This window comes from Panthera pardus, unplaced genomic scaffold, assembly GCF_024362965.1.
Source record: "Panthera pardus isolate Hobbes unplaced genomic scaffold, ASM2436296v1 HiC_scaffold_13, whole genome shotgun sequence".
Lineage (NCBI taxonomy): Eukaryota > Metazoa > Chordata > Mammalia > Carnivora > Felidae > Panthera > Panthera pardus.
The window spans coordinates 182,341,179-182,413,267 of NW_026526688.1; the positions used below are offsets into that span (position 1 = coordinate 182,341,179).

The window sequence follows — 72,089 nt, forward strand, 5'->3', positions numbered from 1 at the left end:
ATATTCAAATTATTTTGTATTGTGTGCCGGGAAAATAATGGACAAAGGGTCAGTTTTCGTCCATACAGAACCGGTGTAGTAATTTAACACAAGGATTAAATTCATGTATATAGAGTCCCATAGCAGGCTCTCATTAGTAGTTAGCCATTTATTATATACTGTCAGTTTAGGTACCAGACATTCTGCTCGGATCCTCTTTTGTTATCTTTGCAATTCTTCAAATTGAACCTACAAGGGTTTTTAATGCCTGCTTTACAGATTGAAAAATTGAAGTTCAGATAAATTACTTCCCTAAAGTCATGCAAAAAGAAATATTAGAGTTGGGCTTCAAACCCAGGTCTGTTTAACATCACATAAGTATATAATGAAATTCATCTGACCTAAAAAGAAGGTACTAGCCGTGAGGGAAAACCGGGTAAACTCCGTAAACTCCCTTGAATACATGCCATCTACTTTAATTTCTTTTCCTTAGCCGCTGAATACTTAAGTGGGTCTATTTCACTTGGGATGGTTACCACATTATGCTACCTACAATATGTATAATAATAATAATATATGTATAATATGTACAATATGTATAATAATAATAATAATAAATAATAGCTGGTGATTTTATAGATGCTGACAAATACTTCATTATAATACACAGTGAAAAATCATGTATATGATACACATGAATAATCTGTATATTATTCATGAAGTCTCCAGTATGTTTCGCTGATGCACGCAATTGAAGTCCATTAAGATAAATGTGTAAATGTTAAAACTCTTAAATATCTGTGTACAGTTTAAGTGCAACCATCTAATAAAATGATATGATAAACATCACAACCGAAATTAATCCATTAAATATGAGTTACAAAACGTGGACTCTTTCAGTGCCAGTGTCCTAGAAGGCTGTACCTGGCCACTTAGCCAGATAGCCATTAACTTGCGAAAATATCAATTAAATCACATATACACTTATTTCAATTTGTTTCAATTGTATAAGCGAACACAAAACACTGTCAAGTTCATGTTTGTCATTACTTAGACAAAGTTAGTTATGAATTTGGTCATATTTACATTAAAAATGTTGCCTTTATGGGGCACCGGGTGGGCTGAGTCAGTTAGGCATTCGACGCTTGATTTCACCTCAGGTCATGATCCCAGGGAAATGGGATCAAGCCCCACATCAGGATCCATACGGGGCATGGAGCCTGCTTAAGATTCTCTCTCACTCCTTTGCCCATCTCCCCTGCTTGTGCTCTTTCTCTTTAAAAAAATAAATAAATAAATAAAATTTGGAAAAAAATAATAAAAATAATGATGCATTCAGATAGGCACTTCCTCATCTTCCCACGATACAAATTACTTGTCTTTCTACATCCGGTCCCATATTTAATTTCACTTTGGGTTATTATGTGAGAAATGTCCCATTTCTTCTCAAAGCCAACCCAACTCTTGTGCTCTGGGTCTCAATCAAGTTAATTACCTGTAAGATCCTACTTTTGCAAAGATGTCTCCCTTGTAATTACTCTCCTTCCATTGGACCTTCTAATCACAACATACACTTCATGATTGCCGATGTCAGAAACTAACGAACAAAAAACCCGAAAAATAAATAAATAAGATAAGATTGACCTTATGGTTGCCAGATTTAGCAAATAAAAATGGAGCAATAAGTATGGGACCCAGTCAAATAAGTAAATGCTTTTTTAGAGAATAAATATGTCCCATACTTATTCTAAAAAACGATGACTTGAAATTGAAATTAACTGGGCAGCTTGCACTGTATCTGGTAACCATACTAACTCAGATTCACAGTGAAACTTCTTGAAAAAAACCAGAAAACAGGTCTTTTAGTGTTGTCTCTACTCTTTCATCTCATATTTTTCTCTGCAAGCATCTCTACGCAGACCTCATTCTCAAACTTTGCAAGAAAACAGCTTTTCTCAAAACCACCACTTCTATGAATGTGGTCAAATCCAGTTGTCACCATCCTGTTCAAATTTTGTCAACATCTGTAGCGTTTCATACATGATCCCCATGCTACATGACACCTTTTCTCGTCTAACCTTTGTGACAACATACTCCAGTGTTTCATTTGTTTTACCCATTTGATTGACTGTGATTTTCCAATTATGTGCTTACATTTCTACTGTTCAGCTTCTGCTTTTGAAGAATATTCACATGAGATCTTGTTGTTGGGCCTCTTATATTTTTAATGAATAAAGTCTCTTTCAGTGACTATATTCATGCTAGTAGAACTTAATGGCATCTAGATGTCAGTGACTCCAAAAGCAGATTATATCTTACTGCAATTCATTTCTCGCGGTTCTCCCTATTAGTGCAATGGTTAAGAACACAGAATCAAACTAAATGCAATCGGTAATTCAAGTGCTTTGGTATTTTACAAGCTAAAGATGAAAACAAAAAAAAAAGAGGGATGCAAAACATTTTATAGGTAAGTTCAATGAGGAAATCTTTTTACAAGGTGTTGATGTCATGACTTGGAAACATACTTCATTGTTTACACTGTTAATCACCTTTTAAGTTAGGAGTAAATACCAGAATATAAAATGGCATTATTCTTGAATTCATGGCATTTATAAACTAATTGAAATATATATACACTCTCATTTAAGCCAAATAAATAACTATAAGCAATAACACAGTAAGAATGAATGAATGTAGAAAAGTAAAAATATTAGTCAACTTGAAAACCTATCTGAGAGCTAAGGGCTAACAGTGCCACCTGACATGGGGGTGAGGAGGCAGCTGGGCCGAATTCTAGCAGAGACTCAAAAAGCTGTCTGGTGGAGGGGTCACTTGTTTTATAATTGTAAGAAGTCCCAGTATAATACCTAGGCAATGCTTAAACATCCAAAATATACATAAAACTTAAACTTTAATAATATATTTTTAGATACTAAAATATATGATACTAAGACAAAACAAGGACTAAATTTGCAATAGATACAAGGCAGAATGTATACTATGTGCTAGGCAACATACCATGTGGGTTTTTTTTTTAATGTTTATTTTTGAGAGAGAGACAGAGTGTGAGAGAGAGGGAGATACAGAATCCGAAGCAGGCTCCAGACTCTGAGCTGTCAGCTCAGAGCCCGATGCGGGGCTCGAACCCACGAACCATGAGATCATGACCTGAGCTGAAGTTGGACGCTTACCGACTGAGCCACCCAGGCGCCCTGCCGTGTGGGGTTTTTAAGATTTTATTTTAATTCCAGTTAGTTAACATAATATATTAGTTTCAGGTGAACAACATAGTAATTCAACAGTTCCATACCAATTCATGTGTTTTACTTGGATTGATTACCTTGCTAAACATGAACAATATTTGAGATAGGAGCTATTATTATGCCATTTTTACAAATGAGTAACCTTAAATTCAGAAGAACTAAGCAATTTTCTGAAGTGCATCCAGACACTAGATGGTATTGTTAGGATTTGCAACAAGGTAGCCTTACTCCTGGGACTACCCCCATACCCACAACACTTTAAAAGAGCTTGTTTTCCAACAGTTAAACAGATATATTATAGCAAACTGAAAACTAAATGCAAAAAAATTCTCAAGTCAATTCTAGTATGGCTTTAGGCAATGTTCCCACACTGTGTGCCCTTGAGATTTTAATAAGCACTTGGGCAGAAAGGTCTGTGGTCAAATACATCTGTAAAGTAGCCTATCACGTTCCCCATCTTAGGTACTCAAATTGCATGTTTGAAGTTTGGAGAGTCTGTCTTAAAAATTATTAAATTAAGTAAAAGTGATTACATTTCTGAAGCCGGGAAAATTAATCAGGAGAATTTTTTTTTCTGTTTTAAAGTGTGGATGTGGAAGTAGAAACAGACTTAAAAATAGAAGACATGGCATTCCAAAATATATCAGTGGAATAGAATAATATATTTTTAGATACTAAAATATATGATACTAAAATAAGGATACTAATAAGATAATAATAATCAGAAAACAGGATTATTTATACCTGGTGTGCTCTGATTTGAGAGGGCATATGTGCTCCAAGAACTTGCTTTTCTTTCTTTTAATTTTTATTTGTTTTTGAGGCAGAGAGAGATACAGCACGAGCAGGGAAGGGGCAGAGAGAAAGGGAGACACAGAATGTGAGGCAGGCTCCAGGCTCTGAGCTGTCAGCACAGAGCCCGACGCGGGGTTCGAACTCACGAACTGTGAGATCATGCCCTGAGCCGAAGTCGGACGCTTAACTGACTGAGCCACCCAGGCACCCCAAGAACTTGCTTTTCAATGTGCATCTGGATGACTAGCTGCTTTTTCGCTTACAAGGCTGCTAGAAATAAAGACTATCAGACGTCACCCCAGACCCAGACAATCTGAATCTACTTTTTAACATGACACCCAGGTGACTCATATGCTCATCATTATTTTGGAAGGCCTGACTAAAGTAAATCTTTCTTAAATTTAAAATGAATAGAATCACCGGGAAAGTTGATTGAAAACGCGTGTTCCTAGGCCCCACCTTCAGAGGATTTTAATTCATTATGTCAAGGGCAAGACTAAGGCCTTACCATGGTCAACAAGTGGCCCGGGTGATTCCAAAGTAACTGGTGGCCGAAATACACTTTGACAGTGCTCCGGGTTTAAAGCTTCGTTAGTTTTGGGAGTGTGAAGAGAAACAGGTTCAGATGTACGGAATTCTTAGGTATTAAGTCCCTTTGATGCCCTTACGCTCAGGAAGGAGTTCCTTAACTCCATTATTCCAAGTTGCTCATCAACTTTTTCATCCGCTAACATGGTGTTTAATGACTATCTCTATGCCAGTGACTTCTAATTCTCTGTCTGGATAGCTCCTCCAAGCTTTAGGTTCTACAGATAACCACCTCTGAAACAACTCTCATTAGTGCTCTGTAGACCCCACGAGCTCATTATCGTCACGGTCCGGTCTTTTCTGAGGGCACCACTCTCAATAAAGCAAATATGAAATTGAAGTTATCACAGACTTTTTCCTCTCCCGAGCCGCAAACCCTCCCCAACACAATCCCATGATCTTGCTGATTTGACTTCCTAACCACCTCTCAAATTAATTTTCTTCTTTTCATTTCTGTTATCATTACTTTAACTTAGGCCCCAATCATTTTTCTACTGGCTGACTTCAAAATCCTTCTAACTGATGCCCCTCATTCCAATCTCATCATCTTTGAAATCATCCTACCTAAAATAGCCAGATCTATCTAAATAACCAACCATCCTTTTTCTTGCAGAAAATCCCTTTAAACTCCTCATTATCCCTGATCCACAGCTGAAGTTTCTGATATAGGGTGCACCCAGCCTTTATAAACTGGCATTAGGGATCCTTTCTACCACTCAAGCCTTCCTGCTTCGTCACCAGCAGCACCAAGAAGAAAACCAAAGCACATATATGATTTGTTCTCTCCACCATGTGGAGATACTTGGAACGTAGCATAGATTTACCACGAGGAATCAGCGTCATAATGAAAATATAGTACAGGGAGTTATTTTCCTGGCCTCAATGCTCCATAAATACAAACGGGTGCTGTTATCACATTATTATCATATTATTGAAGTTATCTGTTTGGGATCTGAATCTCCATATACCTTTATGCTAAGAAACCTCCTCCTCCCCTTCCCTCTCTTTCTTTACCCATATTTAGTTCGGTCCTTACACTTAGAAAGTGCTCAATAAATGTGTGTTCAATCACATTGAATGAGAATACCTCCAAGCCTCAAAAAGCCAAAAGCACCTGTGCTGGCATCCAGAAGATTTCAGGAGATTAACTTTTTAATTTTAACCAAACTTCAATCACATTGAGGATTGAATGAAACAGTTAAACAGTGCCGATACTCATAAGAGTATAGTATATTCAAAATTCATTTTTCATGACGGTATAAGTAACAATCATGTGATGTTCTTGAGTCACAATGTATGCCAACTTATTTGATATTCATATTAGCCCCAAAAGGTAGAAAGTTATCTTCTCTTGACGGATGACAACCAAAGCTCATTTGGTTAGAGGGCTTTTCCAAAACAGAGCTAATAAATAATAGAGCTAGAAATTTAATCTGATCTCCGAATGTCAGGTTCTTTCTCCTATCCCAGACTGCAACAACTGCCCAACCCCAAAGGCTAGTCAATTATATACAACTTGTTTTTCCCCTAGAATTTTGCTATGATAGATACCAAACATGAGAAATAACCACATATTGCCTATTCTGTTCCAAGTCAATCCGATGATTACATTTTACGTATTTGTAATCGTGCATTCTTAAACTCAAATAAAAACACAGTATGGGAGCATTGTTAATTTGTGCCTTGCACACCTAAAAGAAAATCTGCACTTTGAGTGTGTATTTCCAATGCTATAAATCATGCTGGTCCTAATGACTACCTTCGCAATTCACAATCCCCAGATTATTAGTTATATCCCTAACACAAGTACAACTTCAGCATTATATCTTTTCCTCGTCCATCCCAGACCCATGAACATTCTTTCCATGCAGAATCAGACACCAAAACATACACTGTTCATCTTCGTTTTTCTGGGGGTTTGAAATTTATCCAGTCTTTCCAATGTTTCGTCAGTCATGGAGTTAAACAGCATAAAATTTGGGAAATCCCTTAGAATATGAAGAGTTTTCTCCACCATGATCATGAGTCCTCATGCTTAACCATGATCCTAAACACGTAGTGCTTAGTTTCCAGGCAACTTGCTTTCATAATTCTCATTTCTGAGGATCACTGAAAGGTTGACCCTGTGCAAAGATTTACAGTATTAGTAGTCCCAGGAAAACTCACCACAACCTCATTTGCAAGTTAGGATGCAGAAAACTTGACCAGGAAAATTCCATGAGGCCATATTAAAGTCTCCTGGTGTTGTAAACATAGCACATTTCAGAGAAGGCTTCGGCTATAATCTCAGAAATACTATATACAAAAGTAAGGATTAAAGGCAGGAACTAAGACAGGCTCTCCCACTGAGAAGGTTAAGGTCTGCCTTTAGACAGGTGTGGTCACAAATACCTTGCAATGTTACCCAAACTGACTTAGTTATATAGAGTAGCCATCTGCCGTCCACAGATCTTTCTAAAATTCTCAAATCTGTTTATTAATAAAGACATTCAAACTGATGGAGGAAGAGAATGGCTTGGGCACTATCTGTGTAGTAAGTTGAATATAGGGTCAGTGATATATTTCAGACTTTTGAGACTTTTCACCTTAAAATTCAGTTAATTCTTTTCCTAAAGAGTTTGAATTCCATCCGGTATTCTTGTTTAAATTTTGTTGATGTTTATTTATTTTTGAAAGAGAGAGAGACTGAACGTGAGTGAGGGAGGGTCAGAGAGAGAGGGAGACACAGAATCTGAAGCAGACTCTAGTCTCTGAGCTGTCAGCACGGAGCCCAAGGCGGGGATCAAACTCACGGACCGTGAGATCATGACCTGAGCCGAAGTCGGATGCTTAACCAACTGAGCCACCCAGGAGCCCCTGAATTCCATCCAGTCTTTAATACAAAGTAACATTTTCAGGTTTAGATTCTTGAATTGTCTATGTACATAAACAGTCTTAAAACTTTAGATGTTGAATAATGTTAGAACTCTTTCTCTCAAACTGATTTTGCATACTTAGAAAGTATCAGTGGAGATTCGAATGACAGGCGTAGGACCTGATCAGTTTTATGCATTGAGGCATGGAACTTATGTGTGCTTAATCATAAGACAGTAATGGTAATAATGCCTTCAGTTTACGTCTTTGGCTTTTGTTGTTTTGGGAGTATATATCCAAACTCCAAACTTTGGATCTATACACTATGTTTTCTAAGGTATATACTATTTATGAGGTGTGTGATTATATTACCACCAAACTGATTCATATAAAGCAGCCTCCAACTCCCCAAGACGTGCTCTCATTTTCAGCCAGGATTTCTAATAATTCTGTTTCATAATGATTTTTTTTAATAAAATAAGACATGGTTAATGCTTTATCATAACAAAATATATCAATGATTTTAACCATGTTATTCAGAAAGTACAGTAGAAATGTCTTAATATTTTAGTAAATATAAATACATTAGTCTCCTGGTATAATGTCAAATATTAAACAAAGATTATTAATATAATATGTATTTCATGATATTACTGTCTATTGTTAATGACTCATTATGCAAAGACAAAGGTCACTATTTGTTTCTCATTTCAGGGTAATTTTGAGGTGACAGCTTTGCATCTGTTCTTGGAAATTTTTTACACAGAAAAACTTTGGAAGTCTCGCTGCCTATGAAAATAAGGAGATTTTCATTCAATTATTTCTATTTTCTTTTCTGCAACATAATTTTAGAAGATACGGTTTCAGAAAGAAAATGTAGCCATCTGTTCTGTTTGTTACCTGTTGACTCTGGGCTGTTGCTACAGATATCTACTTGTGTATTAGTCAGGGTCCTTCACAGAAACAGAAGCAAGAGGACAGAAAGATTTATATAAAAGGATTTATGATAAAGTATCGCCTCACATAATTATGGAGGCTGACAAGTCACATGATCTGTCATCTTTAAGATGGAGACCATGGAAGACAAGGAGTATAGCTTGGTAGCCTGAGAGCCAGAGAGTGGATGGGGTAGTTTCTAGGTAGAGTTTGAATGTATAAGAACCAGGAGTGCTGAGCACAAGAGATCAATGTTTCAGCTCAAGCAATCAGAGGGAGGGCAAATTCTCCATTCCTCTACCTTTTTGTTCTATTCAGGCCCTCAGTGGATGAAACGATGCCCACTCACATTGAAGAGGGCAATGCACTTTGCTTAGTCTAGTGATTCAAATGCTAACTTCTTCCTCAAACACTCTCACAGATACACAGAGAAATAATGCTTAACCAGAAATCTGGGCATCCTGTGATTCAGTAAAGCTGAGACATAAACTCAACCATCACAATATGTAAATTCATTTCTTCAAATACAGTACAATTCTTCATGCAGAACGTGTAAATGAAAGTGCTACTTTTGGAATTGCTGATTTATAAAATGTTCACCCACAATCACCTTGTGTGTTATGATACTAATATATTTTTAGAAGATAGATTTACTCATATTATATTTCCAAAGGTTGATAAACACAGAGGAAAACTTTGACCCAGAAAAGAACTATGTCTGTGAGTGGTTTTGTATGTGTATGTTTTGTTCAGATAGGTTTCAATCAAAAAATGTGAAAAATAACTATCAAGCAGCTTATGATAATGGTACTTCAATTTTGCTCCACAACAATGCTCGTGAATCTCAGTCTAGACAGAACAAACACCTGACAGAGGAAAATAAAAGAGTTCAGTCTAATAATCTGTTACTCATTGACCTCTTTTCTGAGATTCTCTACAGGGTGAATAGTCTCTTATCCAATACATATCCCATTGCCACACAGATCTATTCTGCTTTGTAATTGGTCACCCAGGTATGTTTATAATGGACGATGGACAGGAGATGTAAGAATGGTGGCCTAGACACTAGAATTTCTTACAACTGATAAAGAAAACTGAAATCCATAGATTGATATGCTGCCTCATTAATAATGAAAATAATTTTGGATACAGGGATTCTAATGAGACTAAAACCGTGGACCTCATTAGGCTACAGATAATGTGTTTAACCAGACATTATGGTTTTCACATGTATTGAAGATATTTTAAAAATCAACATATGGTTGCTTGAATCTATTACCCCTATTAAAAAATGTTTTTTAGTTTATTTGTTTTTTGAGAGAGATAGAGTGAGCAGGCGAGAGGCAAAGAGAGAGGGAGAGAGAAAGAATCACAAGGAGTCTCCGCACTGTAGAGCCTGATGTGCAGTTCAACTCATGAACTATAAGATCATGACATGAGCTGAAATCAAGAGTGAGACGCTTAACTGATGAAGCAACGCGAGAGCCCTGTATTACTGCAATTTTGATGAAAGTTTTTCCAGAGTTCACTTTTAGTTTATAGGTTAAGATAGGTATGAGGAAAAAGAAAGAAATGTATGATGTCTTTATTAATTTTAGTAAGATGGCCTTTATCTTGTGGTAACACACACACACAGTTTTTATATGTTTAATTTACTTTGTATGACATCTAAGATTTTTGAAATATTTTCATGAGTTAGGAAAACACAAGCATTATTATCCATAGTTTACAGATAAGAAAAGGAAGGAAATCAGAGGTCCTAGTAATTGTCTAATTCTTTTTTTTATACTTCTGGTTCTAGATGAAAAAAAAAAAAAAACACTCTCTTGACTGAAAGATCTCTATATGCCACACTAAAGTAATGGGGTGTGTGTGTGTGTGTGTGTGTGTGTGTGTGTGTGTGTGTGTATATATATGGTATATATTATATGTATATAATGTATATATGTATAATATATGTATATAATGTATATATGTATAATATATGCATAATATATATATGGTATATATAATATATGTATATATATATATATATATATGTATGTAATTTTTTAAATATTACCTTATAATTCTTTACTTTGCACTCTGGATTACTATGGAAACTTCATGTGACTAAAGCTTGTCTAATTAGTTGCTTTTGCCCAGAACACTGAGCTGTCATTGAATCAGCATAGACGACTGAAGAATATTGAGTTTGTTCACTGTGGTGGCATCTAGCAAGATCCAGGAGGCCCACTGTTGGAGGCACCACAGTGACTCTAAGCAGACTGCTCGTGCAGATGACGTGGCCCGTACTCTCTGATGGCCTTCTCAGACACAGAGAATTCCTGGGCATTGCTCTCCAGACTTCCAATAATTTCATGAGCTCAGATATAGAACTCTACTAAATTGTGTATCAGCTTAAGTTAGTGGGGGTTGATTTCTGAAATAGGCAACAAGATCGTGACAGGTGCACCAGTAAAGCACACAACTGACACCTTCAGTAGATGTAAGAACAGCACATCAAAGGGCAACACATTTGGGTTCTAGTTTGGGAATTTTCACTTAATATCTGTATAAAATCTTGCAAGTAATACACTTTCCTTGGACATTCCTTTTACTGTAAAAATGAAAGAATTTGGTTAAGGATCTCTAAGATACTTCAAATATCTAATTTTCTATAATTTTATGATTTCTCTTGGTTTGGAGACAGTGAGTCAAAGTGGGATAAAGGAAATGACAAATGCATCAAGCCTTATGAACAATTTAACCCAACTCTCAAGTCAATTCAGCCTCTGAGTACATTAAGATTCTCTTCACCCACTCACTTGCTGTTATGGGACAGGATAAACTCTCAAGCGGTTTTGCACATGTAGAGGCCAGGATTTTTATATGTATATATATATATAAAGTAGAAAATGCACAGGCTAAAAGGCTAAAGACTGGAGAGGGGAGGGGATGGAAAGTATAACAAACATTTGGAAGGAAGTAAAAACGCCTTTAAATTGAGTCCCAGAAAGGAATGTTGAGAGAATAGAGAAGTAATAGATGAAAATTTCCCAAAAGTAACAGATAAGGATTCAAGAAGAACAGCAAAACACAAAAAGGATTTTCTTTGTAAAATGGCTGACAACCCAAGACCAAGATAAAATATTCAACACACACATACACACACACACTTCTTTAAAAAGAGGATCTTACTACATGACATTTACCTAAATTCACTGAAAACGTATGTCTACCCAAAAACATATACGGATGTTTATGGAAGCTTTGCTAATAATTGCAAAAACTTGGAAGCAATCAAGTTTGTTTTGTTTTTTTTTCCAATGGGTGAATTATTAAATAAATTGTGGTACATTCAGACAATGAAATGTTATTCAGCATTAAACATAAATGAGCTATCCAGCCATGAAAAGACATGGAGCCGTCGTAAATGCATAAGGAAAAGAAGCCAGTTTTAAAAAGCTACGTACTGTATGAGCCCCACTAAATGGCACTGTGAAACAGAGAAAACTATGAAGAAATATAAAAGATTAATAGTTACCAGGAATTAGGAGGGAGGCAGGGATGAATGGGTAGAGCACAAAGTATTTCTAGGGCAATAAAACTATTTCAAATGTTCCTATTATGGTGGATACATGTCATTATATATTATGAAAAAAAATCTGACCTCTAAACTGAAATAATAAATTTAGAAAACAATCGCATGACATTTTTAAAGTACTAGAAAAAAATTACTAAGTCGGAAATCTTTCTAGGATAAATAGTATGTAGAATGATGACAATATAAAGTGATTCCAGATGAATAAAAACCTGATATAAGTTGTCATCAGAAGATCTACCCTAGCAGAAATACTTAGGGATCTCTTTAGGCCAAAGCAAAATGAGTTTAGGTAGGAACCTAAAAATATAGGAAAATACAAAAAGTAAAAGAAAAAGATTGGTAAGTAGCTGAGTGGAAATGAACATTGGCTATAAATATGATAATGTCTCTAAAAAGAAAATAAAATACACGCGAGATTAAAAATCATGGGGTGCCTGGGTGGTTCAGTCAGTTAAGCATCTGACTTGTTTTTCATCTCAGGTTGTGATCTCGTGGTTCCTGAGATCTAGCCTGGCCTCAGGCTCTGCAGAGACAGTGTGGAGCCTGCTTGGGATTCTCTCTCTCTCCCTTCTCTCTTTGCCCTTCCCCCAGGTGTGCTCACATGTTCTCTGTCTCTTTCTCTGCCTCTCTCAAACAAATAAATAAACATTAAAAAATTTAATTAAAATGAGACATGAGAAAAATAGAAAACAGAAATATGGTAGATCAAAACCCAATATATTACTGATTACGTTGAAAGTAAACTGATTATTATAATAGAGAGAAAAATTCTCAGATGAAAAAACTATCTATCTATCTATCTATCTATCTATCTATCTATCTATCTATCCATCCATCTACCTATCTTCTATCTGCACACAAACACCTCTTTACAAGAGTCACACATGACAGGTGACAAAAAAGTTAAAGGTAACATGATTAAAAAGCAAAATAAGAATGTCAAAGGAGTTGTAGTCAGATTCACTCAGATGGCGTAATCATTACAATGTTGTCTTGGGGTCCAGAGAAATCCCAAAATGGACTAGTCCTAAATTTGGGGGAGTAAGGGTGAGAACTTACCTCACATTCCTCATACATGGAAAGGAACTTCTTTCCATTGCCCAAAAGAATCAACTAGAAAGAACACATGCAGCCTCCTATAACCCGCACTCTTCTTCATTTGTCTGGTTGGGAAAAAGAAAACAAGAAGCCACATTGCTCAGTCCTTCTCTTTTCCTCTATCCTTTTCCAAGGACTTGGCGATAAGCAGTTCTACCAAAAATACCGAGGGTGAAGAGAGGGGAGAGCCGTTCTTAGGAGGCATGTTTCCCACTGATCCAAGTCTCCATCTTTAACTAGTTTTACCCCTAATAAAATTCATACATTGATCTCTAGCTTCTCCTCATAACTTATTTCTCACGTGGTATGTGATTCAACACTGGAGCGATTTAGGCAGGAGGCACATGATGAATCTTGAACCTCCAAATAAACAGGTGTGAAAGTTCTCAGGAAAGATGCATCTATTCTTAATTTTGTTTCTGTTCTCAAACACACTAAAACAAGCATGCTCATTTATAAATGAAATAAGATTAAATTAGTACCAAAAGCAACATTAACAACAGAGAAAATCTATTGTAGAAGGGGAACTTGGACAAGTGCATATAATTCTGGTGGGGTTGGGTCTCTGTTCTCTTGACATCCTTTGGAGGATTATCCCAGATAGGATCTGTGGTGCAAGATTGCATGAATGAATGTTAAGACTTGTTCAAAGCACGGTCCAATTACTGCCAAGGATTAATATTTGATAATCCATAGTATTAAAGATCAACATGTATATGAATCTAGGTTCAGAACATAGGGAAGTCAGGACCTACCTACTCAACTGGTCTGAGATTGGACAAAAAAACATGAACAATAATTTCCAGGAAGGCTCCTAAACTTTGACAAATAGACAAAATTTGTTTTTCTTATTTATTTTAATAAATTATACTTAATGGAAATTACTTATGGTTTTATTACAAGTAGCATTGATGGTAATCTTTCACCTAGTTTTTCCATTTTTTTTTCTATTACTGAGATTATCAATGTTTACTGATTCTGTAGGCTCTCTCTGCCCTACTTAATTACAACTGCTCTTTCTTCTTAATGTTACAGCTTTTTTAAAAAATCTTGTTAGTTCTTATTACCAGTCACTCACATTTAATAATGTACATAGAATCACCTTTATACTTTATTTTTGATACCTTAGACTTAATGATATACAGTTGCTTGATATTCCTTTTTGCAGAAATGTGTCACTTCTCTGAGTTAAAGCTATTTTGAAATAGCTTTCATCTTTTAGCATTTAAAAGATCTAAGTCTGCATGTAGCTCGCTGTATTTTTCTTTATTATTTACTCTTCCTCCCACGTTAACGTCATGTGTTGAAATTTCTGCTGCTTTTTAAAATTCTTGCTCTTTGTTTTAAAATTTTCAAGTCAACCTTAGGCTTCTTTATAATTCTCATACCATAAGCATTGTTTTACATCCTGTCTGAAAACTTTAAGAATACATTTACAGCCCACTTTGAAACTCTTAAAATTAACTCTTAAAATTATAGAAACATATTTTAAACAATATAAACTTTAGAAGAAATCTGTTTCGAACCCCATATTTACAATATCCTTAATTTATGATTAAGAAAACTGAACCACCAGAGAAGGGAAGTTATTTGTCTTCTGCACAGTCACAAAGACTTTAGTGTCAAAGTCATCATTAGAATTTCAGTCTTCTGGATACCAAGTTGGTACTGTTTCCATTACAACATGCTATTGTTTGTACAAGCCCTTTTATTGAACACTTCTAGGACTTTTGACATTTTCTCACCAACTGACCATAATCAAAATAAAATTCATAACTCCATTAACCTGAACACTCTAGAATGAACTCTAGAACTTTCTAAAATGGCACTATGTGTGAGTATGAATGTATGTATGTATATACAAACATACATAAGATCTATATTTATGTATGATATAATATATATATATATATATATATATATGATATATGTGTGGGTATATATGTACACCCTATATATAATATACTTAATGTACAGGAATTCACTAAAATGTCTTATTTTGCCATCATTATATACTCTTTTCTTTGTCAAACATAAGAGAAAACAATTCAAATTTGTTATTTTTTATTAATAAGGATCTTGTAGGTAATGAAGATATCAATAAATGTGAATTACTGTGCCACGTGTCCTTTAGTAGAGGAATCAGGCCAAATTTTTACTGATTCCAGAAAGGTAAACAGAGAGTTTCATAATTATCTCCCTGCAACAAGCATTTACTATTATTTTAAATATTAAACATAAAGATAATTCCAGTTAATGGGCTTTTTTCATATTTGTTGGTTCAATGTTATTTTTATGTTTGATATTCTCTTTGACAAAAGAAACATCAATCTACTTTAATACTTGCTCTATTTTTAGAACCCAATGGTAGAAGATACAACTAAGTTAAATTTCAGTATGGTTTGAACCAAATCTATGAGCCAAAAGCAGTATGGGTGGACAACTGCAAGAAAATGATGCTATTATAAGGATTACAAATTTTACCTTCAAAAAAATATTAGATATTGAAAGTTTTATACTAGGAAGTCACACCATCCTTCACTTACCCTATGGAAATGGAAATTTTTGCTATTAATCTTTCTAACACAGTTCTGATCATGCTTGTCTTCTATTTAGTTTTCAATGGCTTCCCATCACCTGTAACAGTAATTGTTTCTCTTTACTCATTCATTGCCCCCTGCCTCTTTTGAGGTAATCATTAAATCTAGACATGTTGACGTTCTGCAAACAGAGTACCTGTTTCCAGACCCTCCACTGTAATCATTTGATTTCTTCAGTAGAATGTTCCATTACCCCATCCTCCACCCCTACTTCCTCTTGCCTCTAATGCTCCTCCCAAATTCTCCCAAATCTTCTATTGGTAAATTTCCTTTCTTCATCCTGGGCCAAGCACAATTACACACATTTCCAATGTCAATCCCAAACATGTTGGTCCATCTTTTCTTTAGGACCCTCAGGACTTTGTATTTAAATCTCGTAGTATTTATTTGACTGTATTATGTGTTCACATATTTTTTTCCTTCACTGAATCCTAACACCAGCTGTGGTGAATGCATCTTTATAACCTTACATACAGTTGGTGTTCAGTAAATGTTTGTTAAATAAAAGAAGGAAGGAAGGAATTCATTGTGAGGAAGAGAAAGGTTGATGAAGACTAGAGAGATCTATCTGTTCTATCAGATGACGGAGTTTGTGAAACTGAAGGCACTAGGAATCTGAATAGTAGGAGACATGCCAGAGAAGGATACATGAATACTAATCTAGATGAAATTGTCTATTCGCAGGTAATGACTTTGCACTGAACCTTAATCTTGCTTAACCAGAGTTGGAAATGGGGGTGAGGGGTAGGCAAGATGAATTCCCTAATATTCTAACAAAAGTTTCTGATTTCTTCCAACTTAACTGTGAATATTGCCCGATTAACAACATGAAAATACTTTTAAAACAATTTAGAAACTGCAATATATTTCGTAATACTACCAACCAATTGATTTAAGGCAGCATGAATTCAGTGGAGGCAAATTACATAATAAGATCATTTAACATGATAGATAATTTAAATTATGATCATCTTGTCTATAATGTATGCACTTACTCTTCCTGAGCTTGTGAAGTAATGAGTACCTTATGCCAGCCAGACTTTGTAATAGCACTGATGGAATTTTTAAACAACTCTGTCACATTTATACCATAGCATACTAGACCAAGATGCCAGTAAGTTTTATAAAATAATGAGGTGCCCATATTTCTTCCTTGAAAAACCTAAGTATAATAAAACGCTTAATTTTGTCCCAAAAGAGATCTAGCCTTTGCCCTCAGATTCTAGAAGCTAATCTCTACACTCAGAGTGTCATGCCTGATAATAACCTTTGTTCAGGGTGGGGGCTAATCATGCTACAAAGATCAATAATATGATTCAGGGTGGGGGTTTGGGGTCACACAGTCAGATGACCTGGAAACTGAGATAAAAAACTGAGCAATCAATTAATTAATCGTGACACATAATGGACCTCAAGTGTCATTTGAGCTCCCCTGGTTGGCAACTCTCCATGCATACCGTCACATATTGATGCCATGAGAGTAATGTAATCATGCCTCCATGGGGGAAGGACAATGAAAGCTCTATGTTTAGTGTTTACCTGACTCTGCTCCATATACTTCCCTTGGCTGATTTTTATCTGTATCCCTTCCTGTGATAAACCATAGCGATTAATATAACAGCTTTCAGTAAGTTTCATAAGTCTTTCTAGTGAATTATTAAAACTGACAGTGGTTTTGGAAACTCCCCCACTCTTGCAAGTGGTATCACAAGTAAGAGGAATTTTGTGTGGACTGTGTCCTCAAACCTTATAATTGCCTAAAACTTTTGTACCTTTCAAACATTACCTAACCTACTCTTTATTCTAGGTCCCCATCCGTTATTTATTGTTTCATTCTTTAACATTATCTAGAGTGCTAAGTGTTCACCAACCGATTTTATTTAGAAGTGAAGAAGAAAGCTTATTGCTTTTTTGTGTAGCTTTGTTGAAAAATACTATAAAACAACTCATATTTTTTTTTTTGATCAATTACATGGTTTACCAATGTTTGGTTATGGATGGTTTCTTGTCTATCGGAGCCAGTAGAGATCTGAATATTTAAGCGAACATTATAGTAATGGTGGATTTTCGATTTGATGAGTTTAACTCTTAGATTCTAAAATACCTCAGATTTAACATTTCTGCAACCAAAACCATAACGCACCCCAGCCAAGTCATTCTCCCATGCAAAAGACGTGTTAGTACTTTCAAAATACCAATTGTACAAGTCCAGAACCTATGAACAAACCTTGCCACCTGCCTGATTCCAGTACATGAATTATAACTAAATCCAGGCAAATTTATTTTCTCAGCATCTTTTAGTTCAGCCCAAACTCTCCATCTCTACCAGTGAATGCCACCAGGGCCCAAGCACTTATCATCTCTTGTCTTTACTCAGATTTTTTTTAATTCCACATATAAGAGAAATCGTACAGTATTTCAGTATTTGTCTTTCTCTCTGGCTTATTTCTCTAAACATAGTGCTATCAAGGTCCATCCATGCTGTCATAAATGGCAAGATTTCATTCATTTTTATGACTCAATAATATTCTATTGTATGTATATACCACAATTTCCTTATCTATTCATCCATCAATGGATACTCTGGACTTTTTCCACATCTTAGCTATTGCAAAGAATGCTGTAATGAACATAGGGATGCATATATCTTTTTTAATAAATGTTTTTGTTTTCTTAGGATAAATAATCAAAAGTGAAATTGCTGGGATATATGTTAGTTCTATTTATAATTTTGGGGGGAAATTCCATTGTATTTTTCAGAGTGGTTGCAACAATTCACATTTTCACCAAAAGCGAACAAAGCGTTCCCTTTTCTCCACATCCTTGCCAACACTTAATGTTTCTTACTTTTTTGATAATAGCCATTTTAACAGGTGTGAGGCAATATCTCAGTGTGATTTTAATTTGTCTTTCCTTTATTATTAATGATATTGAGTATCACTTCCTGTATCTATTGGCCATCTGTAGGTATTTGAAAACATCTCTATTCAGATTTGTCCATTTTTTAACCTGATTTTGTTTGTTTAATTATTTTGAGTTGTATGAGTTCTTCATATATTTAGAATATTGGGCCCTTGGTTTCAGGTTTTTCATTCAAGTCTTTAATCCATTTTAAGTTAATTTTTGTGTATGGTGTAGGTTTTGAATATGGTCAAGTTTCATTCTTTTGCATATGTCTGACCAGTTTTTCCAATATCATTTATTGAAAAGACTATCCTTTCTCCATTGTGTGTTTTTGGTTTCTTTGTTGTAAATTAATTGACTATATATGCATGGATTTACTTCTGGGCTTTCAATTGTTCCACTGATCTGTATGTTTTTATGTCAATATCATACTGTTTTAACTACTATAGTTTTGTAATATAGTTTGAAATCAGGGAGCATGATACCTCCAGCTTTATTCTTTCTTCAGATTCCTTTGGTTCATTGGTTTTTCATTTGTTTATTTTTTGTTTGTTTGTGTCATTCAAATATTAAGATTATTCTATTTCTTGGAAATATGCCATTGGAATTTTTATAGGGACTACATTGAATCTGTAGATTGCTTTGGGAACGACCTTTTAATAGTATTGACTCTTTTGATCCATGAGCACATAATATCTCTCCATTTCTTTGTGTCTTTTTCATTTCTTTCATTAATATTTTGTACATTTCAATATACAGGTTTAACCTCCTTGGTTAAATTTATTTCTAGGTATTTTATTATTTTAGATGCAATTATAGATGGGATTTTCTTTATTTCTCTTTCTGATAGTTCATATTAGTGTATAGAAATGCAACAGATTTTTCTGTATTGATTTCATATCTTTCAACTTTACTAAATTTGTTTATTAGTTATAACAGGATTTTTAAGTGTATTTTCAGGATTTTCTATCTATAAAATCATGCCATCTGCAAATAGTTTTGACTCTTCAATGCCATCTAGGCCCACACACCTATCATCTCTTGCTCAAACTTTGCAATAGCTTTATTTTAAACAATTCATGATGAAAATTTTCTGACACACAGAAGAGGTGAACTAATTGTGCAGTGAATAGCCTAATATCCATCAGCTAGTTTCTACATTTTAGAGTTTTGCTCTATTTGCCTTACACATGCCATATTTGAATGTGTTCTCTAAAAATATTATGACATAGATATTATTAGCTACATTTTATAAAAATGAAAAGTGTATCAAAAAGGTTAACCACCTTCCCCAAGTTCACTGAAATTAAACAAAACAAAACAAAAATAGATGAGTTGTTTATTTGACCAGAAGAATATCTGAGCAAATGCATATGTGCTTACCACAAAAAGAGGGACTCTTCAGATATTCTTGCCAGGTATCCAAGAATGTTGTCAGAACTTTGACTGTATAAACAAAGTCTCAGGCCAATTGGTGTGGGCATCATGAAGTAGAACTCAGTATACCAGTAGTACAGGTGCCGTCTAATGTTCACAGCTCCACTTCTGCATTAAGTGGGTCAGGAAAAACACGTAGAAAGTCTTGTTGGTTCTCAACATTGGGAGTTACCCAGGTGAAACTGGAAACTAGCTCTTATACACAGAGGGTAAGGAGAGATGGAAGAAAGACCATGCCATATTGGTAGGTAACACTTTTAATAAGCGAGGGAACTTACATATGAGGTTTATCTTGGGTGATCCACAAGATGAGTACATCTCCACATTCACCCACCAGCATCTTAAAAGTTTGTAAACAGGGTTTAGTTACATACACCGTGCAGATGCTCCTGACAACACATTAATTAATCTCTCAAGGCTGCCTCCTTGAAATGGCTCTGGCTCTGGGAATAGTACGTCAGAGGTACATTCCCAGGACAGGGGACAGGAGGGGGAACTTCTGATTGCCTAGGTCCAGCTTGTGCATCACCAGACAGTCACATTCTGTTGATGACCTCCTCCGCGTGCCTGAATGCCAAAGGTTCCATATCAGATTTCAATTGCTATGTAACAAATGATCATACATTAACAACTTAAAACCTACCTGTTTTTTGGCTCACAGATCTGCAGGTAAGAACTCTGGGCAGGCTTGACTGAGTTCTTTGCTTTTGAATCTTACAAGGCAAAATTAAGGTATCTGGTGGGTGGGCTTTTATCTGGAGGATCTGGAGGAAGAATCTGCTTCCAATCTCATGTCAAGTGTGGACAGAATCCTGTTCTTAAAGCTGTGTTCTAATGTCTCTGTTTCCTTGATGGTTATCATCCGGGGGCTATCTTCAGCTTCTAGAGATCATTTACATTCTTGCATATGTGGCTGCCTCCTCCATCTTCAAACAAAATTGGTTTTTTTACATTTCTTTATTTTTGAGAGACAGAGAGGCAGAGCACGAGTGGGGGAGGGGGCAGAGAGAGAAGGAGACAGAATCCAAAGCAGGCTCCAGGCTCGGAGCTGTCAGCGCAGAGCCTGATGTGGGGCTCGAACTCATGAACCGTGGGATCACGACCTCAGCTGAGGTCGGACGCTTCACCGACTGAGCCACCCAGGCGCCCCAGCCTTCTCCATCTTCAAATCAGTAATGATGATTCAAGTCTTTCTCCTGCTTTGAATCTCTGTGAGTTTCCCTTTGGCCATCAGCCAAGGAAAATTCTTCTAAATAGCTCACATGATGAGCGGTACCCTAATGCTCTCTCTTTTGATTAAAACTCAGAGTCAACTCATAACCTTAATTACATCTGCCATGTAAAGTTACATAATCACAAAGGTGATATATCATCACATTCACAGTCAGAGATTTGGGAAGTTCATATTAAGGGACTGCGGGTTACCTACGTAGAAATTTGTTTTGACAAATCCTTACAAATCCTTTCCTTTGTCTATTGAGATTCTATAAAACATTAGGTTACGGTGCTGTTATGATCACAATTTTGTCATATGTACACATAGTCTTGATACATTGCGGTTTCTGTGCAGAAAGAAAACTTTGGGTGTGAAATGTTTGAGCTGCCTCAGGCAGATTTTCCATAGGCAGAAGGTTATAATGAAGATTGAGAAATATTGACCCTTAATACCAAGGACGTTTCTTATAGGAATGTTAGGTTCCTTGCAATGCTTTACTTTTATTGAATATGACACAACTTGGTCTACTGTGGTGAATATTTAGAAATGGGACAAATTTGGCTTCCTGTGTCCTAATACACTTGAATGACTTGGCATAAGACTGGCCACTTATCTGTGTGCTTAAGCGTACTGGTTGGGAAAATTAGTGTACTTGAGTGTGATGTTCGCCATGCTTGCTTGTTGATGTATGAATTCGATCAAGATTGACTCAAAATATGTTTTAGTGTATGTTCTATAAGCTAAAGTAAGCTCTCAATGGGAAGCACTCTGATCAACTTACAGAAAAGCAACTGATAGCCACTATTATTAACATCCTCATTTTGTAGATTCTGAAAAACTGAGTTATATCTACAGATGATTAAGCACTTGTCCAATATTTTTTCAGCAGGAAAGTTATAGTTTGGATCTTAATAGGGCAGTTTGACATGTGAGCACTTTGTACCTGACCACATCTCTATGTTGTTTCTGAAAGGAATAGAATCAACTGGATAAAATTAAAATAAAATGTTATTGTACCAAATGCTCATTTTTTTTCATGTGGAACTTCAGGATTCACTATATGTAAGAAAATAATTGCTTATAATTCACTTGTTAGAAATAAGTGAAAATAAAATTGAAATCTGAGATAATCCTCACTCCAAATGTTATTATCAATTAATAAATCTCTCCTTGTCAAGTTCTTTCATGAAAAGTCTGTCATTCTTTTTATCCAGAAAAATAAGCACAAAGGTCACCCTGTCATGAATAAAGGGAGTCCATAGACTAGTGAGAACTTTCATTTCCAGGAATGTATCCTTTGTGTACATAGGTTGTGAATGCCTCTCAAATCCAAGAAATAGTTTAAATAAAATGGTGCCAATTCAAAATTTGAAAAAAAAAATCGCTTATTTGTGAGAATTTGAGTGGTTCTAAAAGTAGTCAAAGGACGTTTCCATAATAATATCATAATTTAGTTATCCACATAGAATTTTAGAACTTAGTGGGAACACTGAAATTGTGCAATTAAATGAACATATTCTAACAATGAAGAAGCTATAAACTCAGGAGATTACTTAGGTGATTTTTTAGCAAGACTCATTGGCAGACCTCAGATAAGACACTACTAAAAGCTTCTAGACTTTTATCAAACTATTTCCCACCGTATCAAACTATTTCCCTTCATTTCAGAATAATAAAATTATTCCATTTAAATTAATTATATAGAAATGTCTCCCAAAGTCTAAAGGCTATGTAAATAAGAATTATCTCAACGAGTTTGTTAGAAATTTAGACTTTTAGGCTTTATGTGTGTTATACTGATGAGAAAGTCTGAAATTGCTACCATAATAAGCATTTTTGTAAGCTTTTTTTAAGGTAAAGATTGAGAACTACTGCTCTTTAAAGTATAGATCATTCACTTGTTTACTCATTGTAATGCAATAGAAACACTCCTCCTGAGTTCACTTTATTTCTTCAATGATTCTGAAATTTACCAAATTTTATTTCCACATTTCCTTTCACAATTTAAAATGAAAATCAGCTGCGCATTCATCGATTTTAAAGATAACTATTCTGAAAATCTTAGTAAATTTGTTGTATTTGAAAGCATATTTGCATGCACTTAATTAGGGAATCCTATGCATTATAGCCCAAACTTTCAAACAAGCTACAAACTATCTTTAAATATGTTCTTTCTTATTTTTAACCTTCATAATATTGCAGATTATAATTGCTTTTATTCTGAAGTTTCATTTCCTTTGGAGATAATTTGGTATATGAGAAGTCTCATTCCTGGTTAAAAACCTACATGTGATTTTTTTTCGGCTTGATCATAGGCAATTGTAAAGGCTTGGGAAGCCATGGTGGGGAAATTGTCCTTCTCATATCCAGCTTGGTGCACACCCAGTAGATCACAGTCTCTGAGGTGAGCTGTAGTCATAGAAATAGGCCCTCGTGGACTGCCTTACTCTCTTAGATATTTGCATTTTTAGTCCAGGTGCCTTCATTCCTAGATCTTTTCATCTGAAGCCGTGGGCGTTGGTCTTCTTGGACCTCCCTGAGGCCCCCTTATGGTGGATGAGGGAGAAACCTTAAACTTAGCCCCACTCTTACTCAGTGCCCACTATTTTTCCACTTGTACTTCTTTACTTTGCCAATTCCCCGTAGTTCATAAAACGAGTGTAGCCTTTTGTTCATGGTTCCTTCAAAAGTAAGACAATCCCCATGTCTACGCTGATCCACATGACTCTTAACCAGTGTACCATTCAATGGGAGAAAATAGAGTTGGCTTTTCTTTCCATTTTTTTTAATGACTCTTGCTGATGCCATCACAGTGACTAAAGACTTAATACGTTATGGCTTGTTGCTTTAATTGACCACTCTGACACCCGGCAGCTCCCTGTCTCTCCTTACTCAGGTGAGCTCCGGAAAGTATAAAATCATATTCCTCTCTTGTTTAAGGGATTATCCTCTTTGGCTTAGGTAATAATAACAATGCATTATTTGGTTCTGATTCTGGTACCCTCAGCACTCTTGGTTCTGAAACCCAGACTGGAGTTAAGACCATTGGTTCTCTGGCTTGCAGACCTTCAAGCTAGTCCATAGGTTTTCTTGAGCTTCTCCAGGTTGCAGTGGACACACGGTGGGACTTCCCAGCCTCCATAATCAAATGAGTCAAGTCCTTATAATAAATCTCTTTAGATATCTAGGTAGAGTAGACAGTTGTAGGTATAGTATAAATATATATCTCCTATCGGTTCTTTCTCTGTAGAACCCTGGCTAATATAGATCTTTAGTGACAATTCACTATGGGCCTTTTGCTAATAAGATTTAACACACCCGAGCACAGTGCATAGAACACTGATATTAAAAGTTTGCTTACTGGCACCTCCCTGTCCCTTCAAGGTGCATATGTTGAAATCCTTACTCCCTATATTTAGGAAAAAGGTAACTAAGTTAAAATGAGATCACTAGGGTCAGCCCTAATCCGATATTACGGGCTGGCGTCCTTGTAAGAAGAGGAAATAACAGATAATGCAGAAGGAAGACCATGTGAAGGCTCTGGTAGAAGACAGAAGATGGTCATCTAAAACCTAAGAAGGGAGGTCGCAGAAGAAACCATCCCTTCTGATGCAATGACTTCAGACATCTAACCTCCAGAGCCGGGAGAAAACAAATTTCAGTCATTTAAGGCACCCACTCTCCAATACAGTGTCATGGCAGCCGTAGCAAATCAGTATACCATCTTTACAAGAGAAAGCTGGACAAACCCAAACTCAATGACTTTTCTCAGATGTATCGATAAACGGATATTGCAGGGAAGATTGCCACCTGAAATCTAGAAAGCTAGAGGGCTCCAGAGAGTCATGGCTGAGATCTGCTCACATGGAGAAGAAACCGTCAGAGCCATAACTAGTGGAAACACAGAAATGGCAAATTTGACCAGTTGCTGGAGGCTTCGTGTGACTTACAGTGACAAGAAACTCTTGGGAGTCTTTGTCCTCTTGCCACACACACATGTAGCTCCCCTCACCCTCTACCTCGCACACGTACACATCTTGCCAGGCATTACCTCCAGGAAGAGCCCAGGCTTTCAAGTGTGGGCTGTGCATGGCAGCTTCCTTCCAAAGACCACACTGAAGAAGGGGGGAAAAAAGAGTAATTGTACCATAAAGAAACCTGACAAGATCATCTCAGCAAGATGCTTACTGTCAACAGTGAGGCCACATTCAGCGTATGTACCTTTGAGATGTTGTGGTCAAAATGGCACTTTACCTCTGTGGCTTTCCCCCCAAAATTCATAAACTGGTTCTTATCACGAGAAAAATATCAAACAAATGCTAGTTGAGGAACATTGCAGAATATCTGACCGGTCATCCTCGAAACTGTCAAAGTCACGAAAAGCAAAGTAAGGCCCAAGGCAATGTCATGGCCAAGAGGAGCCTAGGAAGACATAAGGATTAAGCACAATTTGATATCCTGAATGCTATTCTGGAACAGAGAAAGACCTTCAGGGAAAAATAAGAAAACGTCCGTAACACAGACTTTAATTGATTTATAAGAAGTACTTGCAAGATATTTGCTTATGGTTCTCCTTCCTAGCCTTTATATATAATTGTTTATTATAATTGTATATTATATAAAATTGTTTATATTATATGTTGTATTTTATATGATATTTATATTATGTTAAAAATAACAGATATATGTATCAGTGCACATTACCATACATCAAAATACATCGAAACAGTACAGGAAGATATAAAGTGTAAAATGTAAAAAGTAATAGTTTTCCTTCTCTCCCTTCCTGCCCCTATTCCCGTCACATACAGTGTTTGTGTATCTGTGCAGCGTTTTCCTACATATCTACATATTTTTACAAATTTTAACAAATCAGATTCTACTACTCATATTGTTATGAAACTCGTTTTAATTTGCTTAAAAATTAAAAAAACTAAATTTGTTTACCTGTCATTCTACTAGTTATTGAGCACATAAAACATGAAGAATATGTTTCCTTCATTTTTGTAAACTTAACTCTTACAGCGATATCCAGCCTGTAGTAGGCAGTCAGTAAATATTTGTTGAATGAGTAAATGGATAATTTGCATTTCTCAAAGAATAAGTCACCCACTGATCATTTAAATGAATGTTGTGAAACACAGTAAGTTATTTTGGAGCTGAAAAGTAAATTAGAACTTTGCAGAATAGAGAGCATTCATGCAAATGTGTTAGTCTTTAAGATTATATATATATATATATATATATATATATATATATATATGGAGTTTAATATCTGGAAACATAAATGAGATGAATTGACCACAGACCAAATGAGAACTTTTAAGCAGTTGGTTCATATTTTTACTTTTGCATTATTTTCTGAGTATCACATTTTAAGCTGCATGCAGAGAAGGAAAATATGGATTTTTAAAGTCATATTTAAGTATAATTCTCACATTTAAAAAAATCTCAGTGGAATTCCACGGACTATAAAAATTTAGCATTCTCATAACATTTCTGCAATGTCCCAGTGCACTTATATTCTCAAGGTTTTCTCTGGCTCCTTGATATGAGTATGTTCTGCCCGTTACATAGAATACACCCAGATGTGAAATTCAGCACTTACTTCATTTTCCACAAAACATTAATGCCTACACTACATAGGAACATATGGCAGGATTTAAAGAAAACCTGAAGTAGCACGGGAAGGTGGTTGATTTGGTATCTGCAAATATTTTGAACGTGAACTGTAGTCATTATGACTCTTAAAAATGTCCGTTGGCTTTTATTCAGTGCATTGAGTGGGAAGGAGAGTGACAATTTCACTGGCCTTATTATTACTTTGTTTCAGTTTCCCTCAGTCTTGCTGGTTCCCTCTTCAACCCAGAAAACCTTCATTCTTTGGGTAAAACACATTTTCTCTTGTGTACAGAACAACCACAAACATTTCTGTTTCAACTGGCCCCAAGCCAGCACACCTTGACGTCCTATGTCCCAAATTACTAGCCTATCAAGGTCCTTTTTTCCCCAAATAAAGACAATTCCTAATTGAGAGAAATTGTGCCAGTTGTTAAAATAATTATGAAATCATAAAGCCGTCACTGCACCCTCATGTCAAAAATAAATAAGTAATAGTGGAATAGGGGTATATAGTAAGGGTAAAGTGGGTAGAATTAGGAAGTAATGACTTAGAATGTAAGGAGGAGTGGCAGAGTCAATGCATATTGAGGCTCTTACATAATAAAACACCTTTCACAGAATTCTTGATTTGGTCCAAAAAACAAATATTTGCCTTTGGAAGGACAGCAGTTGAAATACTGCTTTACTACAGCTGTCTTGAGAAATTGTCTTTACGACTTCATTTTTTTCTTATTGAGGTATAATTTATATGTAAATTATATTAGTTTCAGTTGTTCAACATAATGCTTTGCTGTTTAGATATTGCAAAACAATCACCACAGTAAGTCTGGTTGATAATATATATATTTTTTTAGTTTAATAAGTGGCATACATAAATACAGAGCCCTCCAGAATGCCAGTCCTAACTGACATCTTCCAAAGTGACACTGCATTGATAAGAATTCTAATGATCCCTTTCATTCAAGGTCCAACTCTAAATCCCTAGCTGCGAGATCCCGCATCTGTCCCATCAAGTTCTCTTTACAAGTAGAGTTTCAGCCTCCCTCTTTAATTGGCTTTCTGGTGACAGCTCTGCTTTTTCTGAACATTGCTTGGTAGGTGTAAAACTGCATTTGATTAAGAAAAAGGAAACGCTCTTCCACATTTAATGTAAAAGCAAAAGTTACATTTCAAATTCTCCTTAAATATTCAGTGTCAAGAAGTGTAGTTTTGAAAACATTTTCTAGATACTTCAAGGCCATCACAAGAATAAATATTTTGTCCCAAATATTGCATTTAGTGTTTCTTTTACAGCGTTTTCAATCTGTGAATATTTTTTTTATATTTTCCGTTTTCCTGAAGAATGGTAGCTCTAAATAATTGTAAATACCTATAGACAAGGGTTAATACATATTTATATGTATACAAAGCCTAACATTCATATCTTAACCTTTTCAAAACCTGCCGACTATTGGCGAATGTGTGTTTTATTCAGTCAACCTCATCGTTTTCTTGTTTTATGCCCAAGGCTTAGCAATTGGAGTTTCAAAGCATCAAGCTTTAATGTTTTTGACGGATGTGAAATTTTTGCTTACTTTAAAGATTTTGTTTTGCAAACTGACTTTGGTCACATTTTTCCCTGTTCATAATCACAAAGCTATATAAATCTTTGTGAATTAATATTGTTATGTCTTCAAACCCCAACAGGAGTAGGGCATTTTTCAAAGCCTAGGGGGAAAAAAGCTCTGCCTAATGTATGTAGATTTGTTTAACAATCACTTTTTCTTCTTTTAATACATTTAAATTTGAAAAGATAATTCATGCAAATGAAGAACAGACTGCAAAGAACTACTAGTGTATCTATAATTAAGTTTAAGAGAAGTTTCTGTTTTCACAGCTTTATGATTGTTATTCAAGTCAACAAATGCTTTATAGAACATAATTTTCTTTCACTTCAACTCTTGATTTTAAGAATGTTAGGGAAGAAAAGAGAATACATTTAAAAATCTAGTTCTTATTTTCAGGTGCTCACATAATGGGGAATGGTCATGAAATGTGATTATGTTAATACATCCTGGCTTTGTTGGATATCGCATAATCCTGATGAAGACAGGCTTTTCATCAGGAGATCTGGGTTCTAATTCATATTTTGTGGTTAATTAGCTGTGTGTGATTTTGAACAACTAATCTAAACTCTTTGGTCTTATTGTCTCAGTCTTTTAAGTCATGCTGAACCACCTAGTTTTCAGAGTCTCTTCTAAATGTCATTTTTCATCATGTTGTAATTATCAAAGCCAAATTATTGCTTTCCAATGCTGAGGGTGGGGGAATGTTTGAGAGGTCGTTTCATTTCCTGTTAGCATCTGGGATCTTAATTCTGCAAGTATGGAGGTTTACTTAAGGAAACACATTGATATTGCAAAATACTGCTTAGCATTATATAAAAAGGAATGATTTTCTTTTATATGAGCAATGACATATCTTTGAATATCTGGAAGGAGTTTCTGATTCACTTCTAGGATGCAGAGAGAAAAAAATAATAATCTGGACCTTTGGTCTTCTATTACATTCAAGGAGATTAATAGACAATACAGGTATGAATATTAGCTATAGCAGAAATTACATATAAAAGTGTCCAACTAAATTCACAAAAATACCACGGTGATATTTAATACATTTCTCCTGCCATTCTTCTTCCTATTCCTGAGAATTGTTATTAAAAGATTCCTTATGTCTTCTACTGGATCTCTGATATTATGAAAAAAAAACAGTTGCATATAGTGTTTATCATATGGTGGTTTACATCTTTGAATTATATAATGAGATTTAGGAGGGGTGGCAAGATGGAAAGACTCAGAATTCAGTCTCAGGAATTAGACGACCTGGCTTGCCCCTTAATATCCGTGAGACAGACCACGGAATGTTAGACACGATATACAACTCCTCTGTCCTCAGTTTCCATGTCTGGACAATTAGAATAATACTAGCACCATAGTAACATTGACATATTTACCACTAAGATATAATGTTGAATGAATAAGTGAAATATATGGTTCATGTTATCATTACCCTCCACATCATTATTGAGCACCTAGTGAAGTGTGAGCACTTCATGAATGGTATTACCAGTGCGTGGACAGATCATTTCCATATCATATAGAAACTCGGAGCACCAGTATGAGAGTAAGAGCAGGGATAATTTAGAAATAGGATTATTTACCATTTGTTTTCTACCATATTGCAAGATTCTTAAGAAGGAGGAGGTGTTAGAATTTTATGTTCAGAAATACTAATAGCAAGAGCACTTATGAATGGTTAGCCTTTTATGTTTCATGGAAATGTAGATATCTGAAAATTATCTTGAAGTCGCTAAAAAGAACACTCATAAGGAGAGTAAGATTGGGTATTTCATATTTTGGGCCTTTAGCTTCATCTGCATGTAGATTAGCTCAAAATAAGGGTGGAAATGAGCTTCCTAGAGGCACAGTGCAATGCTTTTCAAGAAGATTGGAGAATAACCCAATTGTCTGAGAAGACGTCCAATGAGATTGTTTATATTTAGAAGGTTGAAAAATTATGATCTAGATCCAAAGATATAAATTCACGCTATGCTCAGGGATGATGCGGTGCTGAGCCTGGGAGTTGGTAGATACCCAACCATCAGTATGCACCCGGCTTTCCTCCTCCTCGAGGATGAGCTGCACCCATGAATATGATAAATGAGACTGACCTCATGAGGTCAATCAATAAGGGGTATTTGATAAGAGGGAGATTCTCCATCATTGGCTCTGAAGATGGGAAGGGAGAGGAAAATGGCAAGAACTTGAGAGTAACTTCTAGGAATTGACAGTGGCCCACGGGCAATGGGAAAGTGGGGAGCTCAGTTCTACAACCACTTACTTATGCTAAAAGGCTTGTGACCTGGGAAAAGGAGTTTGAGATCCACAGAGGAATGTAGTCTGGCTGACACTTTGATTTCAGCCTATATACCCTGAGCTCTCAGCTATGTCATACCAACTTCCTGCCCTGTGGACCTGTGAACTAATAAATGATTATTATTTCAAGCCACTAAGTTTGTGATAATTTGTTACACAGCAATAGCAAACTAGTACATGAACTGAAAAGCTGCCAAGCTCACAGTGGTTGATAAAAGTTTTCCAAGGTTCTAGTTTTCACGTGACAGCTCAATTTATATCAACAACTGCTGCTCCTGAGAAGCTCTCTTCATTTCTTTGGAGAACATGTGTACCAAAATCCCAAGTTTGAGTAACCATAGTTTTTCAGACATTTTTTTTTTCAAGGAACAGCAAGTAAAATACATCACCACTGCTTTTTCATCATCAGTGCAAGTGTCAATGTAATTTAAAATGTTCTCATAATTTTATGGAAACAAATTATCTTCAAACAACCAGGAATTGTCCTAGGGACCCCCAGGTGTTCATGAACTACTCTTAAGGACTACTGGTTTAAAACACAACATAGTGATGGAAAGCAAAGGCAATCATCCATCATATTCCAGAATCCACTTCTTGATCTTGGAGGTCAGATGACCTCCTTAGGCTTTTTTTTTTACCAACACAAAGAGGACCAAATTAAAATAATACAATGTCAGATGGAGACTACTGTCAAGAAAATTTGCATTTTCCTCACGGTGCTTCCCATGCCAGAAGATTGGCTATGTTGTGGGTCCTTCATGACCCACAGATACTTTTACTAGGATTTTAAGAACTCCAGAATCATACTTACCTCTCACCAGCCCTGGAATTTTCCATAGCACAGCTTTCCCTTGTAATTTTACGTTTGTCCTGAAATATTTTTGTTGTCTTCTTGTGAACTTTTAGCAAGTTTTATGACCCTTAGAATGTACTCACAAATATTGATAAAATGAGCTTTATGAGACATCATTGTGCTATGTGCATGTCTGAAAGTTGGTATTATAAAATCCAGAAATATCATAGATAGATATCAAATAGAGATGAGATACTTTATAACTTTGCCAACTCATCTTTTTCATACAGGGTCTCTTTCAGTCTAAATTCTGGACACATGTTTATTTACAAGATGTAATAATTCTATTCAACAAATTATATCTATAATACAAATTAGCATTCAAAGTTATTCTGACAAGAAGAGATCCTAAGCAATGAATATTAAAAAGTTAAGTGAAAGATTTTTTTTTCTTCTTAGTTCACTGATATATCTATTGTGATATTAGGCATCTATATTCCAAACACTGATAAAAATTGACATAATATGCTCACAGGAATGAGGAAGCTACAAAATGAATAAAATGGAGATTCGAAATTCCATCATGGAGAGAGCTATGAACTTGAGGATTCATAAGAAACATAAAAACAAGAGATGTGTCCATATCACAGGATTAGATTTGTATCTTTAAACCATTATGAACTCTAGTATGTAGCTGGTAGGTATTTACTTATTTCTTGAGCTTTTCTTAAAACTGCTATTGTGCTCTTTATAGTTTTTTTCCTATTCATCTCACTTCTAACAAAGACATCATGTTTGTAATCTTTGCATCAGAAATTTAGTGCCTCATCCTGAATTGACAACCAGAAATTTCACTGAACAATGTATTCCAGCCTACTTTTACAGAGCCCCAAGCTTTCCGTATTTCCTGCCATCTCCTTTCCGTTGTTTCAAATTCCCCCATCCTCCTCACCCACCTCAGAATCTTCCCAAAATTATTGGTTTTGTGTGTCATCTCAGAAGATTGTTCTAGCTGCATTGGTGCTCACTGCGGCAGCACGTGTAGCAAAATTGGAATGATACAGAGAAGGTTAGCATGGCCTCCTGAGCAAGGATGATATGCAAAATCGTAAAGCAATATTTAAGCCACTGTGCAAGGTTGGTATTTTCATCCAGTGAACCCAAAGACACAAATGCTGAAAGGAATCATCACTTAGGTGAGTAGTGGGAAATGAAATTTACTTGACTTGAAATTCCACATCAGAGTTCAAATACAATCTCCACTACCTAAAATATGTGATCTTGAGGAAGATGATCCCCCCCCAAATTATTTTATTCATCTGTATCAGGGATATAATATTCTTTCTTCTATACCATTTTCAATGATTAAATTAAATCATATTAAAATGCTTGGCAATTTAAAAGTAACCCATGATTGTGAGTGTAATCGAATTCTTTCTTCTCATTATCCTTTGATGGTTCTTCTTTTTCTCCTGACTCTCAAATGTGCTCTGCCCTTGGACTTCTTCAGGTTATTTCTCTTCACTTGGAAGCTTATTCTCACTGACTTGATATTTTTATCCAATACGACTTTGATACAAAATATATGATGATGATAATCACCCCAAACTTTATACCTTCAGTTTGGATTTCCCTTGAAATTTCAGACTTGCATATCCAATTGTCTATATGATATCTTTCTCATCCCCATTACTTATCTCATTCTGTCTACTCAAAATTAATGTGCCCAAAATTGGTATATTGATCTTTCTCTGCAAACTTGCTATTGTTACACAGACTTTCCCATTTTGTTCATGGGAACTCTATCTTTTCAGTCACTCAGGGAGAAAAAACACAAACAAAAATCATGAAATCATCTCTGCTTTTTTTCTCACATCCTGCCAATCAGGATAATCTGCTGTCTCCATGTTTGTAATATATTTAGAATTTCACCATTTCTACTGCCCCCATGCAAACACATTGAAACAGGCCATTATCATGACTCATTAGCCAGCTAATGCTAATGTTCCTGGTTGCCGACACACGGTTCTCTGTAAAGCTACCAGAGTGACCCCACAGAAACAGTCATATCACTTTATCCTTTTGGGCAGATCCTTTAACACGTTCCTATCCCAGAGTCAGTTCCAAAACTCTGACAATAGCTTACTTTTTTATCAGCGGATCAGGCATGCTTCTGAACCAAAATCATTTTTTTTTTTGTTTTCTCCACTCTCTTTACACTCTTCTTTGATATATATGAGCAGTTTGCCCCCATACCTATATCAGAATGCTGCTAAATATTTTTCTTAGTTGGTCCTTTAGTGACAAGTAAAATTGCCCCTCATAACAAACACACTTCGTATCTTCTATTCCTTCTCTATTTTATTCACCACTGTACCTATCACCAATTAATACATACCTTCTTTACGTTCTACTTCACCCAAGTATAAATGTGACTTTTGTGAAGATAGCGATTTAATCAGTTTCATTCACTGATGTCTCCCCCATGTCTAGCATTGTTTCTGGTACTTAATAGACATTTTTGAATGAATGGGTGACTTGAATTTATGAAGATGATAAAACTCCCACATACCAAGTGGACATCAGATTATTCCCCTTCTACTTCTTTTTGTATTAGGTTATGCAGTTCTTTATTGGGAGTTGTTAATAATCATAATGCAATGAAAATGGAATAAAAAATGGGGGTAATTATGATAAATCGGTAATGAGTGATGTTCATCCACAAATTTTTGAAAATACATTTCTCTTAGTCTGGATTGATGTAAAGTTAGGCCTATTCATTTGGTGTCCAAAAGTTATTATAGGTAAGGCATTTGGGTGGCTCACTTGGTTAAGCGTCCAACTCTTGGTTTGGGCTCAGGGCATGATCTCATGATGTGTGGCTTTAAGCCCCACATTGGGCTCCACACAGACAGTGTAGGTCTGTTTGGGATTCTCTGTCTCCTTCTCTCTTTGCCTTTCCCTTGCTTTCTCTCTCTCTCAAAATAAATAAACATTTTTTTAAAAAGTTATTAGAGGTGATTTTGGTACCAATAACATAATCAAAATACACATACCTTTAAGGTTTTTTAGATATGTAAAAATGCATTAACCATCTCAAAAATGTAAAAGAAAGCAGTATATTTATCTGACTAAATGACTGCTCAGCAATTCTCTTAACCAACACACACACACAAACACACATACACACTTACATTGGTCAATGTGAAATAACAAACAAATCCTTGCTTTTACCTTTGTTAAATTTTGGGTGTGTGAATAATACATTTATGTTCTCTTCTATATAAAAACTCTATATCCCCTTCAAAGACATGTTTGAGGATTGTGTATTAATTAACTTATTTAGTATATGCAGACTCAACACTATTGTTAATAAAGAAAGATTCAGGCAGAAGTATGTAGCTCCCACACAGCACTTCGCTGATTCATATTTGTAGAAGGAATCTATTTCCAAGAAAATTTTGTACTCTAAAAATACTGCTTGCAAACCTCTTCCAAGATTTCTATGAAGGAGGGAAGGTTGCTGAGAAACCAGCCCAGACTATTTCTCTACATGGCTCATTTTTCAATTATTATTCACAAACTCTATAGGCCACCCTGAAATGTTTAGTATTTTGTCTCCTACTTCCCAATATAACCCTCATTATTTCTTTTGTGTTAGTTTCTGTAACTACCCACTCTTTTCCTTGTCACTGATTTGATGATTCTTTCACTTTGTTAGGCTTTATTCATACCCTTTCTTTAGCCTGGAATGACACCTCAACATCTCCCCTGTACAATATATTTTGTCCATACCATATGTCCTTATTGAATGCTTTTGCCCTGTTTGTGGTGGTTGTTCTTTGCTCCAACAATAAAAACATAAATTCTAGCCAATGCCTAATAAATATTACTGTAAAGGTAAGTAACAGAAAAATTAATAGTAAAATGCATAAAATAAAATATACTAGAGATGTAAGCATAAATATACCCACCTCCATTCACTGCAATTTAAATTTACAAAAATCCCAGAAAAGTTAGACAAACTAAAAATAATCAACATAGAATGATAATGATCATACTGAATATAAAGTGCAAAACAAAATTCTTATTACCTAGATATTTTTAAATGTTTCTTTATTTATTTTTGGAGAAAGGGAGAGAGACGGAGACAGCGAGCACAAGCACACGAGTGGGGGCGGGCAGAGAGAGAAGGGGAGAGAAAGAATCCCAATGAGGCTCTGCAGGCTCTCAGGGAAGAGACAGATGTGGGCGCCGTCTCACCCTGAGCCAGAATCAAAAATCCAACACTTAAGCGACTGAGCCACCCAGGTGCCCCTTACCTAGATACTTAAATAACAATTTACCATTCCTTCCCCAAATCTAGTTTTAAAAGTTTTGACTTGGAAAAACTTAAACTTTGTAAAAGTAATATCCAATGCAAAATCTCACAGGGATAAAAGTTTGAAATTTTTATTTCATTTTTAACTGTATTATTATTTTATTGTTAAGGAATCCACTTCTGTGACGGTCATGAAGCCCCAGCTGGGTTAATAGTGACTCCTGGAGGTAATTACACCAAATTGTGGACCTTCTGGTTATAAGCATTGTTTTCTCTCTCTACCTCAGCTGAAAACCCAGACTCAGGAGGTCTCAATCCTTGCCTCCCTATTCTTGGAACAGGCCAGACCCAACTACGCACAAGGCTTTTTCAGAGGAGACAACTTTGACTTCCCAAAAGACAAACCCTCTATTTTGCTATATGAGGCAAATACCAACCCCAAACTGCAGACCAGCTGGGAACCGTGTGGGCCTCAATAAAGTTTGAAAATCTTAAATGAATTAAAGACTTTGTAGGATTTATATAGGAAAATGATCATGCAGATTATATCAGTAAAAAAAAGAAAAGAAAAGAAACTTTAAAAACATAGAACTAGTTTAATTATTATGCATTGAAAATTTAAGAAGAAATTAATTTGGTTTAGTATTTTATGTCCGAGAAAACATAAGTGAGTTTGGTGAGATTATTAAAATATTTGTTTTCATTTTATAACTAAAAGTTCAAAGTGAAGGTATAAAAGTTATAAATATCAAAATGCAAAATTATATAGCAGAACTATATATAAAACACTAAAATCGCATACTAATTTTCTTGAACCATCAGGGAGCGGAGAAGAGAGTAAGGAAACAGCCTGAAATCAAAGGTATGGTGTCATTCTTCCAGAAGAGATGGAACATGAGTACTGACTCACCTCTGGCTTCAGGAGAGAGACAGCACCTTCATTCAAATAGATAAGAAATAAATAGATAAGGGGAAAAAAAAACTAAAAAACAAAAAAACAAAAACAACAACAACAACAATAAAAAAACTAAACTGCTTAACAAATTACTAAAGGTTGAGTGTGAACAAATGAGACAGTAGAGAAATTGCGAGTGCTAGAGATTCAAGGGGAAACAGAAACCTCTTATAGTTTCTTCTTCATGGGCTTCTGCTGGGTGCTCACAAGAAAGAAGGGTGTGGGAAAGAGACTGGAGAAAGTCCTCTTGGGCGGTGCTGGTCTACAGGAGGGAATAGCCACCAGTACAGAAAAGAGTGACATTTGACATAGGCCCTAAGGAACACAAGACTTAAGCTACTGAGGAAAAGGTAGCAAATCCTGGCATCCAAGACCCACAGTAGCTGGGAGAAATATAAAAAAAAGAGTCATTGAACCCTACAGGAAGGGCAGGAAATTATCCAAGTCCCAGACCATTAGTGATTTCCCAATGCTGGAGAAGGAGGATGAGTCACAGAGAAATTACCACCTGTCTGGCATAGGGACAAAGTTCCTGCCTAAGAATGAGACTGAATGGGGACAACAAAGAACCCTCTCTGACACCCACCATCAGGCTAGCAAGTATCAAATAACAAGTGAGAGGGACTACTGCTAGAAAAGGACAAGAGGGTAGAAACAGCCTATCTGCAATACAGACATACAGGAAGGTGTAAGGCAAAAGACTGGAACAGGAAAATCGTGAGAAAGACCCTAACCATCCACACCCTAAGAAGAAAACAGAACGGAGAAATTTTAAGTTACTCTGAACTGAAGGTAAAAATAACATCAACAGACTACAGAATCAGTTCAACTGTCTAAATTGACTCAATCCTCATCCTGTGATTTTTTTTTTTGCTAGGCAAAACTTGTTTGCTGTGGGTAAAACAGTGGTTAGAGGAAATTTTATAGAAATAAGCACTTTGATTAGAAAATAAGGAAGTTCTTCTATTAGTCATCTAAATTTATCTCCTTAATCAATTAGAAAAAGGAAAGCATATTAAGCCCATACCAAATAGACAGAAAGACACAATAAAGAAAATTGAAGAAAACAAGGACTTTAAGAATAGAAAAATTTCAGAGAGTAGTCAGTGAAACTGAAATGTGGCTCTGAGAAGATCAAATAAATTGATATACCTCTAGCCAGATTGAGCAAATAAATCAGAATAAATACAATACAATAAAGACAAGAAGACATAAATTTCCAGTATATGAAATGAAATAAGGGGGGAGGAGCCAAGATGGTGGAATATTTTTGTCTGTCTCACATCCTTGAAATAGAGCCAGACCAACACTAAACCATCCTGCACACCTGGAAAACTGATTGGAGGATTAACACAACAATCTGCACAACCTGAAGCACAGAATTCAGCAGGTATTCAGCAGAGAGGTGAACTTGGGGAGTGAGAAGGAGCAGGAAGGGAGGTAGTTTTGTGAGCAGAGAGAGGATGGAGACTGGGCCGGGGGGGCTGAGAATACGGGAAAAGCACCCCTCCCCAAAAGCGGCTGGAGAGAAAGCAGAAAATTGGAAACAGCAACAGGGACCAAACTAAAAAGGGAGTAAGGAGAAAGGAGAAAGGACAGGGTTTAAATTCCATTAAGACTGTAAACAAGGGGAGCACAAAGTCTGCAACTCTGCAGCTTGATACCTGGCGGTGCTCTGGTGGGAAGGACAAATCCCCAGGAACAGAGTGGGGTCTGGGAGTTTCTCAGGCCACACAGGGAAAAGCGGCTCCACTGCTGGAAGGACATTTGGTAGAGACTGTTGAAGCCACCTGGTCCCAGCAAACCCCAGAAAATGGCCATATTCGCTGGTGCTGGAACAAGGTCGTTAAGGATGAAGGCTGGTGCCAGATGTGTGTTGTGATCGTCCATAATCCCTGAAACGCTGCTGCTACACTATCTTGTAAACTTTTTCTGGGGCGGGCTAGCATCTGGCCAGTGTCGGGGCACCAGCAGCAGCAGGGTCCAGCAAGCGTTTCTGGGTGCAGTCGACATTCGGCCATTGCTCATTTGGCCATTGCTTGGTCAAAGCCGCAGGTCCTTCAGAAGTAAGGGGCCAGGGAAAACAGCCGCTTCTGACACAAAACTCAGGAGAGAGGTACTGCCTGGGGCTTGGTCACAGACAGTGAAAAAGCGGGGAGTGGACGAAAGCTGAAGACAGAAGACCGGTGCGCGATTGCTGATTGGGGAGAACAGAGTTCTGATACTAGAGACTGAGTATCTGGGTGATGCCATTTTCATTGCTCCTGCACATGTACATACGCACCTACGAGCACCACAACACTCCACCCCAGTAGGCTAGCAGCGCAATCTAGTGGAGAACGGAGTCATTACACTGAGCCCCGCCCAACTGGACCAACCTCGCTCTTCAAGAACACAAGTCTCACCACCTACTTACTTTATGGACTGTAAAGCACTTCATAGTCTGACTTCTGGGGGAAAATGAAGTAATTTCAGTCCTATTTCAATCTGTTAGCAGATCCATCTATTTAATTTTCTTTCTTTTTTTCCCCTCATTTTAACTTCTTTTCTTTTTCTAGAATACAGAAAAAGAAAAAAATTCATTTTTATTTTCAATTTCTATTACAAATATTTTTCTTTAATTTTTTTATACTATATTCTTTACTTTTGTGTAAATTTTTTGAACTTCTATTTTATTCCCATCATCTCATTTTAGTCTACCTCAGGGTATTCATTTTTTCAAATTCTCAAATGATTTCCTTTTTCTAACCCCCTTTTTTTTCTCTAATCTCTCAAACTACTTTCAACACCCAGACCAAAACACACCTAGGATCTAGCATCATTTATTCAACTTGTGTGTGTGTGTGTGTGTGTGTGTTTTAATTTTAATATTTTTTTAATTTTAATTTTTCAAATTTTAATTTGTCTACCTCATTAATTCCTTTTCTCCCTTCAAAATGACAAAATGAAGAAATTCACCCCAAAAGAAAGAGCACAAAGAAACGACAGCCAGGGATTTAACCAACACAGATACAAACAAGATGTCTGAACCAGAATTTCGAATCACAATAATAACAATACTAGCTGGAGTTGAAAATAGATTAGAATCCCTTTCTGCTGAGATAAAAGAAGTAAAAACTAGTCAGAATGAAATAAAAAATGCAGCCATGAGCTGCAATCATGGATGAATGCCACGGCGGCAAGGATGGATGAGGCAGAACAGAGAATCAGCAATATAGAGAACAAACTTATAGAGAATAATGAAGCAGAAAAAAAGAGGGAGATTAACACAAAAGAGCACGATTTAAGAATTAGAGAAATCAGGGGCTCATTAAAAAGGAATAACAACAGAATCATAGGGGTCCCAGAAGAGGAAGAGAGAGAAATAGGGGCAAAAGGGTTATGTGAGCAAATCATAGTGGAAAATTTCCTAACCTGGGGAAAGGCACAGACATCAAAATCCAGGAAGAACAAGGGACTCCCATTAGATTAAAAAAAAAAAACCGACCTTCAACAAGACATACCATAGTCAAATTCACAAAATACTCAGGCAAGGAGAGAATCATGAAAGCAGCAAGGGAAAAAAGTGCCTAACCTAACAAGGGAAGACAGATCAGGTTTGCAGCAGACCTATCCATAGAAACTTGGCAGGCCAGAAAAGAGTGGCAGGATGTATTCAATGTGCTGAATCAGAAAAATATGCAGCCAAGAATTCTTTATCCAGCAAGGCTGTCATTCAAAATAGAAGGAGAGATAAAAAGTTTCCCAGACAAACAAAAATTAAAGTTTTTGAACACTAAACCAGCCCTGCAAGAAATTTTAAGGGGGACTCTCTGAGGGGAGAAAAGATGAATATATATATATATATATATATATATATATATATAGACACATATATATGTATATATACATATATTCATATATACATATATGTGTATATATACATATATATGAATACCAAAATCAACAAAGATTAGAAAGGACCTGAGAACACCACCAGAAACTCTAACTCTACAAGCGTCATAATGGCAATAAATTCATATCTTTCAGTACTCACTCTGAATGTCAATGGACTCAATGCTCCAATCAAAAGACATAGGGTAACAGAATGGATAAGAAAACAGGACCCATCTATATGCTGTTTACAAGAGACCCACTTTAGACCTAAAGACACCTTCAGATTGAAAATAAGGGGATGGAGAACCATCTATCATGCTAATGGTCAAAAAAAGAAAGCCAGAGTAGCCATAATTATATCAGACAATCTAGACTTTAAAATGAAGACTGTAACAAGAGTTGCTGAAGGGCGTTATATCCTAATCAAGGGCTCTACAGACCAAGAAGACCTAACAATTGTAGACATTTATGCACCAAATGTGGAGCACCCAAAAATATAAATGAATTAATCACAAACATGAAGAAACTCATCGATAGTAATACCATAATAGTAGAAGACTTCAACACCCCACTCACAGCAATGGACAGATCATCTAATCAAAAAATCAACAATGAAACAATGGCTTTGAATGATACACTGGACCAGATGGACTTAAAAGATATATTCAGAACATTTCATCCTAAAGCAGCAGAATATACATTCTTCTCCAGTGCACATGGAATGTTCTCCAGAATAGACCATATACTGAGACACAAATCAGCCCTAAGTACAAAATGATTGATATCATACCGTGCATATTTTCAGACCACAATGCTATGAAACTTGAAATCAACCACAAGAAAAAATTTGGAACGGTAACAAATACTTGGAGACTGAAGAACATCCTACTAAAGAATGAATGGGCTAACCAAGCAGTTAAAGAGGAAATTAAAAAGTATATGGAAGTCAATGAAAATAACACCACAACCCAAAACCTCTGAGATGCAGCAAATGTGGTCATAAGAGGAAAGTATATAGCAATACAGGACTTCCTAAAGAAGGAAGAAAGATCTCAGATACACAACCTAACCTGACATCTTAAAGAGATACAAAAAGGACAGCAAATAAAACCCAAAACCAGCAGAAGACAGGAAATAATAAACATTAGAGCAAAAATTAATGCTATTGAAACAAATAAACAAACAAAAAAACACCAGTAGAACAGGTCAATGAAACCAGAAGCTGGTCTTTGAAAGAATTAACAAAATTGATAAACCACTAGCCAGTTTGATCAATAAGAAAAAGGAAAAGACCCAAATAAATAAAATCAAGAATGAGAGAGGAGAGATCACAATCAACACAGCAGAAATAAAAACAATACTAAGAGAATATTATGAGCAATTATATGCCAATAAAGTGGGCAATCTGGAAGAAATGGACAAATTCCTAGAAACATATACACTACCAAAACTGAAACAGGAAGAAATAGAAAATTTGAACAGACCCATAACCAGTAAGGAAATCGAATTAGTAACCAAAAAGCTGCCAATAAACAAGAGTCCAGGGCCAGATGGCTTTCCAGGGGAATTCTATCAAATATTTAAGAAAGAGTTAACACCAATTCTCTTGAAGCTGTTCCCAAAAAATAGAAATGGAAGGAAAACTTCCAAACTCTTTCTATGAAGCCAGCATTACCTTGATTCCAAAACCAGACAGAGACCCCACTAAAAAGGAGAACTATAGACCAATTTCCCTGATGAACATGGATGCAAAAATCCTCAATAAGACATTAGCCAACCAGATCCAAAACTACATTAAAATAGTTATTCACCCTGATCAAGTGGGATTTATACCTGGGATGCAGGGCTGGTTCAATATCCGCAAAACAATTAATGTGATTCATCACATCAATAAAATAAAGGACAAGAAAGATATGATCCTCTCAATAGATGCAGAGAAAGCATTTGACAAAATACAGCATCCTTTCTTGATAAAAACCCTCAAGAAAGCAGGGATCGAAGGATCATACCTCGAGATGATAAAAGCCATATATGAGCGACCCAACCCTAATATCATCTTCAATGGGGAAAAACTGAGAGCTTTCCCCTAAGGTCAGGAACAAGACAGGGATGTCCACTCTCACCACTGTTATTCAACATAGTATTGGAAGTCTTAGCCTCTGCAATCAGACAACACAAAGAAATAAAAGGCATCCAAATCGGCCAGGAGGAGGTCAAACTTTCACTCTTCGCAGATGACATGATACTCTATCTGGAAAACCCAAAAGATTCCACCAAAAAACTGCTAGAACTGATTCATGAATTCAGCAAAGTTGCAGGATATAAAATCAATGCACAGAAATTGTTGCATTCCTATACATCAACAATGAAGCAACAGAAAGAGAAATCAAGGAACTGATCCCATTTACAGTTGCACCAAAAACCATAAAATACCTAGGAATAAATCTAACCATGGAGGTGAAAAATCTATACACTGAAAACTATAGAAATCTTATGAAAGAAATTAAAGAAGACACAAAGAAATGGAAAAAGATTCCATGCTCCTGGATAGGAAGAACAAATTTTGTTAAAATGTTGATACTACCCAAAGCAATCTACATATTCAATGCAATCCCTATCAAAATAATACCATCATTCTTCACAGAGCTACGACAATTAATCCTAAAATGTGTATGGAACCAGAAAATACCCCAAATAGCCAAAGAAATCTTGAAAAAAACAAAACAAAACAAAAAACAAAGCAGGAAGCATCACAATCCCAGACTTCAAGCTATACTACAAAGCTGTAACCATCAAGACAGTATGGTACTGGCACAAGAGAGACACTCAGATCAATGGAACAGAATAGAGAACCCAGAAATGGACCAACAAACGTGTGGCCAACTAATCTTTGATAAAGAAGGAAAGAATATCCAATGGAATAAAGACAGTCTCTTCAGCAAGTGGTACTGGGAAAACTGGACAGCGACATGCAGAAGAATGAACCTGGGCCACTTTCTTACACCATATACAAAATAAACTCAAAATGGATGAAAGACGTCAATGTAAGACAGGAAGCCATCAAAATCCTCGAGGAGAAAGCAGGCAAAAATCTCTTTGATCTTGCCTGCAGCAACTTCTTACTCAACACGTCTCCGGAAGCAAGGGAAACAAAAGCAAAAATGAACTACTGAGACCTTACCAAACTAAAAAGCTTCTACAAAGCGAAGGAAACAATCAGCAAAACTAAAAGGCAACCGATAGAATGGGAGAAGATACTTGCAAACGATATATCAGATAAAGGGTTAGTATCCAGAATCTATAAAGAACTTATCAAACTCAACACCCAAAAAACAAATAATCCAGTGAAGAAATGGGCAAAAGACATGAATAGACACTTCTCCAAGGAAGACATCCAGATGGCCAACCAACACATGAAAAAATGTTCCACATCACTCATCATCAGGGAAATACAAATCAAAACCACAATGAGATTCCACCTCATGCCTGTCAGAATGGCTAACATTAACAACTCAGGCAACAACAGATGTTGGTGAGGATGTGGAGAAAGAGGATCTCTTTTGCATTGTTGGTGGGAATGCAAGGTGGTTCAGCCACTCTGGAAAACGGTATGGAGGTTCTTCAAAAAACTAAAAATAGAACTATCCTATGACCCAGAAATTGCACTGCTAGGCATTTATCCAAGAGATATAAGTGTGCAGTTTCAAAAGGACACATGCACCCCCATGTTTATAGCAGCACTATCGACAATAGCAAAGTATGGAAAGAGCCCAAATGTCCATCGATGGATGAACAGATAAAGAATATGTGGTATATATATACAATAGAGTATTACTCGGCAAAAAAAAGGATGAAATCTTGCCATTTGCAACTACGTAGATGGAACTGGAGGATATTATGCTCAGTGAAATTAGTCAGTTAGAGAAAGACAAAAATCGTATGACTTCACTCATATGAGGACTTTAAGAGACAAAACAGGGGCGCCTGGGTGGCTCAGTCGGTTAAGTGGCCGACTTCGGCTCAGGTCATGATCTCACAGTCTGTGAGTTTGAGCCCCGCATCGGGCTCTGTGCTGACAGTTCAGAGCCTACAGCCTGTTTCACATTCTGTGTCTCCCTCTCTCTGACCGTCCCCCGTTCATGCTCTGTCTCTCTCTGTATCAAAAATAAATAAACTTTAAAAAAAAATTAAAGAAAAGAGACAAAATAGATGAACATAAGGAAAGGGAAACAAAAATAATATAAAAACAGGGAGGGGGACAAAACAGAAGAGACTCATAAATATGGAGAACAAACTGAGGGTTACTGAAGGGGTTGTGGGAGGGGGGATGGGCTAAGTGGGTAAGGGGCACTAAGGAATCTACTCCGGAAATCATTGTTACACTATATGCTAACTAATTCAGATGTAAATTTACAAAAAATAAAAAATAAAATGAAAAAAAGGAAATATAGGGGGCATCAGTTCAGATCCTACAGACATCAACTATGAAAAGGTGGTACTATGAATAATCTTATGCCTATAAATTTGACAACACAGATGTAGTCGACAAATTCCTTGAGGAGTTCAAACTTGAAAAACTCATGAAGTCCATCGAATAGAGATAGCCTAAGTGGATATCCTGAAAATATATATCAATTTTCATTATTTCACTCTTTATTGGGGACTTTCTATGAGTGTTACCCAATAAAAATGAAAACATGAGTTCAAACAAAAATCCATACACAAATGTTTATAGTAATATTCACAATAGCTAAAAACTTCATACTGTCTTCAGCTGCTGAATAAATAAGCTATGGAAAGAGTAGACTAAAGAATACTACATAGCAATAAAAAAATAAATGAACTACTGATATATACCTGTAGAATATTATAAATCTCTATTGATTGAGCTACATGAAAGAAGTTAGGTTCAATACACGTATACATACATGCATGCATATATACATATATATTCTACATATATATTCTACACACATTTATTCTACATATATATTCTCTCTATATATGTATATTCTACACATATATTCCACATATATATTCTATATATATATTCTACATATTCTATATATATATTCTACATATATATATATATTCTACACATATATTCTACGTATATATATATTCCTTCATATGTGTATACACATATATATATTTTCCTGGAAGGAGAATCTTTCTCTCCTAACTTTAGTCATATGCCTGCCCTCTGACATTGTCAAGCCCTCTGGAGCCAGATGGAACATGGAAGGATAAAATTCTCAGTGGAACATTCGAATGGTGTTACTAAAACATGGATGAAAGAATATGTGTATAAAAATTATGATATCTAATTATATAATTATAATTAAAGATATATAATTTTGTATAATTATGTGTCTATACATATACATATATATATGTATATGTATATGTATAGACACATACATACACCGTTTGAAGATAAAAAACTCATCCTCACCAAAAAGTACACAAATGTGCTCAAAACTTTCTATGGAAACTGGCATAATGTATCAATGTCATGTATAATGAAAATTTTCCTTAAAGTCAACCCCATTTGAAGCTATTTCTCAGGTATTTGATACCCATTAACCACTTATTTTCTGTTACAGTGTTTACATAATGAAAAAGTGCTTTAATGAAAAGTGGAATTTAATGATGAGGTTCGTACTACAACCTGCTCATAGGAGCATAAAGACAGTAAAGAGATTTACATATTGACCTTTATTCAAGGTGTTTTCACTCTTTTCGTCTTGCTAGGTTCCTATAAGAAACAGATACAAAGGAGAAAGTTGACATACATCGTGCATTTGTGTGCAACATAAAATATAACTAGTATTTGTGTGAAGTACTTTCTGAAATGCATGGAAAATAAAATAATTAGTAGGCAAATAAAATTGATGCTACATGTAGAATGGCATTTCATAAAATCTGAAGTCAGTTCTGTTCTGATACCTATGATGAGCAACAGATCACTGCAAGCTGAGTTCCCAGGGAGAGGGGGATCCCAGCCTAGCTGGAGCTGGAAGGAGGTTGCTGTTACTTTATACACCCAGTATTTGGGCACCGGATGAAACACATCCGAATGCATGCAAGAGTACGTTATTCCAGCAGGAAGTAGCCTTAAGAAGTCACTAAAAAGTGACATGAAAGCAAAAACCAATTTCAAAGAAAGTCACCAAATCACTAGGATTTGTATGACTTCCAGAGAAATGTTACCAGTGGATCTTGGTGAGGAAAACTAATGTTTATTAAACAACTTATCGTTAAACAGGAGCTTGTCGCAATTATTTAAGTTATGACCACAGGAGCTCTGCAAGTTCGGTGATAGTGTCCCTATTTAATATAAGAAGACACTAAGACTCAATGACCTTTAACCTGTCACATGGCCCTAGGGCCTATTAAGTACATGAGCCAGCCTTCAAACCGCCATTTTATTGATTCCGCTCCATCGGTTTTTCATCTTCCATAATTATTGCCCACATATTCTTTCATTATATATAATGAAATACCTATATGTTATTATGACTGTGGAACCAATTTATTGGTTCTCAGAGTGTGTAGGACATCTTAAAACCCCAAAATGTATTCTCATAGAGTTCTTTTAGAGTAACTATTTTAATTTGTGTGGTTTTTCTCAAGAACTGAAATTTGAATGCTAAATGTCCCCAAATCCAATTCTGTGTAACGCAAATTGAAGATACCAATTATCTTCTGTTCTAGAAATATTTCCGCAGCCTAAAGCACCGCATGCAAAAATACAGATCAACATATTCACCTTGGGGTCTTGACATTTGCAGAATGACCATTTGCTTCAGTTCAATCAACAGTCATTGTTAGGGAAGCACCGAGGATATAATAAGCACTCAAGAAATTCACAAATGGCCAAAATTTTATTTGTCTCAACCCTCCTGGAAATTGAATTGGCTGCTCAGACTTCAATTTTGCCTTAGCTGTGAAAAATACACTTTTGAAGAAATGTATTAAAAATTGTTTTGTTACACATCTTACCTCAGACCCATGAGTCTGGATCAGAGCTCAGTAGAGTCACCAAGGATATTGTACTCCCTCAAAATGAATTTCAGTTAAAAAAAAAAAACTTACAAACATTTTACTAAAAATAATAATAATAATAAAAGCAAAGCAGCACAAGGCTAAAACTTCCACTAAAGGAGACTTTTACTGAAGACTCTTCAGACGTATTTCAGTGTGTTCTACTCTGAAGGGGTCAGTACAGGCAGTAATAGAAAGGGCACAACAGCAGAACTCCATGCAAGATATTAAAAATCAACTTGAAGAAAAGACAAAATAAAAACCCTGCCCTTGTGATATATCTAATAATATTTATATATGCTATGTAACAAGAGGGAAATAAATATGAGCTGTTTTACCAAGCTAAAGAGAAATGAAGGCTATAATAAGGAACATTAGTGATGATGCCCATATATTTGCCTGAGGTTTTTCAAACAGATTGAGATGAGCCACCTAATAGAATCAATGTAAATAAAAGCTCGCCAGTGTTTGTTGCCTGTGAGGTGGGGCAGTTCTGGTGGAGAGAAAGCACTTTATCTGGAAAAACATGCCATTTAAATAATTGAGGACACCTGATGGAAAGAAACTAGGATCAAGTTTAGTGATTTTTCTTTCCTTTATTAATTGTTTTTGTGTTCCTCCATTTTTAGTGAACCAAGAAAATTAAATGTGGTTATACCTGCCAGTTGCATCCTCCAGAAAGGTAAAACTGTTTCTATTTTGAAGAACATTATAAAAATACTTGGTCTACTCTTGGCTTAAGTCATTATGAGTAATTTATATCCGGTATTATACTACTAAAAAGTTTTTATTTTACTTAGAAATGGTGTTTCTCCTTATGAATGCTTTCTACCAAGAAAGTTTAACTATTGAACTGTGGAATTTTTGAATATCAAAAATTGACCCACGACACCGTATTGTCAATGATAAATATGTTTTATTGTAGAATGTATTAAATGGATTTGAAAAGTATTATAATTCCTATAAAATGTAGTCTATTTTATATTTACTGCAGCTATGCTGATGATTTCAAGTCTTCTAAGAATTCACCTGGTCCTATAGAACTATTTAAATCAAAACCCGGTCTTGATGATTTTTCTAAGCATCTGAGCACGTGAAAAATAAATATATATGAACATCTGCACATACATGAGTATATGCCATATATTGCTATATATAAGAACATACATAATATATAGGAATATATACATTATATAATTTATATGAATGTATATAATATACTATATATATAATGGACACAGTGGCTTCTGTCCTCAGGAAGCTTATTGTTAGAAGTGAGTAATTAAGGGACATGACATGACATGTTACTCATTGGAACCTACAGGATGCTTGGGGACATATGAAAGGATACTCCAACCTAATTTTGCCAGGAAGAAAGGTCTTGGATTAAGGCTATTTTTAAATTGAGATCCTAATGAAATAGAGGGAGAAGGAATGGGGAATACATTCCAGGCTGAAGAAATGGCATATTTAGAGGCAGAGAGTTACAAAGTGAATGACATATTCCCAAAATTAAAAGCAGGTCAGTGGACTGGAGAGGACAGACCGATTGGAAGTTTGTGAGAACAAAGACCGGGAGGTTGGGTAGGAAGCTGAGTGAGGATCATGTATTACACACTTGGACTTTATTTTAAAGAGTAAGAGGAAACTCTGGAGGTGGTGAAGCAAGGACATGTTATGATCAAACTTTAATTTGGGGAGGCACCTGGCTAGTGGAGCATGCAACTCTTGATCTCAGGGTTGTCAATTTGAATCCATGTTGGGTGTAACGATTACTTAAAAATAAAATCTTCAAAAAGAATAGTTTTGGAAAATTATTCAGCTACAATGAAGAGATTGGGTGTTAAGGGCAGTGATAAAAGATGACAGAAGTATACACAGGGGAAGTAAAAATCTGCTGCAATAGTAGGTAATAGCGATACTATGGAAAATCCACACATTGGATTTTTCCTTTGGCATAACCTCTCAGTCTCTATTTGTACCCCATTATGGCTTGTTAAGTTCTTAAAGCCTGTGGAATGGAGGAAAAAGCAGGACCTCTACCCTGCAGAGTCCAAAGATGGAGGGCCCCTTTTCCTTCCACATGAACTGGCTGGCATGAAGTTTCCTTTTATTAGTGTCTTCCAAGTACATGACATTATAGAGCAATGGCCATCTGTTTTTGACTTGCGCTGAAGCTTATGAAACTGACCCACGTGTAACCCATGTTCTTTTTTTTTTTTTTTTTCTTATAGCTGACCTTAAGGGACTCTTCATCTGAACACCGGTATTAGCTGAGGGAGTTATACCCATGCTTCAGTAGTGACGACCTTGGCTACTTACTCAAGCAGCATGTGTGTGCTTTTTGATCTTGCTTCGACTCAGTTCTGATACACCTCTTCCATGGTGTGATGGATTGCTCCTAGGCCCACCTGATCCTTGTGGCTCTCACAGAATCCAAGTCATAATGGGAAATTCCAGATGTGTGGTCATTTGGTTTTGCATGACCAGGCATTCTGTCTCTAGAAGCTGTTTTTCAAGAGACATATTATCTTCTGCTGCAGGTGGCATGGCCCTGCTCCAGAACCTGAGCATCACAATTCTCCCATGAGGCTTCTTTAAGTACCACATGACATTTTTCCCTCTCACCGATAGCTCTAACACCGTAAATTATTCCAGATCCAAATCAGTAAATTTTTGCTCACTATGTAGACATATAATCCATCCCCTTTGATTAATTACCCGAAGAATCTCACCCCACATCCCAGGCTTCCCAGGATTCCCCAGCACAGCGTGGCTAGGTCTGTTGACTCTTCTTGTTTCCCTATTGGGCCCATCATGGGCCAGCTGGATTAATCAGCAATGTAAGAAAAAGGGGGATAAAAGAGGAGATCCTAAAGGGAACACATCTGTCAGGCGAAAGAAAGGCTTTTGAAATATCTTCTAGGCAGGGGAGTAGTGTTAACTGGAAGAGATAGGCTACTTTATAGTCTCAGAAGTTTCTGGGACAGCAGGCGGTTCAAAACACTTGCGATCATCCACCCAAAAGGCCCTATTCCTATTCATTTTCTAATTAGGGCTCTCACCTTGGCATAATAGACATCCTTGCTTGGCATTTACCATACTCTAGAAGACAGCCACTCTATTAAGTTCTGAGCCTGCTCCTCATGTTTCTTTACTCCCTCTGTAGGAGGAGAGAACTTTTGTAAGCCGCCAGAGAGGCCCTATAGCTTTCCCACTCAATCTTCAATTGTTCTTTAATCCCCGGGGTCTTTTGTCATATTTAGCTAGGGGTCAATGCCATTTAGCAATAACCTTCCAAGCCCACTGTCTTTACAGTTACTCTTTGCCCGTACTTTTCAAAAGTCTGACAAATTGTGTCAACTAGTACATTCTCTCCTACCTGTAGACCATCTCAATTCACTGACAGTGAGAGTTTTAACAGTTGAGCTGCTGCCTTGGGCCAGGGATGCCTTGCGAGTTCCACCTAACACCAGTGACTGGGAGAAAAGTGATTCAGTCCTATAACCCTATTTTATCACCCCCTTTCTTGGACCACTCCTGACACTGGCTATCACAGATTATGTTCTCCAGAATCAGAAGCTGAGATGGAGTGTGGCATGTAAGATGTTTAGGAGGGATCAATACTTGTGGAAAGGAGGGAAAGAAAGCAAGATTGGGCAGAGGAAAAAGTCTATGCTGCCGAATGACAAAAAACATAGCTAATTCCACAGAAACTGTGGCGCATAAGTGGCCCATCAGTTTACTCAAAAAGTGAAAAGTGGAACTACTCTATGATCCAGTAATCACATTACTGGGTATCTTCCCCCAAAATACAAAAGCACTAATTCAAAGGGATAGATGCACCCCTATGTTTGTAGCAGCATTATTTACAATAGGTGAATTACAGAAGTAGCCCACGTGTCCACCGATTGAGGAATGGATAAAGAAAATGTGATATGTGTGTGTGTGTGTATACAATGTACGTGTAAATATATGTGCATGTGTATACACATGATTTGTATATATACAATAGAATATTATTCAACCACAAAAAAGAATGAAGCACCACCATTTGCAACAACACAGAGCTAGAGAGTATAACGCTAAGCGAAATAAATCAGAGAAAGACAAATACCATATTATTTTGCTCATGTGGAATTTAAGAAACAAAACAAATGAACAACGAAAAAAAAATAGAGAGAGAGATAAACCAAGAAACAGACTCTTAACTATAGAGAACAAACTGATGGTTACCAGAGGGGAGGTGGGTGGGGGCATGACTTAAATAGGTGATGGGGGTTAAGAAGTCACTTGTGATGAGCACTGGACATTGCACAGAATTGTTGAATCACTATATTTGTGCACCATAATATGAAACTATATGCTACCTATATAGGAAATAAAACTATTAAAAAATGGCCTATCAGAGGTATCCTGGGCCAAATGCCTGGGTCTTTCAACCCCTACCATCATCAATTGTTGAGTACGGGCCACTTTGGGTAGGATACGACCTGGGATAAGGTAGCTCTTTTCAGTTGAGGCAAAGAACTGGCATCCTTCCTTGAAAAGAGATCAGACAGTACATATTTGTGTCTACCACATTCCTCCACCTTTGCTCGTCCCTAAGAAAGCATCTTGACGAATTTGGGGATGAGGAGTAGGGAAATCATAAGAAGTGATTTAAACAGGTCTTTCCATTCATTTGAGGGTCATATAGAGTACTTCTAACTTCATTGATTCTGGGCACCTTATGGGGCTTAGACTGTGAGGTTAGTTGTTGATCCAACTCGTGATCTGATAGCTGTCGCCTTGACCCAAGACCAGCAGCCTCCATAGAGCCTCCTACTCAGTGTCACCAGGTTCCCTCCATTGCAGAGAAGGCTCTGAATCTATCTGCCCCTGTACCTGCTAGTTTACGACAAGTCACTAGGTTTCACTTGGTTCATGGCATCTGTTAACCAGAAAGTCCCTGCAACGCTTGCTAGCTCTCAAATATTCTGCTTTTGAAATTCTTCTTCATTGAAACTTCCTCATTGAGAAGCTGGGGCAGGGGGCACCACCTTCTGTACATTATATATTCCCATTGATCCACTATTATTTCCAACTTTGTAGTTAGATTGGGCTACATGACTACTTTGAGCCAATGAAATATAAGCGGGAAGAATATGCATCACCTCCAAAATGAGGCATTAAGAAGCCCATATAGAATTTTCCAGAATCTTTTTTTTTTTTTCTTTCCCGAGTAAGTAAGGAAGCTGTATGTTACCAGGGATGGAGCCTCCACCCCTCATCTCTGGGTGACTGTACAGCTTACAGACCCCAAAGCTGCAAATGAAACACCAATGAGAAATAAATGTTTGCTATGCTGAACCATGAAGACGTGGCTATTACTTCTGACTATAGTTTAGTTTGTCCTGATTAATATACAACGCCACAAGGAAAGTGAGATTGGACCGGAGAAACTCAAATGCCCCCTTTTGTCCAATCATGTCAGTCTGGCCTGGCTCTGGATTGTTAGAGGTGAGGGGCTGTCTTGGGGATGAGGCAGTTCACAATTCATCTCCATCTGGATGGGAAGTGGGGAGAGCTCCTGCCTTTGCTATTATTACCTTCAGTATATCTACTACCCACATCACTAAATCCCGGTTCTGTCCTGGAGAGTGGAAAGTCAATAAAACAAGTTGGCATATATATAAAGTGCTTTGAATAGTGCCTTGGGCACAGTAAGAGTGACAAGCGTTAGCTCTTGCTAGTCTCTAGAATTAAACTCCCTAAGAGGAGAGATTTTCATCCATTTTATTTGGTGCATCTATCTTAGCACCTGGAATCCTGACTAAAACATAATATGCACTCAATCGGTATGCGTTAAATGCATAGTAAATGAAGGAATTAAATGAATGATAAATGAGTGAATATAAATATTTGATTTTCCCTCCTTCCTCTCTGGACCTCTATCCTTGCTTCTTTTAACATATCAAACCCCCTAATGCCCAGAATGAGGCAAATACTTTCCTTTGACTTTCTCTAGTCCCCTATGCTTTCTCGCCAATGCCAACTTCGTTGCTACGTATTGTTGCCCACTGGCATCTTCTTTACTCTGCGGAAGCAATGTTCATTCTAGTCAGTCAAGCTTGCCATCCTAATTGAAGAATCTCCCTGCATTTGAGCTTAAACCTCATGCAGAGATGGAAGGCAACAAGAACACAATGATGAAACCATGGTGATGAAACCAATGGGGAAACCAATGGTGAAAACCATGACATGAATGGTGGTGATAAAATGTTTTCCATTACATGCCCTTTTACTTTTATAGCATGAAGTTGGTAACCTACACCTCTGTCTGTGCTTTATAATGGGACACTTGTAGACAATATTTGTATTATTAGGATTTTATTAAGACATTTACTACAGAACCAAGTGCTGTACTATGATTGCATTTACCTGTTTGGCTCTGTTTTTCTTCCATTGTTAGATGGAAATGCAAGATTTCCTTGCATTTTCTACAGTTATCAAAGGTTTAAGGGCACTATCAAAACTAGATTCTTGTTTGTTTATGCATCAGCCTTAAAAAAATTCATGTCTCCCTGATTTCATCTCTCACCTACACTGATGATCACTTTCTTTTTTTTTTTTATTTTTATTTCTTTTTTTTTTTAATTTTTTTTAACATTTATTTATTTTTGAGACAGAGAGAGACAGAGTATGAACAGGGGAGGGGCAGAGAGAGAGGGAGACACAGAATCTGAAATGGGATCCAGGCTCTGAGCTGTCAGCACAGAGCCCGACGCGGGGCTCGAACCCACGGACAGTGAGATCATGACCTGAGCCGAAGTCGGACGCTTAACTGACTGAGCCACCCAGGTGCCCCTGATGATCACTTTCTATGTCAGGCTCACACCTGCTTTCCCAGGACTTGACCTTGCTAATCTCCTGAAGGTGCTCCTTTCGTGTTTGGATCCCTTATTTTTCTGTTTCTTGATTTCCTCCCTGCTTTTTCTGGAGTACATCCTCACGTAATTCCTGAAAAAGAAAGTGGAGCCATAAACTGTCAGATTAGTATTCCACTGCACCGGTATGGAATTCTAAGGGTAAAAACACTTTTATCTCAGGACACTAAAGGTGCTGTTACCCTATGTTTAATCTGGCTTAAGAAATTTTGATCCCAGCCTGATTTTTTTTTCTTCATGAGTTTATAATATTTTCTTGTTCAAGTGCTTTCTGGTAATTTCTTTATATTGTTATGAGATTTCCAAATGTTATATCTAGGTATGGTTCTTTTTTATTAGTCTTTTGTTTTGTTTTCTAAATACAGGATGGATGGGTCTTCCCTTCCTGAAGACAATGTCCTTCAGTTCTGAGAATTTCCCTTTCATTAGTTTTGTGGTAATTTTCTTTCGGTCCATCTTTTTTTTTCCTTTTCTGGTTAATTTATATTAATAAAATGATGGATCTGGATTGATGTTTTATGCCTTTTAACTTCTTAAAACATTTTTTCTTATTTTCGTGCTCTAATTTCTAGATTACCTCAAATTTGTGCCATCACCATAATAGCGCATTTATTTAATTTCAGTAATTGTATCGTTAAAATTCAATGTGATCTAAGTTTTTAGCACATTCTTGTTTTAGAGATAACTTTTTATTAGTAAATACTTTGAAAGTGTTAATAGAGTTTAGGGTAAAATTATTGTATCTTGATTAAATTTAATTCTCTCTTTCACCTGTTCCTTGGGGTCGTTTTTTTTTTCTCCTTACTTTCCTGGGTTACTGAGAGTCTTACAATATGTGTATGTATCCTTGAACAATGAATTGTTTCATTTTACATGTTTGTAAGTCCTTGTAAGTGGAGACATATTGTATAAATTAAGCGACTTAATTATTTTTCATAGAACTTACGTGGCTCATATTTATATGATATATGTAACTGTTGGTCATTCATTTTTATTGCTTCTGCCAACCCCCCTAGGGACATAGGAACCATTACTCCCTTTCAACAACATTTCTGCCTTACGAGTTTCAGGCTACATGAGAGCGCCTGGGTGGCTCAGTAGTTGGGCCTCTGATTTGGGCTCAGGTCGTTATCTCATGGCTTCATGAGTTTGAGCCCTCCTCATGAGTTCGGGCTCTGTGCTGACAGCTCAGAGCCTGGAGCCCGCTTCAGATTCTGTGCCTCCCTGGCTCTCTGACCTTCCTCCCTGCTCGTGCTCTGTGTATCTCAAAAAAAAAAATTTTTTTTAATTTAAAGAAAAGAGTTTCAGGCTACATCGAGAGTGGGAAACCTTCGAGAAAACTGCATTGTTGCGATGTGTTTTTAAGGTGTACTATTCTACCTTATGCAAAGACAGTTGGGGCAAGCACAATTCCTCACTCCTCCTTGACGGGTTTTTTTCTTCTCCAAATTCATTCAGGGATAACACATCCTGTTGTAGTTCTTGGCAGCATGTAAGATATCTGGTACTGCTTCCTATAGAGATTGGGCCCCATGCTTCGTTTCTCTGGACGGAGGCCAGATTCAGAATCTGCTTGGTTTTTTTTTTTTTTTAGCATTATTTCTCTTGTCCACCTGGCACAAAAAATTAACCTTACTGTTTTCAATGAAAGGCTTTTGTAAATATGTTTTGTCTAACATTTTCAGGTGAATCATTCTCAGAAAGCATGTATATTTAGCAAACATGTTGCAGGAAAAAATCCCCACTATTTAATTATTATTTTTAATTTTGCAAATGCTGGGTTGTTATAGAATGGAAAGTGGTCTCATGGGAGGGATGTGTTTGTGAGTGTGCTGAAGTATTAATATTTCGTGTATACATTTTCAACTAACCCCCAATCTTCAGTTTCATGCTTCACTACTGGGCTCTCTGGGCCCCTCTGGGATACATCTATGAACATCAGCTCCCTGGAATAAATGTAGTTTCACTCTGCCTTTATGATGTGAATAAAGTTTTTTTTTTTTTCAATCTGTTTAATCACTCCTCCACTCACTTCTTATTTACAGAAATTTGCTAAAATGTCTTTTCTTTTAAAGACATCCCTCTTGTTGTTTTTATTGGCGTAGGTCTGTTATATTTAGAGAGATCTCTTTTCTATCATTTAATAGTATCTCGGGAAGTACATGGCATAAAATATAATAGTTTGGTTTTGTTGTACTTAAAACACCACAGGTCCTTTATTCTTTTTGACATTTTAATAGCTTTAACTTAAACTATGTTATATAATCATCATAACCACCATGTGAAGGGTGTTACCAATCCTGACATTTAATGGCAAAGAACTTCCAAATCAGAACGACATAGTTACATAGGAATTAATTCCACAATTTTGTTTGCTTCATATCTTGTATACAGGTGGAAGGAAACCCTCTGTTTTCTTCTCAGATGAAAATAGTCCTCAATTCCAAACCTAACTATCACACAGTAACAACCCAGGTCTTGAATGTCGGTAGATAAAATAGCAGTCAGGAAAACAGGAGTTAGGCACCAGGTTTTACAGGGCAGAGACCAAGAACCCCAGCATGAACCTTGGAGCCATTATTAACAGTGGGGCAAAACTGAGACAAACCACTTAATTTATCAGATGATCATTATCATTATCTCACCATAATGAAATCCTACATAGATTTCAATTGCAAATTCAATTTCATGCACATTTCAGAAGGATTATATTGTAAATATTAAATGCAATGCCAGTAAAACAATTAATACCTTGCTTAGCACCTAAGAGACAGTCAAAAATGATTTCTGTTTCACATTTCCTTCCCTGCCTTGTCCTTCAGTTCTCTTCCTTAGAAGAATAACTGCTACAAAACAAAAATATTGGCTAATTTGATTCTTGGTAAAGCCCACTGCAAGAAACAAATTCTGTCTACCCTTCCGGCCCAGGTCTTTTTCCCTCTTATCAAAACCTACCTCTTGGAGTAAACTCGAGTCCCTAACTCAGCAGGTGCTCTTGTAAGGACTGAGGTGAGAAGCTGAGTCTCTGTGTTAGGTAAGGTGTAAATAATTTTATTTTTTCAAATGAGTCACACTTTGGATTCATGCATTGGCCAAACTGTCAAAAATCGATTCAGATGTTAAATACCATTTCGGATAATTCTAGATGACCTTTAGGTTTTGGAAAGCAAATTTAACAATTATTCATCTATCAACTTGCTAATGTGTACTGGATTTTATACTTTTGCATTATGCATACATTTCAAAGGTATTATATAAAAGCAGTTTATTCCTCATGCCTTGGAAGTGTCTTTCGAACACAGCTGGGAGCTCTATTCAGCCATCAGGCTCCCTCCCTCCCCATAATCTCTAGGATCCTTGCAAAAGACTGCCTTTTGATACTTCTCATATTTATAACAACAATCTGGATGTGATTTCTCACCCTTCCTAGGGAGTTACAAATAGACAATCAAAGCTGCATCTTCTTCGGGGCTGAGGCATTCACGGAGATAACAATAGGAAAACAAGTATATCTCCAGGAAATGATCATCATGGCCACCATGAAGTTTACTTTAAGCTAGTTTTTTCTATCAAGAGGTTTCTATCTGTAGAGGAAATAGGTAACTATGTGGAGTCTTATTTCTTCTTCAGTTCAATTCAGGAGTATTATTATTATTAACGCCTCCCACGCTTAACACACGCTGTTAGGAATAAGCATTAGGTTATGCAAGGTAACATGACACAGCTTTTCTCTCTAAATATATATACTGCAATGCAAAATGTTTCAAATTCCATGGGCATAAAGAGTGTCTGCACCTGGCAGGCGAGGATGGGCTCTAAGCCCATAGAACATCTGACATTTTAGGTGCAATGGAGTATGAATGTACAAGTATAAAAGGTAACAAAACTAGAAAAGTTAGTTGAGATGATGTCATGAAGAATTTCCATGAAATTTCAAGGCATTAGAATTTTATTCTTTATCCGGGGAGGAAACATTAAAATGTTTAAATCGACCCAGGACATTAGTAGTAGTAACTATCAGTAGATTCATATGGACCCAAAATAGAGGCACAGAGGCCACTAGGAAAGAGGCCTGCCATGTTGCAAATAAACAGCGATGGGTTAGAGTTGTGGCACTAAGACCGGACAGGAAAATTACAGCATGAACTTGAGTCAACTGGATTTGGTGTCTGATTTTTCAAAGGAGGAATAGAGAGAACAGATGAACTTGTGAAGCAACCAATTCTTCAAGATTTGCTTTCTCAGGGTGCCTGGGTGGCTCAGTCAGTTAAGCGTCCCACTCTTGACTTCGGCTCAGGTCATGATCTTACCGTTGTGAGATCAAGCCTCGCATCAGGCTCAGTGTAGAGCTCAGAGCCTGCTTGGGAATCTCTCTCTTTCCCTCTCTCTCTGTCCCTCCCCCACTTCTTTCTCTCTCTCTGTCTCTCTTTCTTTCAAAATAAATAAATTAATTAAAAAATAGCTTTCTCAGATTTACACTGTACTATCATGGCTTGGAGTGATTAAAAAAAAAATGTCTGCCATCCTCTTTCATTGTTATGGTCCAAATGATCACCTTTTTGAGCATGCACTGAATGAAGGCCAGGAGACAGGGCTTGTGGCTTTTCATTCCAATGGAACAGAACCTATGGCATGAGTTCAACAGAGAAGTTATACGGCATACTGTGTAGCTGTAGGCAAACAACAGATTTCAAGTGAAAAGGGGCCTCTATAGATAAGTTGCTCTGGGAAACGTTGAGTTAAATGATGTTAGAGACGTTCTTATTCCCAAGGTAACTCCAGACCTTTAATATATTAATGTTTTGCACAAGTCTTTAAAAGCAGCAGTAGGGTATGCAGACCCTCCCATATGAGCATGAAACCACTTTTTAGAGGGATACTTATATGGACTAACATTGTCTGAAAGGCAGTTGCTAAATACAACGCTTTCTGAGGATCAAAAATGCTGGCTTCCACGGTGAATACCATTTACCTTGGAGTCAAGTGATCCAATTAATACCAGAACGTACACTTTACGCTGTACGAAAATGACTAGGAATGATGAAAACAATGAAAATCGCTCTCAGCTTCCTTCAGATTAATCTCCGAATGACGTTTCTTTGACGTGTCTGCTGAATGAAGATCAGGAGAATGGGTTTGTGGCCGTTGCCTTCCTAAGGGAACGACACACATACCATGAGTTTTCTAGAGGAGACCATTATACTATTTGCTGCTTTGTCAAAGAACTGCTCGGCCTGTGCCTTAACAGAGAAAAGTGTTACCTACAGTGACACTAAGGCCAGGGAAGTTAAAATCCCGAGTAATATATGATGAGCGACATCCTGGACCCTAGGCACGAATGGTTCAGCACGGCAATACCCTAACCCCCTGTTATAATACGTAAAGGAATGGTTTTAGGAAAATGATGCTGTCAAGTGAAAGTGAGTAGTGTTGATCTCTGGATATTTAACTTTGATCAACTCTTCTTTTTAGAAAGGGTGGTGATAATATTTTCTTAAAAGAGAAACCTTTCAAGGAGAAGGTATTTATTAAAGAAATCTGCATTCTCTTATCTTTGTGGTCTTAATCCACTGCAAATTAAATTTCAGATAACTTCAGGACTCCAGGCTATCTATCCCTGAGATAATTTAACCAGATCGATAAATCTGGACATTCTGCATCACCCTCTACCTAAATGCCTTCCTTGAACTAGTTGCGTCAGAATTATTTGTCAGGACTCCACGAGAATCCACTCCTTATGAATCAGAATCTCTCAAGATGTGGCCTGAGACTCTGCAGTTTTAACAAACATTCAGGTGAACTTATGCATATGGTATTTTGAGAAACGCTACATTAGGTTTTTCCTTGTCCTAAGAATGTATAATTTTCACTATCATTTAAACAATGTCCAAAGTACAGGGCAACCAAAGACAAACATATTCATTAGCTCAGTTGGCCACATACTGTGTGGTCTCATTGTGATGGCTTCAAAGTTGTGTAAGGGCATTGCCTCTGCTCTGAAATATTATACACACTCATCTGCTTTTGATATTAAACCAATAAATAAAAAGAAGTTGCTTGGGATATTGCGAAAGTCACAAAAATATCATTTGGCATTTCTAGAATTCTGTTCCTGCTGGTAAAAGTTTTTTTGTGTGTGTGTGTGTGTGTGTGTGTGTGTGTGTGTGTGTTTGGAAGTCTAGCTCTTGAAAGTGGTTTACAATTAGTTTATCCACTGTGGAGGTGGATATAAATGATAAGAGTTTCATATACAACGTATTTTTAATATGTAATTCCTCCCAAGCCTTCTCAAGAAATGTCTATCAAATCGAATAGTTGATGCACTTTGAACATTTAGCTCCAAAAAGAAGATGACACTTTTTCATTAGTTTAAGATTTATATGCTAAAGTATCTGTCACAATAATAATAAAATCTGACAGTGCAGATCTTATGGGTTTTCACGTAGCAGAGGTAATGTGTTCCTTGGAAGATATAAATGACAATTTGTTCAAATCAGAGATTTTAAAAAATTTAGACACGCATGGGAGCTCCAAACTTTATATTTTGCCATTTCAGAATCATTCATTTAACAATATTTAGGTCGTGTCAACCATATAGATTAATATTTTGTATGTAAGAATGAATACAAGTTGTTATTATGCAATCATATATGTTTTGGTTATTAACATTTTCAGAAAGGTCAGGTGCCAATCAGCTCAAATGCAGCTACAAAGAGAGATGTTTTCGGTATCAAACCTAATGTAATTACTCTGTGCTACAGCTGAATTTTCTGTGCTTGCTTTCTTTCTTTCTTTTTTCTTTTTCATCTATTTTCTTTTTCCTCTGGTAGCTGCAGCATGTGAAATTCCAATCCTTTCTGCACAAACGTACTAAAATATGTGCATACTTCTCCACCTTTAAACAAATAGGAAATAATGCTTTCTCAGAAAAGTGTGTAGAGAATTGATGTGGTACAGTCACTGACTTTCTGCATCACACAAAAGCTCCTTGTTCATGCAATTGTGCCCCAACTAGACTGCATTCTTGAATGAAGGGCCATGTTTTAGCCCCATCACCATTCCAGCGTCCTGTACTAAATCAAGGCTGTGCTTAATAAATGCCTAACAAACACCACTGAAAGGTAAGTAAAATAGTTTGCTACATATCGTCAAACCGCAGAAGTACTATAAGGTAATCGTACAGATATTTAGTGAAGTTATAACCACAAATACTTCAGTGTCGACATTCAAAGCAAAAAAAAAAATAATACGGAGAACAAACTGAGGGTTGATGGGGGGTGGGGGAGAGGGGAAAGTGGATGATGGGCATTGAGGAAGGCACTTGTTGGGTTGAGCCCTGGGTGTTGTATGGAAACCAATTTGACAACAAATTATATTAAAAAGTTAAATTAAATTAAATGCAAACATAGACTATCAAAAAACAAAAACAAAATAAATGGTGGAAAAGCCGCATTCCAGGTTTCCTTTAAATTTATGTTCCCAACTGTTTCAAAAAAACTGTATTTTTAGTTTTAAAATAACTAGGAAAAAATGTGACCTCTTTGGGCTCTATTTAATGCTAAGAGATAATAATTTATCTTGAGAGAATTAATATTGCTTCTAATGTGCCTTATATATTCTCAAGAAGTAGCTTATGGTGTGGGAGTTTAGCTTCTTAAGGCCTAATTTTTCTACACATGGAATGCTTAGTTTGGTTTCTTTACCTAAAGAGACCTTTAGAACAGTCATCATTTTTTATTCTCTAAGCACATTTCGTTGTCAAATCATATTTTGCATGAACACTGCAGAAACATCGAGTTGCACCCTCAGGGAAAGAATCTCATCCCATCTCCAGCCCAAGAAGGATTAATCACAGATAAGCATAAGGTGAAGCTATGGCATCTTATAACATCACTAAAATATCTTTACGTAAACAGAGTGCCAAGAACTTTCAGAAAGAAGAAGAGAAGCTCTCATATTGGAGCTTACATTAGAAATAAAGTCTGCCTCCACAGGAAAAGTCTCTAGGGGAATTTGGTGGGGGTGGGGGGGGATGTACATAGTCAAACTCCTTCTACAAAACCATACAACATGGTGGCGACATATACAACAAGGAAGCTCACACACACACACACCTCAACTTTTTTGGATCAGTGTGTCTCCTGTTTCAGTTCTCCTGTTCTCTCTTTTTCCTTGTAGGAATTATAAATCTTTACTTTTGTTAGTCTATAAACCTTACGTGAGGTAAAATAAGTTTTCCAAAGTCCCAAATTAAACCTTGTATGATGTCAACTTTTAAAATAGTCGTAACAACAACAACGACAAAAACCAGTTATGTCAAGTCTCATCCAACCAGCAAACCCCTCATAAAACCTTGATAGTCCATCATGTGGACAATTGTACATTAAATAAAAAGAAGAAAACGAATTCGGTGCACGTATACTTGTATGGGTGTATGTACATGCAAGCCATCCATGTATGTGCAATGTCTTGCTTTAGGGGCCAGTTTAGAAGGAATTCACAATTGCAGGGATGGGTGTTTAGGTAAGTCTGGAAAAAACAAGGACGAGAATTGAGAGTAAGCCCTTTGTAACTCCTTTTATTTTGCTTGGGTAGGCAATTCACGTAAGTAAATAATTATAAAAGTATGCAAAAACATTCCGTTTAGCCTGAATGCGCTGGTTAATGTTTGACTAGTAAAGAACACAAAAATCTTGGTGATATATCAAGAAAGGTAGCTATCTTGCTCCTTCCATATATCCACTGCTTATAAGCGGGGGGGGGGGGGTACTCTGCAGATTTTCTCTGAATCAGAGCAGCCATCATGTTGAATATGGCTGGTTACAGTGCCAGAGAGAAGGGAGAAAGCTCTGTAGAGATTTGTTCTAGAAGTTAAAAGCTCCATACCAGAATGACGTAAGAGATTTCCATTCATGATTTATGGCCAAGAAGTCATCAATTCGTCACACCCATCCCACAGAAGATCAGCAAATACCATCCTACCAGTTGACTAGAAGGACCAAAGAACCAGGTTTGACTATTTTGCACTGATGCACCCTCTCGTATGCACTTCGATCCCGTGAACAGGTCCTTGCAACCAGTGCAGAAAAAAAGACAACTAAGGTGGCAAGTCCAGGCAACATGGCTGGCATTTTCTCTGGAGGAGAATACTCAGTTAACTCCGTCTCTTTGTCCAGCACTCTCGACCACTTCTCATTACCCTGAGTCACTTTATTGTACAGCCTGACAAATTGCCTGGCTCATCCCTGAGATTATGAGCTCCCTAAGAAAATTTACCATTTCTCATTCCTTTCAGCACAGGGCCTGACATATTGTAGGTACTCAATAAATTTAATAAGTAAATGAATGGCTCTCAGAATGCCTGGAACCTTTTAATCAGGGGGCTGAATAAGATTTACGCCACACTCAATTTTTATTATTTCTTACAAACAAAACTAAACTGTAGATTTTTATACGCTTTAGTCCGCTTATAGAATTAACCATCTCTATAGCTAGTCATCATCTTTAACACCCAGGCTCTGCTATTCTCATATTTGAGGTCACAATTAAGCAGAGAGTTTTGCAAACGGGGAAGGTTAGAAGCCAATATCTAGTAACAAGAACTGATTTGAAGTGAGAATGCAGTGTCAAAGACAATCTATATCATGCAAAGAAGATGTTTAGAGATCTAAACATCTTTTGAATTATATCTCAGAAACATATACATGTACATTGCAACACAATTCGTCTCCAAAAAGTGCATGTTTTCTTTTCTGTCCCCTCCTTTTTCTTGATATTTGTATTAAATATTGGATCTGCCCCATCGTGTGAGTGAAATACTGACCTTTGACTGAAGATTGAGAACTGTGCCCTTCCTTCTTACACAGAGAAAGAGCTCAAAATGATCACCTATTTAAAAATTCCAAATGCATGTCCAGGAAGTCTTGTTTACTAGTTATTTAAAAAAATATAACCTTGGCCTCCGCTACAGGGCCAATTTTAGATAAGTTAAGTTAGGTAAGGGCTTATTCATTTTAGAAATGAACAAAGGAAAGATGTGACTAAAGCCACACGAGCGTTACTCTACTCAATCATGGAGTAATATTGCCTTCATAATTTTGCTTTTCATACTGCTCTCTCTATCAATCCCTTAGATGACGAATAGACCCAGAGATAGTACAATCACTTCCAGATAGAGTGTTTATAAGAATTAGCCAACAATAAAGTGTGGTAACTAGGGTATTTTTTTTTTTTTTTTACCGTATGTTGCAGCTTAATGAAATATAATTGGCTTAAACCATTCTAATCCTACCCCCTGCAAAAAACAAGATAGGGAGACGAGTGGTGGGGAGGGATAGGCTTTCATAAATGTTAAGTCTAAATGTAGGGCAAGTTTCAGGTAAGGCTTGATTTAACAATCATGTAAGAATACTAAGAATCTTTTGTTTCCTTGTGATCACTCTTGCTGGTCTGTCCAACGGCCCAGCCAGGGTGACAGTATCATTTAATTATTACTGTTTAAAAAAGCACCACAGGGGCGCCTGGGTGGCTCAGTTGGTTAAGCGTCCGACTTCAGCTCAGGTCACTATCTCACGGTCTGTAAGTTCGAGCCCCACGTCGGGCTCTGGGCTGATGGCTCAGAGCCTGGAGCCTGCTTCCCATTCTGTGTCTCCCTCTCTCTCTGCCCCTCCCCCGTTCATGCTCCGTCCCTCTCTGTCTCAAAAATAAATAAACGTTAAAAAAATTAAAAAAAAAAATAAAGCACCACAAAACTAAGTGGTTTAAAAGAGAACGATTTGTTATTTCTCACAATAATGTTGGTTGGCCATGGTTCCTCCAATGCACTTCCCGGTGAAGCTTTATTAAGCTGAGGTTCAGCTGAGTTGGAAGTTCCAAGAAGGCCTGACTTACAGGTCTCACAGCTAAAGTTGGCTAGCGTCTTGAACACCATAGATCTCTCTCTCTTTTTTTAAGTTTATTTATTTTTGAGAGAGAGCGAGAGAGAGACACAGTACGAGTTGAGGGAGAGTTAGAGAGACAGAGAGACACAGAATCTGAAGCAGGCTCCAGGCTCTGAGCTGTCATCACAGAGCCCGACGCGGGGCTCAAACTCACGAACCGCAAGATCATGACCTGAGCCAAAGTCAGATGCTTAACCAACTGAGCCACTTAGGTGCCACCCCCCCCCACCTTTTTAATAAAGTTTATTTATGTTTGAGAGTCATGGATCTCTTCCTTGTGGTATATCATCACTGGAGCATGGTATACCAGTGATGAAGCCAGTGAACTGGCTTCTTTACATGGTGGTCTTAGGGCAGAGTCCCAAAAGAATGAAAATGGAAGCTGCATGGCTCAGTCTCAGAGTTGTGCAACATCATTGCTTTTGTGTTCTATTGGTCAAAGCAAATTTTAAAACCAGCTTAGATCTAAGAGGTGGGGAAGAACGCCCGTATTTTGCTGGGAGCTTTGGAAAAGGCACCGTAAGGGAGCATGGCCACAGGAAGTTTTGATTCATTCTTCCACTGTGTCCAAGTAGTTGCTTTATTTCTAATAAAGCATATTTTCACACAATTATTCAGGGATTGGCAATGTATATTGTAGTGGTTCTTGCACAAGAAGGGAGAGAGATTAATTCCTTTACCTGAAGCTCTGGCAAATATCTGACCCATTTTTGAGCCAAGAGAATAGTCCTTAAGTCAGTTAGAACCGAACACCTGCAGCTGTGAGTTGAATAAGCAATAGTCAGTCTACATGGCTGATGATTAGAAGTGGTGTTTTACCAAAGGAGACTAGGGCATTTCTTCCAGAATAAGGCAGATCAAACACTGTATCTCAAAAGCAAATGAAGCTCATTGTGCACTGCTAGGAAATGAGAGTAAACTTTAAATCACTCAACAAAAAACACTCGTGCCTTTTCTTTTTTTTAATTTTTTTAATGCTTATTTATATTTGAGACAAAGAGAAACAGAGCATGAGTCGGGGAAGTGCAGAGAGAGAGGGAGACACAGAATCGGAAGCAGGCTCCAGGCTCCGAGCTGTCAGCACAGAGCCCGACGCGGGGCTTGAACCCACAGACGTGAGATGGTGACCTGAGCTGAAGTCAGACACTTAACCAACTGAGCCACCCAGGCGCCCCTCATGCCTTTTCTGTCACACCATTCCTCCTTCCTGATTGCCACTTTGCACTTAAAATTATGATAATATGAATTAAAAGCAATCATGCTCCATATATTCTTTGTGTGACCTTACTTATCCTCGGTTTCTTCAAAGAATATGAGTAATAATCGTGATAAGAATGTTGGGGGAATTAAATGAGATAATCTATGATAAATAACTAGCAGAGTATCTTGACACATAAAATTCCTGAGTCACCCGCATTGCTATCAGCATCAACAACATCGTTATCATCACGTTTTAAAAAAAAAGTCTTAGTAACAATTATCTATAAATGTATTTATTTTCTAAATAGTTCCCTTTGAATATTTTTACTTTAAAAATTGTTATGACATTTCTATACGTGAATCATTTCAATAAACGAACACAATTAGGCTTTCAAAAAAAAAAGTGAAGTAACAAAATCCTCTCTGGGTTACGCTGAACCAGTTTTCATAGACGCATTCTAGAAACACATATAATACTTCAGGGCTTCTAAGGAAATTTCCTAACCACAGGTATAGCATAATCTAAGTCCATCAAAAGTCACTGACTATAAGTCTGCACGTTTCAAGTGTCCTCACAGAATGATTTTGCAAGGAACCAGGGAACACTGCAGCTCAGGACGTTTAAAGATTACCTAGATTGTGTCCTGGGATCATTTCAAAATTGGCCAAAATGGCCAAAAGCGGCACTAAACAAAAACTCTTCTCTGAATTTAAGCTTGAAATATATGCATGCGTTCGATTGCACATTTCTGTAATATGACTTACACGGCCTTATACCGAATTTTAAATGACAAAATAGAAACCAGATACAAGACGGGGTTGACAGATAGGCTTAACTCCGTCTGGGGATGTTGTTTATTCTCTCACTTTCCTATTTCCAAATTTCACTTGATCTTCATTTCTGGTTTTAGTCTCCTCTTGATTTGATTACTGAGGATTGAGAATCTGTTTCTAAAGTAACTTGAGAGCTGAAAGCCTTTCCCTTTCAATCGCGTTTACTTGGGGCAGACAGACATGTCTTGGTAGCTGTGTCCTCAGGCCCTATTTCATCCCAGCAGCAAACACCACTCAAAAGTATGAGAGCAGCTTGCATTGGCTCTAACATGCAAGCTCTCTCATTGCCTCGGAGACACTCGGGCAATTTATGATCATTTGTTGCAAAGAGCCTCTGCCGTTTCTCTCAGCCAGAAGGAAAATAGCATTCCTCCTCAATTGCTTCTCAAGGACTCAGCTAATGCAGCCCTGTGCTCTTCTCTGGATAGAAATATCTACAAAGGCTTTGAGAGCTCAGATCAAGTATTTTCACTCCCAGCCACCAAAGGCGTTCTGCCCCCTGCCTGCCACAATTACAGGACTTTCTAGCTAGCAGAAATAGGCAATCTGAAATTTCTTCTAATGCTCCTGTCAATATTGAACTATGGATTGCCTGAAAAAGGCTCATTCTTTTCCCTTAGTGGCTCAAGTGCATTGTGAAGGGTTGTTAAGAGCCTGTGTCAATCTGGGACATGAGGCTTAGAGGCTCTGCTATATCCAATCGCTAATGGCCCCCACTCCATGCGATACAGGATTCCTGACTTACTGCTGGGTGGGTAGAGGGGATACTTGTCCCGGTATGTGTACCTCTTGCAGAGGATGAGAAGGCACCAGCCAAGGAGCTGGCAAGAAAGATTGGGACAAAGTAGATTTTAGAACACGGGTGGTTATGACAGTAATGAAGTCTCGAAAGAAAAAAAAAAAAGATTCTGCATTCATACGTGTTAGTAAAGAGGGCACTAACGGAATTGGCAGGCCCCAATGCTTCGGATGGCTTTTCTATTCTCTAATAGGAACCTATCCAAGACTATCTGAGAGTTCCCCAGACCTGTGGGTTCAAAAAGAAAGTAATACCTCAATGTACACAGTGACTTTCCCTTAAGTTAGTAGAACTTCTTCAAAGCATTTCTGTATTGAAAGAAACCCAGTCATTCTGTATTTCTAGAACTGCGATTCTACCGGGTTTGAGATTGGGGGACCCACATTGTTAAAGATAGCATAACTTGCTCCTGCATTGTACAGTTAACTTACAGAGGATAATTAAGAGTATGAAGATTATGAGGAAAAAGCCTGTGTCTCTGCAAGGCATCATTAGCTATATAGGATTTCCAGTTTATGTAACAATGAGGCCAGTTAAGCGGTTGTTCGCCTTAAATATCTGTCGTTTTAATAGTCTGCCGGTTTTATAACTGCCGCTTACTCCGTCGTTATTAGCCAAGCCACTTGAGAAAAATTGTCCTCTTTGTGAATTCTTACAAATATAGGAGCCACAATATTATGGTCCCCACGTTTGTCCAAATCGAAAATACAAGATCGGGCCTTAGCCCTTCAAGAGGCACTGATGTAAATGTTGTTAAAGTCTACGGGCTAGAGAAAGAGGAGAGAACAATAAGAGTCTTCATATCCATTGAAATGAACACCCGTTATAAACCATTTTCAAACAGAGAAAACGTCCTTTAATCATTGGTGAGTTTTATCTGCCCCTCACCAAGCAAAAGGGAGCAAACACGTATCGGGTTATTCTGTGAGACACCCCCATTTCGTATCAAATACTCACTGAATAACTAGGAACAGGGAGAGAAGACAGACCCTGCATTCCAGGAGCTTATCATGTGGTGGAGGGCACCACATGCCGACAGTCATCTATACCAAGAGGAAAAATTGACTTACACGGCGTAAAATTCACTACGGTGTAAGTCAAGATATAAGTAAACAGGGCACAGGCTACAAATGAGAGAGTGATCGATTGCAAAGGGGGTTGTTTGGAAATGTTTTAGAGAGGATATGGAATCTGAAAGGTAAACTCCGATTGCCGTGTGAAGAAAGAGATCACAAATATAGCAGAATGAGGGAAAAAAAAGAAAACGTGAGAGAATACACACAGCTATGAACTGAACTTGAAAGACTTATTCAGGGAATAAAGTATAGAGTAGAATGACAGAAGCCTGGGATAGCCATAGGGTGTGTTAAGACAGGGGCTAAAACATGAGGGTCTTCATTCAGAGAAATGTATATGCATTGCAGATAGCATATATATTTTATATTGTGGTAAGATACACATAGCAGAAAAGTTTCAAATGTAGCCATTTTTAAGTACGCACGTTAGTGTATTATCTATATTCATATTACCGTGTACCCCTTCAAGACGTTTTCATCTCCCCAAACTGAAATGCTACACCAGTTAAACAATAAGTTCCCAACACCCCTTCTCCCCCAGCCCTTGAAACTAACATGCTACTTTCTGTCTCTATGAACATGACTACTCCAGGTACCACGTATAAGTGGAATTTTACGGTACTTGTCTTCCTGTGGCTGGTTTATTCCACTTAACATAATATCTGCCAGGTTCATCCGTGTCATAGTGTATGTCAGAATTCCATTCCTTTTTAAAGGCTGGATAATATTCCATTGAATGTACATACTACATTTTGTTTATCCATTCATCCCCTGGACACTTGGGTTGCTCCCATCTTTTGGCCACTGTGAATAATACTGCTCTAAAAATTAGTTTACACATATCTGCTCAAGTCCCTGCCTTCACTTTTGGCGGGGGGAGTATGTACCCCAAGGTGAAATTGCTAGATCATAAGGCAATTATCTCTTTAATTTTTTTTTAACGTTTATTTATTTTTGAGACAGAGAGAGACACAACATGAACGGGGGAGGGGCAGAGAGAGAGGGAGACACAGAATCTGAAGCAGGCTCCAGGCTCTGAGCCATCAGCCCAGAGCCCGACGCGGGGCTCGAACTCAGGGACGGCGAGATCGTGACCTGAGCTGAAGTCGGACGCTTAACAGACTGAGCCACCCAGGCGCCCCTCTCTTTAATTTTTTTGAGAAAACACCATACCATTTTCCATCGCGGAAACGCCATCTTCCATTCCCAGAAGCAACGCACAAGTTCTTCATATCCTTACCAACATGTGTTATTTTCTGTTCGTTTCTTTATTTGTTGTCTAACAGCCACCCTCATGGAGGTGAAGTGATATTCACCTCCAGGCTATTTTAATTGTTTTACACAGCAACCTGGCAAGAATGGCATTAGTACCCAAATTTTATAGATAAAGCAATAACCCGAGAGACCTAGACTAACTTCTCCAAGTGTCTTCATTAGTAAATGGCACAACTAGAAGGATAGTTGCAGGTGGGCATGTAAAAATACAAAGGCGTGTGTTTATCATGATAAGAACTTGGGATTTATTTCGAAAGAAATGAATTAGTAGGTGTGGCAGATGTGACAGTAGATGCCTTAGACTCCCACACTGTGCACAGCCTCAGTTCTAATCCACTTGTCTTGACTCATCTCATACGTATTAATGCCCCCAAGTGTTTGAACTCATGATCTGCTTCCTCCTTTAGAACGTCTTTAGACCCTTTTCTTCTAGACCTTCTTTCCTAAAATAAGATATGGACTCTCTTTTGCATTTGGTTGTCTCACGCCACCGTGGAAAGGTTATATATGATTCACCAAAGCCCCAGGCAGTAACTGTACTCAGCAAGATTACCCAGAAATATGATTCTTGCCTTGTTTTCTCTGGAACCTAGAGTAGCATGAAGGAAGAGTCAAACTTTTTATAAGATCATTTTGGAAGCAGTGGGAGCAGTAAGTGGTCTAGGACAATAACTAAGAAGCTATTATTAACAATTAAAGGGCAATGAAGACCTGTTCTAATGGATGTGTAGTACACAGGAATATAGAACTGATAGGAGATGAAGTCTGTTTGAAATGGATGGTCGCTTGCGGTTCATGGAATGACAGAACTACCAGTCTAGATAAGGGAACAGAAGTAAGTTTAAAGAAGTGAATATAATAAATCAATGTTTGGATCCCTAAAATGTAAAGTGAATGAGGAGATTTCTCTTGGAAAATATTATTTAGGGAAAAGAAGATCAAGGATAGTTTGTTGACTTTCTGTGTCAATGCGATGGGGCCACAGGGTGCCCCAATAATGGGCAAAACATTTTCTATGCAAGTGTTCTGGGGTAACAATAACATTTGAATTGGTAGAGTGAGTAAAGTAGACCTCCCTCCCTAGTGTGGGTAGCCCTCATCCAACCAGTTGAATGCCTGAACGGGAAAGAAGGCTAACTCTCCCATAAGTAAGGGGAAACTACTCCCACCTGATTACTTGAGCTTGGACATCCATCTTTTCCTGCCTTGGGACTGAAACTGAAACATCAGACCTTTTCAGATCTCCAGTCTGC

At 37.1% G+C, this 72,089-nt stretch overlaps 1 long non-coding RNA gene and 1 other non-coding gene across 2 annotated transcripts; both read left to right on the forward strand.

Annotated features, from left to right (window-relative positions):
* The first annotated feature begins 32,604 nt into the window (after window positions 1-32,604).
* Window positions 32,605-32,706, forward strand: LOC128776774 (U6 spliceosomal RNA). Its single transcript, XR_008421950.1, has one exon. It is a non-coding gene; the product is annotated as a U6 spliceosomal RNA (small nuclear RNA).
* Window positions 32,707-36,073: 3,367 nt separating this feature from the next.
* LOC109269785 (uncharacterized) lies at window positions 36,074-48,457 on the forward strand. Its single transcript, XR_002081266.2, has 3 exons — window positions 36,074-36,132; window positions 36,728-36,767; window positions 48,413-48,457. It is a non-coding gene; the product is annotated as an uncharacterized LOC109269785 (long non-coding RNA).
* Window positions 48,458-72,089: the final 23,632 nt, after the last annotated feature.